Source organism: Mesoplodon bidens (assembly GCF_964165515.1).
Source record: "Mesoplodon bidens genome assembly, chromosome: 11".
Classification (NCBI taxonomy): domain Eukaryota; kingdom Metazoa; phylum Chordata; class Mammalia; order Artiodactyla; family Ziphiidae; genus Mesoplodon; species Mesoplodon bidens.
In genome coordinates, this window is record NC_138167.1 from 12,341,772 (window position 1) to 12,393,344 (window position 51,573).

Here is a 51,573-nt window from a genome sequence, read left to right on the forward strand (position 1 = left end):
GGTAAAATTAGGACAAAAAAAAAAAAAAAAAAAAGGAAGTACACCACACATAGCAGGTGGTAAATGGGTGAGAAGTATGACCAAGTGAGAAGTAACGTAGATGGAAATCATAAATCCTTAAACATGTCTAGATAAAGCCATGGAAGTTAGATCCATAAATACGGTTGTGGGTACTAGGAAGCTTGGAACTATCCTTAATCTAGATATTGGTGTTAGAATAACTACACCTTCTAACCCTAACTCTCTTGAAAGTCCCTGCAGAAAACCAAACTGAACTGATTGTGTAATGAATTGTGTAATGAACTGTAATGATCCAGTTTAAGCTCTTCCAGTTCCATTTTGGACTCTGAACAGGAGGGGACAGAATGCGGAAGCTAATTGTCCAGGATCACGGATTTGGAAGACTGGAAGCCTATAGGTGATCTTCGCCAAATGATACATTGTGTCAGTGCCAGCCTTTCGAGGAAGGCTTGCCACCAGAGCAGGGAAAGAGAAGTTCAACAGAAGGTAATTTTATCAAAGACTTCTCATCAGCGTCCCCCCAGCCCCCAAGTTTTGAATATTCTCTAAAGCTTTCAAAGCTTTCAACACTGAGATCTTTTAAAATTGTTTGCGGCTACACAGAAGTCGTCCTCCTTTGCCTCCTTTCCCACGCCCAAACTTGATGTGTCCCAATACAATGGCTAACGTCCCGAGGCGCTGCAGAGGGGAAATGGCCTTTCGGGAGGAGACTTTCCGCCGGCGCCAAAAAGAAGGGTTCAGAGAGGAGAACCGGTGGGCGGGGGGTGACTCCAGGGGGAGAAAAATCAGGCGATTTAGGGGAGGGTCTTGGCGAGGTTGGAAGTCGTGCTTTCGGCGCCCGAGAGCAAGTTCCGAGGAAATTAACCAGAGGGGGCGTGGCGCCTGCCTCCCACCCGCCCGCCCTCGCAATGAAAGTCACCGAGCGCCTGCGCGACCCGCCTCTGGGACCAGGTCGCTGTCTTTCTCCTGCTCGGATTCACAGTACGTGCCCGGGAGGGGTGTGTAAGCGACGGGTAAGGAGAGGGAAGCTGCGGGAAGGGGACCGGGGTGGCAGGTGTGTAGACTTGAGGGTCTCTGCCGACCTGAAGCTTCTTTGTTCCATGTAGCTGCTATGTGTTTGCTTTTCAGTCCATCGCTTTTAAAAGAGAATTTCATTCCTGTCCCCCTTGCAGGTAAATTGTCAAGCTCCAGGACTAAAACTTGAGAGAATTAAGTCTTTTTGTGTTTAAGTGATGATTGACCCACTTTGTCTTCTCAGACCAAGGTAGCATCCGCTTTGAAAGGGCCCCCTTGAACTTTTGGGGAATAAAAAGTACGTGCAAGTAATAGTAATCTAGAAAGTGGCTGCAGTGTAAGCAACTTCTGTTCATCCTAAGGGTGTAAAATCCTGCAGGGGCTCTGAGTTCAAGGACAAACTGGCCTCTGTACCTCCTGAAAGACAGGACTTGGTTCTCTTGGTTTGCTTTGATGAGCCACAGAAACATTAGCAAGTTAAAAAATAATAATAATTAACAAAGTGGAGGAGGACATGAATTAGACCCTACTAGATGAATTGGAGATTGGTAGAGTCTGCTGACTGGAGCCCTGGGAGGATTCTCAGCCCCCCAGTCTGGAGGCGAAAGCCATGTGGAAGGAGTAAAGGGGAAAGGAAGCCTTCTTTGGGAGTTGAGGCCTCAGCTGTTACTGCTATTGCTGGACTGGGGTGGGGGGGGACCAGGGTGCATGCAGATTCCATCTCCCTGCTTCCTTTGAAATAATCCCAAGGCCTCTTAGCAGTCCGGGCACCACATTTATTTTCTCCTTTTTCCTCTGCCTGTTTACTCCCCAAGAACGTGCCAAGTGGGCTGTAATCAAACATTGTTGAACGGCCTTGGAAACTTCTCCAGGTCTCCAGCTAACAGGCTTTAACCCAGTCTAGCCCAGTGTTCTCAGATCCCTAGCCTGCTGTGAAAACTAGACACACCTTTTGCATCCCCTGGGAGTTAGGCTGGTATTGAGTTTGACTGTCTTCTGCTTTTTCCAAAATAAGAGGCCTATGTGTGTTGACCATCTTTGTTCATCTTGAAAAATGGCAAATCGGTCCAAATTTGAATATTACTCTCTGTGGCAGACAAGGACAGTTTTTCTGAGGCTTTGTTTGAGAGTGGAGTTTCTTAATCGCTGAGTCCAGAAAAGGTCAGCATAGGCCCTTGGTAACGGCCTCCCCCCACCTCTCCCGCCAGAGCCAGAAGCATTTTCCTCCCAACACCTGGGCCCTGAAACTTGGAGGCCTTGTCTGCAGTCACCTCAGTCTATTCAGTAAATTCTAGAACTCATAAACAGCAATGAGACCACTGAATTATCTTTTTTCTTTGTCTCATGGGTACTGTTCTGTTGCTTTAAAAAGTCTAAAATTGCAGAGTCATGGCCCTGGGAATGCGTGCTCACATACTGTGTGTTGCACAATATTGATGTAGAAAGGCTGCTATAGATAAGCGAACTTTGCTCTTTTTGGCTAAGGGCCTATAAAGAGAAGAGGAATATTTCTCAGTTGGTAGTACCTATCACTCAACTGTGATAGACACTAAGGGAGCAGGGGTGGAATTCTGTGGGGTGCAGGGGACAAGACAGGAAGGGGATTTGACAGGAGGCGGCCCCCAGAAGGCCAGGGAAGTCTAGAATGTTTAGCCTGGATGGTAGATAGCCCACAAGTTCAACACTTGAGAAAACTGGGTTCCAGTCTCGGGCCCTCCACTGTGAATTTGGGTCAATTGCTCATTCTACCTCTCTGGGCCTCAGTTTCCTCATATGTTAAAGGGAGAGACAAATATTTGCTCTGAGTACCTTAGAGTTCTCCAGATTCTCAAGTGAGGTAATGTGATGGCGTTTGAAATCTCTAAAATGGTATCCTCAGTGCCTAGAACAGCACTTATTTATTTACCAAATACTTGTAGAGCACTTACTGGGTCCCACTGCCTTTCTAAGCACTTTGTACTTTATTCACTTAATGCTCACAAGAGTCCTGTGAGATAGGAAGTATTATTAACCTCATTTTTACAGGTAAGGTAAATTAATCGCAGTGGGTAAGTGGCAGAGTTGCATCCACCTGGACCACCATCTAGTTGCACAGTCTGTGTGAGCTCGACACGCAGCTCTTTGTCCTTTGTAAAGGCATCACCTCCACATTAGGGGACTGAGCCCCCCTCTCTGGCGATACAGGTAGAGATATTCTCCACTGTGCCAACCAATGCTGGACAATACAAGGAACAATACACTGTCCAGACAGAATACATCGTTGGAATCATTTATTTTCTATAACTCATCACCAAGTTTCATGTTTTGCTCTGCTTACCTTTCTTAGATTATTTCTGCTGCGTTCCTAGACTACTCAAATCACTGAACACTTTACCCTCCGAAGTATTATTACTACTGTACTGCTCTCCTCCCTCCTGGTGACCTTTCATGTACAAAGTTTCCAATAACTGTTTTTAGAGTGCAGTGCCTGGGCATGATGCAGGTTCAAGGCAACTTACTGACAAATTAGTTTCAAGAAAGGAAGTCTAGATCAGCACCACCTAATTTTGTGCTATAAATGACTCCTATTTCTTTTCTTTTTTTCTTTTTTTTTTTTTTTGCGGTACGCGGGACTCTTACTGTTGGGGCCTCTCCCGTTGCGGAGCACAGGCTCCGGACGCGCAGGCTCAGCGGCCATGGCTCACGGGCCCAGCCGCTCCACGACATGTGGGATCCTCCCGGACCAGGGCACGAACCCGTGTCCCCTGCATCGGCAAGCGGACTCTCAACCACTGTGCCACCAAGGAAGCCCGACTCCTATTTCTTAATGCCTTATCTTTAACTCTCCTTACCCCACCCTCAGATGTGCTGGGAGTGGACTATGTTGATCCCGAGAGGCGATTTGTGGACCCATAGTGTGTGATTCCAGAAGCTCAGTATTGGCCTGCTCCCAAAGCCACAGACTTGAGCTAAGGCACATTTTGGTGATTGAGAAACTCTCTGTGTAAAGTACACTTTGTGTGTTGTTCACATTTAGAGAAAAAGTCTCCCACTGACCTTTGCCTCCAACTGCTCATGTCTTTGTGTTTTTTTCCCACCGACAGGTCTGGAGGTCTTCTACTTTTTCTCTCTTCTTTCTATACCCATTTTCACTGAGAGAAAACCATTCTCTGGTTGCTAAATACACTTCATTCTGAGACCATTGGTGGGGATGTACAGAAACTGTTTGACTTTTAAAATTATGGTTGAATAGCAGCATTTCCTACTTGATAAACTTTTCTTAAATTTTAAAAAAATTAACACCTCTGCTGTGTTTCTTCATATCTCTGTCCAGAGGCATAAGACTTAGGGATTCCTTATTAAGCTAATTACTCGACCTGCATGCTGAAGGAGAGTGCAGTTTATTCATGACTCCCCCACCCCCTGCCATCCTAGAACAAGAGCAGAGACATTAAATTTTGCTAAAAGTATTATTTTGCACTGAGAAACGTCAACTGAAAAAAACACATAACGTGAGAGCTGGGAGTTCAGCCTTAGTTGAGGCTTTCTGAGGACTGTATCTCTTGAGAAACTGCTCTGAAGAGGTGCGGGTATCAGTATATATATGATTTTGGTGAAGGGGGTATGTGCAATCAAATGCACATCTTAGTAGAAGTTTGCTGCTGGTTATGAGGAATGGGTATCTCCATTAATGATGTTAGTGCTTTTCTAGGTATGAGAATATACAAAAAATTGGGCTCATAAAAATTTCTCCTGAAAATATCTAACTCTCTGAAGGCCTCTTCTGCCACTTTTTCCCAGTGCACACAGGGCCTCATTCCTGATCTGCCCTGAACTCCTTTCAGGGTGTGTTAAAGGTCAGCGACTGCATTGGCTAGTGACTTCATGCTTGTAGAATCAGATGGTGAGTGATATTTTTAGCTGGCAGAATCTATCTAACATACTTGCTTTTAAGACTACTGACTGTTGGAGGTGGGTTAATTTGCTACTGTGTGTGTGTGTGTATTTAAACTAAATACGGTTGACCCTTGAACAATGCAGGGGTTAGGGGGGCCAGCCTTCCACACAGTCGAAAATCCACGTATGACTGAACAGTCGCCCCCTCCTTATACTCGGTTCCTCTGTATCCATGGTTCTGCATCTGAAGATTCAACCAGCTGCTAATTGTTTAGCATGCTGGTACTTAGTATTGAAAAAATCCAAATATAAGTGGACCCACACAGTACAAACCCGTGTTATACAGGGGTCAACTGTACATTTCTATGTGTCTGAATCCAAGGAGTATATTTTTAGCCTACCTTTTAAAATAGGGGTTGCTTAGGAAGCTTTGGGTTTTTTATTGCCAAATGGGAGTAATACTTAACTTGTAGCATAATTGGAAAAGGAAGGAAGATAACAGATGGAAGGGGTGCCAGCACTGCCAGCTGCAGGGTAGGCACTCAGTCAATGTTCGTTGAATCAGAATTAAGCAGTCTACACTCTCTTGAAGGAGACAGTGCAGTGTGGTTGGTATACAAGATGTGAGGTCAGAGACCTGGGGTTTTGTTTTTTTTTTTACATCTTTATTGGAGTATAATTGCTTTACAATGGTGTGTTAGTTTCTGCTTTCTAACAAAGTGAATTAGTTATACATATACATATGTTCCCATATCTCTTCCCTCTTGCGTCTCCCTCCCTCCCACCCCTCTAGGTGGTCTCCCTGTGCCATGCAGCTGCTTCCCACTAGCTGTCTATTTTACGTTTGGTAGTGTATATATGTCCGTGCCACTCTCTCACTTCGTCCCAGCTTACCCTTCCCCCTCCCCGTGTCCTCAAGTCCATTCTCTAGTAGGAGAGACCTGGGTTTCTGTCCCAGCATGGCTGCTAAGTATCTCAAATTTCCATTTCATTCATATGTAGAATAGATATACTTATGAGAATTATAATTTTATGGTTATGAAAATTATGTAAGGTAATGCTAAGGTAAAGTACATGGTATAATTGGATGTGTAGCCAAGTCTTATAAAATTAAATATATATGTATTATATATGTGATTTATGTCCCATTCAACAGTAACATACAGACAACTATATGACCAGTAGCAGAGTATAGAAAGATACATAGGTTTACAGATTATTGGTAGATGGATAGATTGATCAGAATGATCACTCTAGGTTGCGTGCAGGGGTTGAGTTTTAAAGGCAGGAACAGATATGTCTACAAGAGACAACACTCCATGCTAAGCCTGTAAAATAGCGTTTAAGCTTGGGTATGAGAAAAGATATTTGTTTATGTAGAAGACATAGAAGATGTAGGTAGTGGGGCTGATAATAGAACAGAGGAGGTTAAAAAGAATGACTCTCAGATAGTGCGGAATTTCAGCTTTACCCTAAGTTTCTACCCACTTGGACTTCAGCATCACCCGTGTGTGCCTCTGTCTCCTTCCTGAGCACTTTCCTGGTTATACTTCTGACACCAGACTCAGGGAGTTACCTTCAGTTTACTCCTGACCGCTTTTAGGTGGAAGTAAATATGGAATGTGAAGTGACCTGAAGACTTCCGTAAAGTTAATCCTCCTCCCCTTGTGCCTTCTACAAAAGCATCATAAATGCCAATTTTTCACCTTGCATTTGCAAGCCTGTTGTTTTATGTTTCCATTATGCTGCTTCACCCTCTTCATTTGTGTTGATGGGAATGATGACCATGGTTTTGATGACAGCGATGATTGTGATCAGGAGATGATAAACTTTATTGAGGGTTTTCATGGGCCAGGCACTGTGCTAGGTATGTTCCACATGTTACCTCAATTAAATCCTGACAACAACCCACTAAGTTAGGAGGTGTTACTATTCCTGCCTTATAAATGAAGAAATTCAGTTTCACAGAGGCTAAGTCTCTCAACCAAGGTTAATAGCAAAATGGTGTGACTGGAATTAGAATCCTGGAGTCTGAGATCTTGAATACGACTGAAAGGACAAAAGGCTGTTAAGTTGAGCTTGTAAAGGAGGACATATGTTAGAACTTAAGCATTTCTAATCAAACATTAATGATGCTAAGTACTATGTACATAGTTTGATGTTTCTGAAGAGATCCATGGATTCTGTTTTTGTTGTGTCCCACTTGTGGCTCATCTTGATGCAAAAATATGATTTTTTTTTTTTTTTGCGGTACGCGGGCCTATCACTGTCGTGGCCTCTCCCGTTGCGGAGCACAGGCTCCGGACGCGCAGGCTCAGAGGCCATGGCTCACGGGCCTAGCCACTCCGCGGCATGTGGGATCCTCCCAGACCAGGGCATGAACCCGTGTCCCCTGCATCGGCAGGTGGACTCGCAACCACTGCGCCACCAGGGAAGCCCCCCAAAATATGATTTTATTTCTATCTTTAGAGCAGTTTGCCTGTTTATTTTTGCTTGTAATACCCCTTGCATTTTCATTTTCACTCAGTACTTGTTTGATGTCTTCAAGCTTAATGATATAGAACTAGAAAAAAACATAATAGTATTCATTTTGGAATTAAAAAAAAACCTAACTGATTATTTCTTCTTCAAATAACCCAAGATATCTTTAAGAACAGTGTGGTTAATGCTGCAGTATAAGCACATCAAGTGACCGTCAAGTTATTTGGGGTATTTCTGTCTGCTTTTTCCTATCTTGTCTAAAATTTTTTTAAGATTCCAGACCAAAATTGAAACAATGGTCGAGCTCACACAGCTAATGGAGAATGAAGTATTCATGGCCTTTGCCTCCTACACAACGATTGTTCTTTCAAAAATGATGTTTATGAGTACTGCAACTGCATTCTATAGACTGACAAGAAAGGTAAGACATTGGAGGCAATATTTTCTTTTAAGAGTTGAGATTCTGGAAAGCAATTTTCTTAAATTATTTTTTGTAAAGCCCAGTGGCATATTGTCCAATACTGTAAATGCAGTATGCAATCATTTGGTGCAGGTGGTTCTGATATATTTATGGAATGGATGCTTTTTCCTAGAAACTAGTAAATAGTTTTTTCATTGTAGCTTTTACCTTTTGTCATGCCACTTAGCATATGAGATTTCTGGAGTATCAAAGTTTTCAAGGAAACTTTTTGTGATTTTGAAGTTAATTTTGCCTACTAGAGTTTAGAAAATAGTCATTTTCTAGACAGTGAACTGGTGTTTTCAACTCTGTTACAGGTCAAGGATATGCCTTTGGTGACAGAATTAAAGTTCTTATTATCAGCAGAACCTCTTATGATTGGGATAAGGCATTTGAATTTTGTGTGGTTATGAATTCTTAAGTGGATAATATTTCTACCCATCATGATAAGAATGATTTTTTTAAAACTGGAGGCTTGGGGAAGGTGGTAGAAAGTTTTTGAAACACATAACCTATATTTAGGCAGGGTTTATGACAACAGTGATGGGGGTAAAGCAAAGCTACATTGACAAAGTTAAGTGCTTTTCATTGGTGTGGTCCCTGTGCCTATTCAGCAGCTTCTTTCTGGAAACCATCGTTTCTCTATTAGTCCCTGTCCTGAGTTTTTGGCCTCCAGAGCCTTGCTTTTATCTAGAAGTCACAGTCCTTCCTAAGGTATTTCCTCATTACTGTCTTGAGGTGTCATTTCTTCCCAGGGATATTTGCATTTTAATGGGGGCACATAGCCACATGTTTAACTCTCTAATGGGGCAAGGTGTTAGAGCAGCAGGCTCTAAAGTGGCTGCTACCACCAGATCCACACTGTCCTCTAGAAATGTCATGGCACCAAGGATAGCAGAAATGTTGCTTGTCTTAAAAGGAGAAGGGGATTCCAATCTGTGGAGTGCCAGTGATATATGTTAGGAGCCATGACACTCTTTGTGTGTGTCAGATCATGGAAGCATTTTACATAATTTTTAGCATTATCATGTGAGATGAGCTTTACTGTTCCTATTTTACAGATGAGGAAATACAAGTCAGAGAGATTAAGTAGCTTTCCCAAGGTTACACACCAATAAAGGGTGAGGCTGAGATTCAAATTCAGATTGGTTTAAATGAAAATCTCATGCACTTTACATTGTAATACCTTTATTTACTTATTCAAAATATATTTATTGAACATCCACTGTGGGCCAGGCAATTATTTAAGAACAAGACAGACAGATCTGACCTCAAGAGCTGATACTGTGTCACACTGCTGCCCACCAGTTCTCCTCAACATCTTTACCTGAAATAAATGTTCATGTCATATTAAGAAAAATATTATAATATTTATGAGGTTCCTCAGCTTAAATTAAGGCTAATTTTAGAGTTCGTGTTTTTCTTTATTATATATTATTAAATACTGGGACATACTTAAATATTTTTCAATGCGTGTTTCAAGTTTCAGGGAATGGGGAAATCATTTCAAACATCATAATAATGGCAGGAAGGAATACATGAAATATGCCCTAGAACATGTACTTGGTGTGTATAGGAATGTGATTCAGCTTCTTATATTTCACTGTATTGTTCAACACCAACTTCTAGTTAATTCAGAAAAAGAAAAGAGGCACACATATCCTAACCAAGTACAAAATACTTTTCCTGCCCCTCACTCTTTTATGCTGCACGCCTGTTCTCTGATATCCTTGGCAAGTAAACTTATGACTTTCATATGAGCCAACCAGTTAGAAATATTAATACTCTTGAGGGCAAGTGCATCAACATTACTGTAAAAAAATGCTAGTTCACCGTAATAGTCAATGAGGACTTAGAATTATGCTCCTTTTTTCCATTTTTGCTTCCTTTTCGCTATTATTATACATTGTTTTTTATTTACGTTCTTATTTATGCTTCTCTTAAAATTTTTTTTACACTGTTAATAAAAATTCAGATTTTAAGAAGAGATGCTTTCTGCTACCCCTGGGTTTGATCTATTGCTCCCATTTTTTTTTCATAATGACCAACTTGGATGCCTGTATTTCCTTCCATTAAAATGTAAATAGCTTATAAGATAGAGTTACCCCCATGTTACTTGGCATTTGAAATAGGTTTTTTCCTCGTTATTTGGAATAGGTTTTTGCCAACCCAGAAGACTGCGCAGGCTTTGGCAAAGGAGAGAATGCCAAGAAGTATCTTCGGACGGATGACAGAGTGGAACGTGTACGAAGGTGAACCCGCTGTCTCCTGAAATGATTTACTTGATCAAAGAATTTTGGTACCAGAGTTAAGTGAGGATGTTGGGGTCTTGAAGAAAGAAGGAAGAAAAGTCAATCCTTTTACCTAGTCCATATAATTATAGAAAATTAGCGATCTAGGTGTCTCCAACTATCACCGTGATTGCACATATTTCGAATTTAGCTTTTCTGTGCACTTTGTTGGGGTTAATGACTTTGTTCTGTGTAGGGATTTATCAAAAGTAATGACAGGTAGGAGGTGAAATGAGGATGGTAGATTCTTGCAGTTTTTGTCATCTTTCTCCAGAGGTGAAACTGTCAGCTTGTGTAAAAGGTTGAAGAACTAGGTATTTTAACATAAGATTCAAAATATGAACTTGGGAAATCTCTCCCTTTCCAATCTCTCTCTCTCTCTCTCTTCTTTGTAGACATTATGTTTAATATACTGAGAATGCAATAAACAATGAAAAGCAGTAAGCCAAGATACCATCTACACAGTTTCCTAATAATACCAGGAATATACTTATTTTAAAAGCACATTGAATTCTGGTTCTGGAGTATATTTCTTTTTTTTTTTTTTTTTTTTTTTTTTTTTGCGGTACGCGGGCCTCTCACTGTTGTGGCCTCTCCCGTTGCGGAGCATAGGCTCCAGATGCACAGGCTTAGTGGCCATGGCTCACAGGCCCAGCCGCTCCGCGGCATGTGGGATCTTTCTGGACCGGGTCACGAACCCGTGTCCCCTGCATCGGCAGGCGGACTCTCGACCACTGCATCACCAGGGAAGCCCTGGAGTATATTTCTTAATCCTTGTCATAAAGTCATGTAAATTGCAAACTTTTTTTCATCTTTACAGAGGTATTATTGACAAATAAAATTGTAAGATGTTTGAAGTGTACAATGTCATTTGATATATGTATATGTTGTGACAGGATTCCCTCTATTGAGTTAATTAACACATCCGTCACCTCACATATTTCATCTCCCCTCCTTTCTTTTTTGATGAGAACATTTAATTTCTACTCCTATAGCAACTTTCAGTTATACAATAACACAATACAGTGTTATCAACTATAGTCAGCATGTTATACTTTAGATCCTCAGACCTTGTTCATCTTATGACTGATGGTTCATACCTTTTTATCAACCTCTCCATATTTCCCCCAACCCCTAGCCCCCTGGCTACCACTACTTTCTGTTTCTATGAATTGGATTTTTTTTCCTTTTGGTAGATTCCGTGTATAAGTAATACCATATAATATTTGTCTTTCTCTGTCTTAATTATTTCATTTAGCCTAATGTCCTCCAGTTTCATCCAAATGACAGGATTTCCTTTTTTTAAGGCTGAATAATATTCCATTGTGTTTGTGTGTGTATGGTTAGGTTGTTTCCATGTCTTGGCTGTTATGAATAATGCTGCAATGAATGTGGGAGTGCAGACATCTCTTTGGGATAATGGTAGTTCTCTTTTTAATTGTTTGAGGACCTTCCATACTGTTTTCCATAGTGGTTATACCAGTTTACATTCCCAGCAACAGTGTGGAAGAGTTCCCTTTTCTCCACATCCTGGCAGGCATTTTCTATCTCTTGGCCTTTTCACAGTAGCCATCCTAACAGGTATAATGTGATAACTCACTTTGATTTAGGATGATTGGTGATGTTGAGCACCTTTCATGTACCTCTTGGCCAGTTGGATGTCTTCTTTGGAAAAATGGCTAATTGGGTCTCATTTTTTAATTGGGTTATTTTTACTTGTTTATTTGTTTTGGGCTGTGGAATTGTATGAGTTCCTTATATATTTTGAATATAAGCCCTTATCAGATATGTGGTTTCCAAATATTTTCTCCCATTCCATAAGTTACCTTTCAATTTTGTCGATGGTTTCTTTTGCTGAGCAGAAGCTTTTTGATTTGCTGTAGTCTCATTTGCTTGTTTTTGCTTTTGTTGTCTTTGCTTTTGGTGTCAAACCTAAAAAATCATTGCTAAGGCCAATGTCAAAGAGCTTACCAACTATCTTTTCCTTCTAGAAGTTTTATGGTTTCAGGTCTTACATTCAAGTTTTTAATCCATTTTGAGTTGATTTTTGTGTATGGTGTAAGATAGGGTCCAGTTTCACTCTTTTGCTTGTGGAAATGTAGTTTTCCTGACACAATTTATTGCAGAGGCTGTCCTTCCCTATTGTGTATTCTTGGCTCCTTTGTAAAAAATTAATTGACTATATATGTATGGGTTTATTTCTGGACTCTCTATTCTGTTCCTTTGATTGATGTGTCTGCTTTTATGCCAGTACAATACTGCCTGGATTACTATAGTTTTTTAATGTAGTTTAAAATCAGGAAGTATGATGCCTCAAGCTTTGTTTTTATTTCTCAAGATTGCTTTGGATATTCAGGGTCATTTGTGGTTTCACACAAATTTTGGGATTTTAAAAAAGTTCTCTAAAAATGCCACTGGGATTTTGAGAGGGAGTACATTAAATCTGTAGATTGCTTTGGGTAGTGTGGACATTTTAGCAATATTAATGTTAATTCTTCCAATCTATGAGCATAGAATATCTTTTCATTTATTTACGTCTTTTATTTCTTTCATCAGTGCCTTATAGTTTTCAGTGTATAGATCATTCACATCTTTGTTTAAATTAATTTCTAAGTATTTTATTCTTTTTGCTGCTAATTTAAATGGAATTGTTTTCTAAGTTTCTCTTTCTGATAGTTCATTGTTAATGTATAGATATGCAACTGATACTTTTCATTGTAGTTTTATTGAAATTTGAGCAAGAATTTGGCTTTGATATTCTTCAACATAATATTTTTGTGTATTGATCTCATATCCTGAGACTATACTGAATTCATTTATTACTTCTAACAGTTTTTGGTGGAATTAGGTGAGTGTTTTTGATATAATATCATATCATCTACAAATAGATACAGTTTTACTTCTTTCTTTCTGTTTTGGATGACTATTTCTTTTTCTTGATTAATTGCTCTGGCTAGGATTTCCAGTACTATGTTGAATAAAAGTGATGAGAGTGGGCATCCTTGTCTTGTTCCTGATCTTAGAGGAAAAATTTTTGGCTTTTCACCATTGAGTACCATGTTAGCTATGGATTTGTCATATATAGCGTTTATTACATTGAAGTACATTCCATCTATAACCCGTTCATTGTGAGTTTTTATCATGAAAGGACTTTGGGTTGTCAAATGCTTTTTCTGCTTCTATTTTTTTAAATTAATTAATTTATTTATTTTTGGCTGTGTTGGGTCTTTGTTTCTGTGTGAGGGCTTTCTCTAGTTGTGGTGAGTGGGGGCCATTCTTCATCACGGTGCACAGGCCTCTCACTGTCGTGGCCTCTCTTGTTGCGGAGCACAAGCTCCAGATGTGCAGGCTCAGTAGCTGTGGCTCATGGGCCCAGTTGCTCCACAGCATGTGGGCTCTTCCCAGACCAGGGCTTAAACCTGTGTCCCCTGCATTGGCAGGCAGATTCTCAACCATTGCACCACCAGGGAAGCCCCTGAGAAGATTTTTATCTTTCATTTTGTTAATGTGAAGTATCACACAGATTGATTTGCAGATGTTGAGCCATACTTGCATCCCTGGAATAAATCTCACTTGATAATGGAGTATGATCCTTTTGATCCTTTCAGTTAAACTGTTTAATTTGTTTTGCTAATATTTTGTTGGGGATTTTTGCCTCTATGTTCATCAGGGATATTGGCCTGTAATTTTCTTTTCTTGTAGTGTCCTTATCTGACTTGGATATCAGCGTAATACTGGATTTGTAAAATGAGTTTGTAAATGTTCCCTCCTCTTTTATTTTTTGGAAGAGTTTGAGAAGGATCAGTTTTAATTCTTCTTAGGGTGTTTGGTAGAATTCACCAGTGAAGCTGTCTGGTCCTGGATTTCTTTGTTGGGAAGTCTTTAATTACTGATTCAATCTTCCTACTAGTAATTGGTCTGTCCAGATTTTCTATTTCCTCATGATTCAGTCTTGGGAGTTTGTATTTTATGAAGAATGTAACCATTTCTTCTAGGTTGTCCAATTTGTTGGTGTATAATTGTTCATGAGTCTATTTTGACCTTTGTATTTCTGTAGTATCAGTTTGAATGCCTTCTTTTTTAATTCTAATTTTATTTATTTGAGCCCTCTCCCTTTTTTTCTTGGTAAGTCTTGCTAAAGGTTCATTTATTTTATCTTTTCAAAAAAATCAGCTCTTAGTTTCTTTGATCTTTTTACGGTCTTTTTAGTCTATTTCATTTATTTCTACTCTGATCTTTGTTATTTCTTTCCTTTTACTAATTTTGGGCTTAGTTTGCTTTTCTTTTTTTAGTTTCTTGAGGTGTAAAGTTAGGATGTTTATTTGAGATCTTTCTTTTTTCTTAATGTAGGTATTTATCACTTGTATAACCTTCCCTTTTAGAACTGCTTTTGCTGCATTCCATGAATTTTGGTATATTCTGTTTCTGTCTTTGTCTCAAGACATTTTTTGATTTCTCTTGATTTTTTCTTTGACCCATTGGTTGTTTAGTAGCATGTTGTTTAATCTCCACATTTGTGAATTTTCCAGGTTTTTTCTTTTTTTTGTAGTTGATCTTTAGTATCATACTGTTGTGTTTGGAATAGATGCTTGATATGATTTCACACTTCTTAAATTTATTAAGGCTTGCTTTTTGGCCTAACATATGATCTGTCCTGGATAATGTTCCATGTGTTCTTGGGAAGAATGTGTATTCTGTGGCTTTTGGATGTAAAGTTCTGTAAATGTCTTTTTAGGTCCATCTGATCTAAAGTACAGTTTAAGTTCAGTGTTCCCTTATTGATTTTCTTTCTGGATGGTCTATCCACTGTTGAAATTGGGATATTGAATTCCTCTACAATTGTGGTATTGTTCTTTCTCCTTCAGATCTGTTAATATTTGCTTTATATATTTAGGTGTCCTATGTTGGGTGCATAAATGTTTACCAGTGTTATATCCTCTTGATGAATTGACCCACTTTATCATTATATAATGACCTTGTTTGTCTCTTGTTACAGTCTTAGGCTTAAAGTCTGTTTTGCCTGATATAAGTATAGCTACTTAGCTTTCTTATGGCTTCCATTTGCATGGAGTATCTTTTTCCATCCCTTCACTTTGAGAGTATGTGTGTCCTTAAAGCTGAAATTAGTCTCTTTATAGGCAACATGTTGTTAGGTCTTGTTTTATTTTTATCTATTCAATCATTCTGTGTCTTTTGATTGGACAATTTAACCCATTTTCATTTAAAGTAATTACTGAGAGCTATGTACTTATTGCCATTTTGTTAATTTTTTTCTGGTTGTTTTGGAATGCCTTTGTTCCTTTGTTTCTCTCTTCCTTTGTGATTTGATGATTTTCTCTAATGGTAAGCTTTGATTGCTTTCTCTTTATCTTTTGTGTATCTACTGTAAGTTTTTACTTTGTGGTCACCCTGAGTCTTACATAAAACATCTTGTGTTTATAATAGTCTATTTTTTAAGTTGATAACAACTTAGCTTTGAATGCATACAAATGCTCTACATTTTTACAATCCTCCCCCCACATTTTATGTTTTTGATGTCACAATTTTCATCTTGTTATTTTGTGTATCCACTGACAAATTATTGTAGTTACAGTTATTTTTAATACTTTTGTCTTTTAATCTTTATACTAGAGTTATAGGTGATTTAACCACCACCATTATGTTAGAGTATTTTGACTTTAACTATATGTTTACTTTTACAAGTGAATTTTATACTTTCATGTTTTCCTCTTTAGTGTCCTTCAGTTTCAACTTGAAGAACTTGAACAATTTTTAATAGGGCTGGTCTAGTGGTGATAAACTCCTTTAGTTTTTGTTTGTCTGGAAAACTATCTCTCCTTCAATTCTGAAGGACAACTTTGTTGGGTAGTGTATTCTTAGCTGGTAGTTTTTTCTTACAGAACTTTGAATATATCATCCCACTCTCTCTGGCTTGCAAAATTTCTGATAAAAAAATCTGCTGATAATCTTATGTGGGTTCCCTTGTATGAAACAAGTTGCTTTTCTCTTGCTGCTTTTAAGCTTCTCTCCTTGTCTTTAACTTTTGATAAGTTAATTATAATGTGTCTCGGTGTGGGTCTCTTTGGATTCATCTGTTTTGGTACTTTCTGAGGTTTTTGTAGCTGAATGTCTATTTCTTTCTTCAGATTAGGAACATTTTCAGCCATTACTTCTTTGGGTAAGTTTCTGCCCCCTTTTCAGTCTCATACTTCTGATACCTCTATAATGCATATATTGGTCTTTTTGAGGGTTTTCCATAAGTTCTTTAAGCTATTGTCACTCTTTTTCATTATTTTTTCTTTTTGTTTCTCTGATGGATGAATTCTGCTGCACTGTCTTCAAGTTTGCTGAACCTTTCTTCTGCTTGATCTAATCTGCTGTGACCTCCTTTATTGAATTTTTTTAATTCAGTCATATTCTTCAGCTCTGTGATTTCTGTTTGTTACTTTAAAAATATTTTCTATTTCTGTTGAAATTCTCACTTTGCTCATGCATTGCTCTCCTGACCTTGATGAGCATCTATGACCATTATTTCCATCAGGTAAATCACCTATCTCTATTTCAGTAAGATCTGTTTCTGTAGATTTATCTTGTTCTTTTGTTTGGAACATATTTCTCTGTTTCTTTATTTTTCTTTATTCTCTGTGTTGGTTTATGTGCATTAGATAAAACAACCACCACTCCCAGTCTTGACAGAGTGGTCTCATGTGGGAGACGAACCTTGTCAATTAGCTTGAGCTTCTGGTTGTCTCTCAAACCTTTGTGATTGTCCAAGCTGCCTTCTTTGTTTCTACTGGCTCCCAGTTTTTGAGTGTGTGCCAAGACTTTTCAAGTGTTCCAAAGAGGAGGATCACAGTCAGCAGCTAGCTTCAAGCTGATTGGAAGCTGGACTCTCAAACAACAGCTGGGAAAGTAGGTAGTTAAGCCCCTTCCAGAGAGAAACTGGGATTTGGGCATTTTTCCTGGGCTCAGGTGTATAGCTGTGGGGAGAGCTCTTGTACCTATTAAGAAACTGCTTCCTTGTTTGCTATAGTCCTGTGGAAGTCATGAATGCAAGACCCATTGGCTATCAGAGCCAGGCAATCCAGGAGCCTGTCCCTTCAGTAGTAGCTGCAAAAGTTGAGGTGCCAGAAGTGCATACAAGCTCCTTCCAAGGAGATACTGGCAACTTGGAGTGGGCTAGAGGGAGAAGGTGAGGGATGTGTCTTCTGGCTTCTCCAGGCTCTGAGGACGATTATAGTCATTCCCTAGATGCATACTGAATTAGAAGCCTGACCCTCAGCAGCAGCTTTAAAGTATACAGATGAACGCCTTTTAGGGAAAGACTGGAAGATGGACATTTTTGCCTGCTCCCTCTTCACTGAGCCTTGGGGGTGGGCGTAGCTGTGGCAAGTGCTTGTGCTTGTTGAGAACTGCTTCTTTGTTTGCTGTATTCCTGTGGGACTTGTGAATGGTAACACTATTGGCTGTCAGAGCCAGGTGATCTAGAGACCCATCACTTGGGCTGCAGCCATAAAAGCTGAGGTACAGATGTGTGTAGGCTCCTTCTGGGGAGATACTGGCGACTTGTTTTGGGCTAGAAGGAGAAAATGGAGGAGGTGTCTACTGGCTTTCCTAGGAAGGATCAAAGCCAGACCCTAGATGCAGTCTAACTGGAAGCTTGATCTTTAGGTAGCAGTTTTTAAAGTATGCAGGTGGATCTCTATCTGGGAAAGACTGGGAGGTGGGCATTTTTGCCTGTTCCCTCTGTCCTGAGTCCTGGGGGAATAGCTACAAGTCTCATGCACTTGTTAACAACTTTGCTTTTGTTTGCTATAGTCCTTTGGGTCTCCAAAATGCAATCCTCACTGACTTACAGAGTTAGCTGTTTTCGTGGGAGCCTGTTTTTGGGTGAAAGTCTTAAAGGTTGGGGCACTAAATATGAGGTCTAAACCTTTTCTCCTCAGGGAGAAGCTGGGAGTTGAGAATTCCCTTCCGACTGTATGGTGCTGTTCTGGGGGTCGGGTTTATAGCAAGATTTTCCTCAGCCTTTCCTTATCCATTTCGATGTGGGTATTTTCTCATTCTCTCAATGGGGTAGAAGTTGCTCAGCTAGTTTCTGGATTTCTTTCAGAGGTAATTGCTCCATGTGTAACTGTCCATTTGGTGTATCTGTGGAAAGAGGGGAGTTCAGGAGCCCTCTATGTCACCATCTTGGCCGACCTTCTCCCCACCGCAAAATTTTTTATATTGAGATTCCATTGCCAATCCATTAGTTACCTTTTTCTAACATGTGAAACATTAAAGTTATGTACCGTCTTCATTTAGTATTTTCTAATGCTCATCTAAACTGTAGTACAATTCTAGACACATTTCACGGAATAAGCAAAATTATATAAAATTAAAGAAGCAGTGAAGAGTTTTCATAGCCATACTTAAACATTTAGATATTTAGTTTTGTGATGAATAGTTAAGATATGAAACATCATGAATATATTTGACTACACTTCTTCAATTTGGTGAGTATAAATAGATAATGAAATGGGGACTGAAAGAAAGAATTTTACTTCTGTAATTCACGTATCTGCTGCAGCATCAAATCCCTTTGGAATCTAGATCATATTTGCATCATCACTTTTGACTTCCTGGAAAGTCTGAAGCCCCTCCCAAGATTTCTGCAGATTCCCTTATGGTATATAGTCTCAAGATTAACTCAGTCTGCAATCCTGCATTTGTGCATGTTTCCATATTCTGCATTTTGTTAGGCTGATGTAAACTTGGTTCTTTCCTCAACTCTCTCAACAAATCAAGTTAAAAATGTGATAAAAATAGACCTGACTAAATCAAGGTGCAGAGTTTACAGTATGGCAACACAAACATTTCAAGTTGTGTGGTACAGTGCTCTGTCCTTCAGCATCCTCTCCCTGGGGAAATTGCATTGTGCCCCCTTCACCTCACAAAATGGTCATCATTACACAATTGTGCAGGCTATTCTTTTACCCCATGTACTTCTCCGCTCCTCCAGTACCGAAACTTAATTTTTTTATTTATGCAAAAGTTTAATCTCAAATTATTTATCAAGCAAGAATGGCTTTTTCTAAGGGGAAGTCTATGCTAGATAGTTAGAATAAAAATTTGACTTCTCCTTCACTTAGTTATATATTTGTTAAATCAGCAGTCCTACTGATTAAAGTGGCCAGTTTTAAAATGGATTGTGTCAAGAATATGGATCTAAAATAGTATTAGGAATCTCTCAAAGAAGCAATGTGAAAATTTCAAACAGTATCAGAGGAAAATTATATGTGTTATGATGAAAAATAATAAAAATTAGAAAAGGTGAATAAAGCTTTGTGGAGTTATCAAAACCACTAAAGAGAAAGTAAGCAGTTTAAAGCTTTGTCTCATCCTTTTTGTGCATCCCTTTTAGGGAAGGTAATCAAATACATGATGCTAATCATGATCCTATGCTCATAAAATTTCCCAGAACTTGAAAGTGACAACAATTAGACCTTTAGTAGCATTAGTAAGTTTGAAAGGAAGATCAGAGTAATTCTCACCTATGAAAACTTAGCAACAGATATTTTATTTGGGGATTTTTAGATTCCTCCCCACTCTTCCTTCCCAGCCCCTACTTCTATCTCTCCTTGCCCATGGGATTGTATTTCTAAAGGAGAAAGCCATTATCTAAGCTGATCTTCTCATCAGGTTGTGAACAACAAATAAAATTTAGTGAGAATGATTGACCTTAGCTGTGAAAGGAGTCAGTGTCTTCGAGGAGGTGCAGCCACTGTGTGTCCAGCGCCTCCTGGCGCTCAGACACTGGCTTTTCAGTGAGGCAAGAAAGAGAGTGTCCAGGAAAGACAAGGCATCCCGTCAGATCAGATCAGTCCCATCAAAAAATTTCCTACTAACAAACCTCTTTTGGAGATACATTTCAGAGAAAGAGTTTCCAGAATCTCCACTTTCCATTTTTAACCTAGAATTTTTCTTTTTCATTACTTCCACATGTAATTATCACGTTATTTCTATTAGCATATTTCAGTGACAGGGACAGAACTTGGCTACAAAGGAAGTGAAAATTATGCTTTCAGGTATGCAATAGTGAGAAAATTAATACATTCTACACATATGGAACACTTAATTAAAAATATAAAGTAATATGTGTTGAAATGTCAAGATAAGTAGCCTAAAGTTAGTTATTTATATTCTGGGCAGACAGAAATCAGTGATGATCAGAAAGCCTTTTACATTATGCATTTATTTAATCCTATCCCATCTCGTTCTAGAAAGAATTCAAGACCAAATGTGTTCCCTACAACAAGGTAAAAAGAAAGTTGTATGGTAATCAGGGCAGCTGGAGAAATACAGAGTAACATTCAAAAGAGGAAAAGGAGGGTGGTATTTAGGAAGAGGAGAGATGTTTAGAATAGGCTATGTTCAAAGGTAGAGAATACCCCTTCACTGAAACTGTTCAGTGGAGTCCAGGTGATACTCACTGGGGATTCTTCAAGGAATTGGAGCATGGGCTAGGATTTGAGCCAGATGACTTCCCTTCTGGCCCCAGTGCATGAAGGAAGCATTTATTGAGAGATTACTGTGTGTGTCTCACTGTCACTTCTTTTATTGGAGTGCTATAAAATAGCTTTAAGACTGGGTTCCTGACCTTGAGGGGGTTTATAACTTTTCCCCTAAAAATAAGACCAACATTCATGTAGTACTTAGAGAATGATATAAAGCAGTCTCCCATTAGATGTTATGTCGTGAGGTACAGGGTATTAGTTCCTAGGGTATTTAGGAATATTTCATAAAGGAAGAAGCTGAAGAATGTTAGGGCTTGAGGAGAAGGAGGGGAGAGATCACGTCAATTTGGGAAAATTTCTTTGTGGGAATTCGGACATACTGCTGCTGTATGCTGAGCATGAAGAACTTTGGGTAAGAGAAGGGAGTCAGCAAGTCTGGTGTGAAGCTCCTTTTGTAGTTGGCCATCCCCTGATAATTCTCAAAGATGTCTAGCAATTCTGGTCTAGGTCAGGGCGATGCTGAGATCCAAGTGGTTCTGATCTGACTAGGAAGGTGTGACTGGTGCATCATAAGCACAGAGCAGGGTTGATGGGAAGGTCAGCCCAGAGCAAGCTTGCCCCAAGGAGCATCTGCCTGAAGGAGAAAGGAAACAGGGACACAGGATGATGGAGAGGGGGAAATAGACCCCGGTAGAAGGTGGTCACACATAAAGATGGATGTCCACCAGGTATTAGATTTTGGTAGCTGTCTAGGAATGACATGAAAACGAAGGAAGCTGCCCCTCTAGGATGAGTTCTGTTGTTTGAGCAGAGGAGGGGTTATGGTGGAAGGGTGATACTGAACTACAGCAGGAGCTGACTGGGAGAGTTGGGTAAGCACGTGCCTGGCTCAGGGTCTAAAAAAGAAGAGCATATATAATAGCATAAATTAACATAGACTATGAGGCTCCATTGAAAACAGGCCTTACTAGGACAATAAGGAGTGCCATCTCTGAGACCATTTTGAGGGCCAAGGACAGGGAAAGAGAATTGAAGAGAGAATAAGATAGAGAGGGGGAAGCCAGAAAAAAATAGAGGGGCCAGTAAGGTCCAAGGAAGGCCTGCCTTTGAACTTCCTTCCCTCTCCCTCCACTGGAGCTCTTTACCCCTTATTATCTTTGACTTTCTTCTCTTCTATTTGCCAATTGCTTAATACAGGCTTAGAAGTAAACACACTTCCACAGGGTCTCACCATTATAGGTTCCTTCCCAACTTTAAAATGTCTGTCCTTTTAGAATGTTGTGAAGGAGAAAAGTAACATGGCCAAGATGGGAGGTGTAGATATATCTGTGGTCCAGCAGGGGAGTTCAAAGGACCCAAACAAATACCCTTGGTGTAATTGGTGAAGCAGGCTCTTCTTTAGTAGAAAATAGTATTCCTGTCCTTTCTTGCCCACCTCACTCTCAGTAACCCTTGGGTTGTTCCATGAAAGAGAAGGGACAAGAACTCCCATACCTTTCTGTCTTGGCTTTTATTCAGGAACAGGCAGTTGTTTATTTAAATCTTTCAAAACTGTTACTTACCTAGGTTACTGTCACATTCTTCATACCTTTATGTTGTCATCATCTTTGTCAAAAAAAAAAAGGTGATGAGAAAGGATAATGTACAGGAAACAGGAGAAAGGAAAGGAGGGGAGGAGAATGGTGATCATTGAGCAGGCAATCTGTAATAGTTACATTTTTTGCTAAAAGAAAAGAGAGTAACATAAAACAAATATTTTTCATTTTGAAATATGTATCAATAGCTGATAAGCTCTATCAAAATCTCAATTTCTAGTCTAGATTCTTAAGCAGTTTTTTAACTCTGGAGACTTGAACAGGGGTACCAAGTTTTTGAAGATTAAGCAGTTTAAAAAAATGTCAAGTCAATAATAGATGTGCCTTGTATTCACAATCCTAGCCAGAGGTGCCATGAATTGGAGGAAAACCATGCTTTCTGTTTTCTTATAGCTGTGGTATGAAATTCCAATCAAGGAAATATGTCTTTCTCTTTATTGTCTATCAATTTTGTGTATGCTTTGCACTTTGCTCCATCACTACTAACTAATTCCTTTTGCAATTTTAGGATAGGTTGGCTAAATTTTTTCCCATGTTTGAAAGACTAGTTATGTATTCTATTATATGGATGTAGAGAGCATGAATTTCTTGATATTAAATTGGTAAATTGATTCTTGGCAACCTAGTGGATTGGGTGAATGGGCAAGGGTGGTCTCAGGAGCCATTTTGTAGACTAGCACAAGTGAGGGAGGAGTCTTAAGAAAGATCATAACCAAAAGGATTTTCTTCTTTTGGGAAGAAGAGTTTTTATAAGAAGAATCTTGAATTGCTGTTGTATGGAACTTAGAAGAAAAAGTATTTTATATGTATAAAAATGGAGTGAGTTTTATCATATAGATGCAGTTTTGATAGTCTTGAAAGCGCAAAAAGCCTTCTCTGTTGTATGCTGAGATACACTACAATAAAAGAAACAAGATAATGAGACATTCTAAATAAGAGTCAAGTGGGTAAGGAAGCAAGGGAATTTGAGAGAAATAAAATAAATCTTACTTTGCATATTTAAGATCCATTAACACTTCTATTTAGTTTCAGAAGAGAGGGAAAAATGAATATATTTCTGCTGATTTTGAAATTTGTGTTTTACAAGTCATCTTTTTCCACAGAGCCCACTTGAATGACCTCGAAAATATTGTGCCATTTCTTGGTATTGGCCTTCTGTATTCCTTGAGTGGTCCAGACCTCTCTACTGCCATCCTGCACTTCAGGCTCTTTGTTGGAGCACGAATCTACCACACACTTGCATATTTGATACCCCTTCCCCAACCAAATCGCGCTTTGGCTTTTTTCCTTGGATATGGAGTTACACTGTCAATGGCTTACAGATTGCTGAGAAGTAGGTTGTACCTGTAAAGAGAATCATACAACTCATCATCCAGTGATTTTCTAACAATTCTGTACTTCCAATTTATAACAAATACTTTTTAAGATTTTAAGTGGGAAGGGAGCAGAGAAATTAAGATAGGGAAAACCTAGTCTGAATATTAATGTCACCAATATCCTTTATTCTTTTTTAAGATTTGCACTAGAAATTTAACATAATTTTTAACTCTTTTGTCTTATTCTTAAAGTACTTTGTTTTAAATTTTGATTGTAATTTGTAACATTATTCAACATTTCATATTTTAAATCTTTAGAAAGAGTAAGTACATGTATGTTAAACTTGTATTTCAGTATTGCTGAAATCGGCGTATGAAATAAAGAATTTAAAGAACAATTTCATTTGGTTTTATTTTTCCCAACATATTTTCAAAAGTTTCAAACCTACAAACAGGTAGAAAAGTAGTACAATGAACTTCTATATGCCTTTCACCTAGATTTACCAGTTGTTAACATTTCCCCATATTTGCTTTAGCTCTATCACTCAATGTTTTTTCTGAACAATTTGAAAGTAAGCTGCAGATACTGTATCATGCATTTAAGATACTTCGCTCCTAAATACTTCAACATGTATCTCCTGTGTACAAAGCAGTCTCCAAATAATCATACCATTCTCACACCAAAGAAATTTAACTCTAATACTATATTTATTTAACATACACAGTTCATATTTAAATTCCTCAATTTTTCCAATACTGTCTTTTATAACTGCTTTATTTTTGATCCAGGAATCAAACAAGGACATCACACTGCCTTTTGTTATCATTTCTATTGAGTTTTCAATAAAATGGATGAGTTCTTTCATTTTTTTTCATCTTTTATGACTGGCATTTTTTGAGAAGTTTAGGCTGGTGGTTTTATAGAATGATCCTTAATCTGATTTGGTTTTGTATATTATTTTCTCATTCTTAGATTCAAGTTAAACATTTTTGTCAATGTTGTGTTCTTCAGATTATAGCACATTAATAGACATATGATGTCAGTTTGTCCCATTAGTGGTGATCAGTTCAGTAAGGTAGAAATCGACCAGATTTATTCACTGTAAAGCAATCTTTTTGTAATTGTATTTAGGGTGATAAATTGAGACTGTGCAAATCCTGTCCTCCTACAAACTTTCACCCAATGGATTCAGCATCAAATATGCTCAGTTTTGTTTCTATATAAAAATATAAATATATAAACATAAAAATTCATAAAGCATATGTTTACAAATGTATAAACACTATATACATCCATACATATTTAGATTTTTTGTCTTGAATTATGTGTACTTAAACCTTTATAATAAAGGATGAACTTTTAAAATATTGATATTTTTCTTATACTTGCCATTTATATTATTAGTTTTTCTCTCTCTTGATTACTCTTAATTTTAATACATATTTCTTAAATAGTGCTTTTAGTGGCTCTCATAATGGTTCATTTATGTTTACCACACAAATGAAAAGTCACTGTGTTTATATTTTAAGTTTCATAATTTGAGCAGCTCTTAAGTCCATAAAACATATTGGACAACTGACTATGGAGAATTCTGTACAAGTTTCTTTTCACTTCTTTTCCTAATGTTAAAAGTGGCTTTGCATATCAGGAAAGCTTTGTGGTATAATTAATGGAAAAGATCATGAGCTCAGAAGTGAAAAGTTCAAAATTTAAGGATTAGATCTGCCTGCATAAACACACACACATACAGACACACACACACACACACACACCCTACCCTCTGGATTTGGGTAACCTATTTACTCTGTCCAATCTGTAGTTTCCTTAAACTTTTGTGAGATTTTTTGAAGGTCAAATGATCTATGTATGTGAAAAAAAGATATTCTAAACAATAAAGTGTCCTCCATATGGAAATTATTTGAGTAATCTATTGAGCACAAAGATTCAGTTAGCTGAGTTTTGTGTAAAATACTTGTTTAACCATTGTCACTTCTGTAATTGTTCTCATAAATTTTCTACTTCCCTGGTAATGCTTCTCAGAGTAGTAGCAGAATGTACTGTGGTTATTGGTTACCCACTCAGCTACTAATATTTGATATCCATTACTTAACAACTATCAGGAAAAAGAAAGGTCATTTAAATTATATGTCCTTAGAGGTATAGAAACTATGTATATATGCAGAATATGTTTAAGAAAAAATCAAAATGTCTAGAGATCACCTACTTCAATTTCCAAGTTTGAATAATAGTTGTGAAGACAATTTAAAATGGTTTCTAGCTGTATTTTCACTCAAAAGAGAAGCTGTAGATGTTGGGGAATTTATTAGTGAAACTGTTGTAATGGAGGAGGATGGATGAAGGAAAGAATATTTACTGGTCCCGTGTCTCCTGTACCAAGGAATCCCCATCTGACCACATGACACACTGGACTCTGGAGGAATGTCTGTGTTATAAGTGGCTTTGACTTGTGATGGGACAGAGGTGGAGAAGAGATTGCACAGTTTGCATTAACACTGTTACCTAGGAGGGACGTGATGGATATGTTCATGTTTCTACCACTTAATTAGAACTCTTTGAATGCAAGGATTGTGTTTTCTTTGTCTTTGTATATACATTCTCATTCATGTACACAAACATACACATCTGCATTCACACACCCCATTCTCAAACTCCACACTCACCACACACACACACATACACACATACACACAGGAGTTAGTACCACCACCATCACCAGTACTAACCATTATGTATGCAATTAATAATTAGGTAACAAGTTACTTCTTCAAATTTTACCACTCCCTTCACTCAAGCCTTGGTCTCTCCTCACCAACCCTAAACTAACTCTACCATAAGTAAGTCAAGTTTCTTCTGCAGAAATCAGAAGATATTTATCTGTAATTCTTATAGAAGCATCATCTAGGGCGGTGATGGGAGTTTTAGTGAGAGGGTGCAGTGACTCTCAAATGGGGCTGGAGTGTGGGGCAGATTTTATCAAAATCTCTACAGCTAGCATCTACACATACACACAATATACTGAATCAATATTATTTAGGACATAAGCCCTATGGTTATTTCACGTAGTACTACGTAGAGTAGAATCTTCTTAGCAAGTGGGGACATCTATCTCTAAGATGTACTTATTTGGCTTGGACATGTTGAAAGATGGTGGTGGGACATCAGAATTTGACATATATTAAAGCACTCTGTGGTTTTAAAAGACTGAGAAAACCTTATCTAATCAGTGCCAAATGGGTGGGACCTTCTGCTTTGAAAACTCAAACACTTACTCTTTCAGGGTATTGATGTGACTAGGCCCTGAGAGGTAGACTCATAAATGAGAGTTGAGTGTAAACCATAATAGCAAGGAATTCATTGAAACTCAGTCCTAAAACTGTCCCATGGTCTAGTGGTCTTGAATCCCAGGGATCACTCCATTCTGGCCCTGTGGTCAAGCTGCCTTGGAAGTTAAATTGTGATCAGAAATCCTCTCCTGATTTTCTCTGGGGGAGCACTGCCAAAAGTACCAAAGTTACTCCATGATTCAGTTCTCTGCACACTATAGGAAGGCTTGTGTAGCAAAGAAAAAAAAAAGGCTTTTGTGGCTTGGAGAGCATGGGTTCACACCAAAGAAAGTTGGATGAGTCAAATGTTCAATGGCATAAGACTAAGGTAATCTGATATATCCGTTTCAAGATAGAGGTGATGTCATGAATGGGACTCAAAATACTCATAGTCCATTGGCTACAGTACCCCACATTCATCTCCACACTTGGAACAGTCTTGTAAGTGGGACTGAAAGACCAAGTCTAATGACACAAGATCCTCACCACTGTGGGTGCTTAGACAGGCACAATCAACTCTTATCTTTGTATTCTTCCTTTTCTCTGTTTCCTTGGCTACCTAATACCTCTTCTGAGTGAAACATTTTTCTTTACACCATATTAAAGGACAAAGAGTCTACTTCTTGGGTCTTCTTGACCTGGAAGTGAGCAGCTTGCCATATCTATGCTGTGTTCTGCTAGGAGATTAACTATCGAAGGCCAAATGTACAACTTCCGGTTCCTATTTATTTTTATTTTTCCTATCTTCCCACTCTTAACATTCAATGATTCTAAGCCCAGACATTTCTCCAGGCAGTGGGAAGACAGGCTGAGAGATTCTGGTGCCCAAAGCATTAAACTGTAATGTAGAGAGGCTCAAGCCTAGGGAATCCTGTATAAGTTCTAGAAACCATTCACCTGAGGGTTCTACTTTATAAATACCAAAAAAAAATTTTTTTTTGAGTTGCATAGCTGCTTCACACTGACTCTTTTTGGAGACAGATGGTGAGAAGTCAGGCAATTTGCCTTGAAATTCTCTACAATCCATTTAGAAACAGCAGCACAAGAATCCTATGGTCATCTCCCCACTGCCAGTCTGAAATGTCAGCCCTGTGGGAAGCTGATATGTGTTCCTGCTATCAGCGGAAGCAGCATCTCTACATTCGTATATTTCAGAGTACTTTATTCACTATATATCCTATGTAAACTGTTGGATTTGACAAGAAGCTGTTGTCAAAGGTAGACTACTGGGAAGGGGCTATGTTGGGTTGTATTTGGCACCAATCTCTCACACTTGACAGCTCAAGTACAAGATTGGGGATGAGCTATAGGACCTATGAGCCTCTTCAGGCAGCAAGGGCAGGCCCTAAGTCACATTTAATTCAGAAAGCCCTGACAGCCCTGCATGAAATGGGAGCGGTAAAATGGAGAGATAGGAGCTGCGTGCAAGAGTAGGCCATTTAAGTTATTTCCTCTTACTGGAGTTTCGGAAAATAAGAACCAGGATGATATAGACTGTGCTACACCACAAAGAGATCTGCATTAGCAACTTAAAGAAAATCATCCAAATTTTAAGGCTGGGTGACATGATTTTCCATAGCTAAAAGCTAAGAGGGGAATCAGTGGAGAGTCAGAGCTACCTAAAATTCTTCATCTTTTACCCTAAATTATACATATCTATATCTATATTGCTATATAAATAAAACCATCTAAAGTAAAGGATTGAAGCAGTTTTACATAGTGGATAGAACAATAGATTTGAAAGCACTTAAATTTGAATCTTGGCTCTGACACTACTTTCTGGCTGCCCGAGACAATGACCAAGATATTTAACTTCCTTAAGCCCCATCTTTAATTCTAAAATGGCAAAATTAAGACTTTACTTATGGCATTAATATTCTTTTGCCACAATAATTCTATGTAACAAATCATCCATGACTCAGGGGCTTGGCAAATGATTCTGCAGGGTTGGGCTGATGTTGGCTGGCTTTGCTCATGTGTCTGCTGTGAGCTACAGGTGGGCTAAGTGATTCTCGTGGATGTGTGTCTAACTGTCTCACATATCTAGGAATTGGCTGGAGCTTGAGTGATTCCAAATGATATAAACTAGGATTACTGGGGCAACTCAACTCTATTCCATGTGTCTCATCCTCTAGTATGGGGGTCAGCAAACTATGGCTCATTGGCCAAATCCAGCCCATGTATTGTTTCTATAAATAACATTTTATCAGAACACAATTTTGCTCATTCATTTTCATGTTTGCTACGGCTACTTTCATGTTACAATGGCAGCGTCGAGTAGTTGAATAGTAGCAGTAGAGACCACATGGCCCACAAAACCAAAAAGATTTACTATCTGATCTTTTACAGGAACAGTGTGCTGACTCTTGCTTTCGTAGGCTAGCCTGGATATGTTAACATGGTCACGGCAAAGAGCAAAAGAGGAAACGGAAATGCGTTAGCACCTTTCCAAGATTCTGCACGTATCACATCTGCTCACATGCTACTGGCCAAACAAAGTCATATGTATGACTGCAGAATTAAAGCTCTAGGACACAGACAACTTTATTAGTGAGAAGAACTGCAAAGTCATGTGAGCCAGGGTCCTGGATACCTGAAGAGATGAAGAATTTAGGCTATTTTTGCAACCAATTTACTGCACCTGCCCACTTCATGATATTGTTATGAGGTTCAAGTCAGACACATGTAAAACATCTTATAAACTCCACCACAGTATGCAATTAAAACAGCATTCATTCTAATGTGTCATAATTTTATCAGATTAGTGGTAATCTGTTATATCCTCAGCATGATAAGAATGGTTATAACTAAATATGTGGTATGTGAACTTGACCTTCTTGTTCTCATTTGCAATGTGCTGCCTTAGAGAGACAGAGGGGACAAGGAACAAATATTTGGATAACCTTATTGCTTCTTTAATCAAGTTGGTTCCCAAACTGTGCCCAGTCTGTTCTCTTGAAATTATCATCTGCACCCTGCTCCCAACCAAGTGTTTCATCAAAATTAATCAAGTTCTGATTACTGGTGTATTGAGTGTAGCACAGACAATATTACTGGCCCAAATGTAAAATTTTTGTGTTAGTATTTGCTGAAGTAATTGTATTTTGTCTTCCCATGGGTTGAATTAATCATGAAAATAAGGGCTGTGCTAAATCCTTGTCTGAGCTACTACATCTATAACTTGATAGCTAAAGGAATGTAATTTACTCTTTCTTTATAACTCATCTTTCATGACAAGACAGAGTTGAGAACCAAGAATTGGTTCTAATGATAGCTTTCCACTAACTTACATGAGACACGGGCAAATCACATACTCTTGCTCTCTCCATGTCTTCATATTTAAAATCAAGAGATTAAATTAGAAAAATATTTGAAATATTCTCTGACTCCAAAAATTCTATTTGTTCTGGAGGCAGGTGTTGGTCTCCTCTTTTTCCAGTGATAAAATATGAAAAGCAAGATGTGGGAATAATTATAGTAGGAAGCTTGTAGCCTCTATTAATGAGGTCAAAGCTAAACTTGTGTGTTAAATAGCATTTTGTGGTTTAGTGCCTTAGGATAATAATCTTTAAATTAATTTTTCTCTGAATCACCAACATGATGCCACCAAAACCAAATTATCATTTGTTAATTTTCATAAATAAATAAACAACTGCATGAAGTTACCCCCACTTTAAGACTTCCTTCTATTAAATTTTCTTCAGACACTGAACGTGCTGCCACTTGAGTAGATCAGTCGCTAGTAGCAGTGACTCTAGGACAAACAAATAGAATGCCCAGAAATAAGTGAAGTAGGGTTTCTTGTTTTTTTTTCATCCTGGGCTCCCAGAATCTTGACTCTATGAGTTGGCTAGGTTCCACTTAGTCTAAATAACTATATATAAAATAAATATTTTATGTATTTTACCTATTGTTTCATGAAAGAAGTATTTACTATGGACCTGCTATATGCCAGGTGCTGTTTTAGGTGTTTGGTATACATCAATGAATAGACACATGGAGAGTTTACCTTCTAGTGGTGATTCTTTAATTTAGGGATTGTAAAGAAAGCAAAAGGATCTGTTGAACTGATTGAACCCATACTATCATGAGAATTTTCTATGCCAGCCGTCAGCCCACTAGGCCCTGTGGACCAGATCTGGCCTTCCACTTGTTTTTGTTTGGCCGACAAGCTAAAAGTTTTTTTTTTTTTTCCTGATGAACATTTACAATAAATTTGATGATTGAGAACGCTAACCTTGAAACCCACTTAAGCAAAATATTATCCTTTGAATAAAATTCCATTCTTTTCACTAGTAGATCTGAATTACAAAAACTTGTGCTCCATCATTATTATTTTTTGAATTTCAACAATAAAAAATGTGGAAATTTGTTTTCTCGTTTGTTATATAAGTTCCTACATAACACACTTGATTTTGCCTCTTGGCTCACTAAGTCTAATATTTGCTGTCTGGCCTTTTACAGAAAAAGTTTGTCAATGCCTTATCTATACGATTGAGTATAAAGAATATGAATGAATACAGAAAATTTTTCTAGTTCTTTTTCATTAAATAACTGAATTTAATCAAAATGACTAAGAAAACTTTATTTCAACATTGATCCTTTTATATTTAAATTATTATCTATTTTTGTTCTAAATTATTATGTCCTATATGGTATGTTATATGCTGGAATATTTGTAATCTTATAAGCATTTTCTCAATTGTTAAAGGGTTGAGATATTGTTAATTGACCTCTATGAAAACACAGCTTCTTACCAGCATGCTTTGAGTCTGTATGTGCTCTCTCCCTGGTAGCTGAATTTTCTCTCTGAGATCAGGGCTCTTTTAAAAAAATTTTTTTTGAAGTATAGTTGATTTACAATGTTGTGCTTAATTTCTGCTGTACAGCAAAGTGACTCAGTTTTATAAATATGTATATATATATATATATATATAATATATATATATATATATATTCTTCTTCATATTCTTTTCCATTATGGTTTAACAAAGGATATGGAATATAGTTCCCTGTGTTATACAGCAGGACCTTGTTGTTTATCCATCCTATATATACTAGTTTGCATCTGCTAACCCCAAACTTCCAGTCCTTCCCTCCCTCACCCCCTTCCCCCTTGGCACCCACAAGTCTGTTTATGTCTGTAAGTCTGTTTTTGTCTTGTAGATAGGTTCATTTCTGTTGTATTTTAGAATCCACATGTAAGTGATATCATATGGTATTTGTCTTCTGAGATCAGTCCTCCTGATATTACTGTGATGGATATTGAAATTTTAAAGCCCCCTTGGCTGGAAAAATCTCCATTTGCTTGGAGTAGATATATAGAAATCATGACACTTCCAGTGTAACTCTATTATTACATCACTCACTTCTCAGAAATGATAGTTAAAGCCATTTTTGTTTAATCACTTCATACCCAAGTTTACACTAATAGAGAGCAGAATAAGCTATGGCCAAATGAGACTGAACGGAAAACTCAGAAACAGCTGATGAGGTCTAATTTAACATCTTTGTTTTTTCCTGGGACATTTATGCTCATGATGGTGTTTTTATATTGCATACATATAACATAGTCACAGTTATTGCTTTTAGAATTGCCCTAGTTTCTTTGATGGATTTATATTTATTACTCTTTTATGGAGAAATAGTACACTGTTCCACTAGGAAAATCGTGACTGCTCAGCCACACAAACAAATTTGAAATTTACTAATTCAAAAATTATCCCAAGCCCTTTACCAAAACCAAAAACCAATAACTATTATGTTTAGAATTCGGAGTTAGTATTTTAAATTATATTTCAAAATATGAACTAGAAAAATTACATAGATTTCCATTTTTAGGAATCTATTCCAAAGATACATGGGTGAAAAATACAAAAGTACTTGTGAACAAGGCTATTCACTGAAGCACCATTTATAATAGCAAAATACTGCAAATAATTCAAATACTCACCAATAAGAAATGGTTGAATAAACTATGATGTATTCACACAATGGATTATTATGCAGGTGTAAAAAAAGAGTGAGAAAAATCTCTACGTTACTATGGAATAATCTCCAGGATATAAGAATGTGTGTTTGTGTGTGAGTGTGTGTGTGTGTGTGTGTGTGAGTGTGTGATTATAATTTAAAACTCAATAAAAAGACAAACTATAAAGTTTAAAAAAATAACTAACTATGGGAGAAGGACAGAAGAGATGGACGGAAGGAAGATAGAAACTATTTTTTTTTCTTTAGATACCTTGTTTTGAAGATGCAACTTTGGAAATGTAAATATTTTACATAATAAAAAAATAAAATTAAACACAAAATGCAACTCCTAAATATCGAAAGTGAAAAGAAAAAGAAGCCTCAAAGTGTATCCTGTTGATCCTCTCACAGAGAAATTATCCCAAGTGACCTTAAGGTGTAACGGTTGGATTGTACATCCCCAGTGGGACCAAATAAATTGAAGAAGAAAAAAAGAAAAAACCCTGTTTACAGTAATGATATAGTTGGCGGTAGTGTTTATATTATTCTGAGACCATTGTGTATGTAGTATTGATCAAGCAAATAAATAATTATATTGGTGTCGTTGAAACCAGGGTTTGGGGCAAGGCAGGAGAGAGAAACATATGAAATCAGCTAGGTTAAGTAAAAACCTCGTATTCCTGAATTTGAATTGGAACTATTAGTTTGAACTTATGATGTGTTTTATCTAAAACAAAACAAAGATAACAATATTTTCTATCTGTAGCCACTGAAAAGACCTCGCAGCCAGTTGTAGGAAATGCAAGATGAATCTTGTCACATCAGAAAATAAGGATGCTATTCAAGACTACTAGCGTCATCCCAAAAGGACTCAGAAGTCTAAGTGAAGAGACTCCCTTGTCAAAGGGAGGATGACTTGAGTATCACTAAGTATAAAAATTGCAATATGTTGTACGGCATCGAAGATGTTTAAATCCATGTTTTAATAAAATACATACATATATGCACACATACATGTATGTATATACATATTATATATATATTTATATATAATATTATATATATAGAAGACCACACATATATAAAAAAAGAACCAAGCATTCATCTTGCTTCTCCTATGCAAACTGTACCTCAGCATAAACAATTGCTCTTGAGGGGGAAATATCTCTTAGAAGCTTACCAGCTAAGAATTAAAGAAATAATTTATCATTTTAACACCCTAAGAATTATTGGATCTAAGCAATGATTATCAGTGTCTGCTAACATCACAAAAAGAAGACAACCAGGGATTATTCATCCCCGAGGGTATTATACAACACCACCTATGAAGATGTCTGGACAAAAAAAATCCCTCATAAATCTCCACCCGTCTCTTATTTTGAATACAAATTTACAGAAAATACAAAGGACAAAAATCACCAAGAGGATAAAGTCAGAAAAATTCAGACAGAAAACTTCATAGGACAAAGCACCCATTTCTTCAACAAAAACGTCAAGACAGAAGAGTAAAAGAGGGAGACAGACACAGACAGACAGAGAGCCTAAAGACTGAAAGAAATATGAGACATTTATTGTCTCTCAATGTACAGATGTCATTTGGATTCGAATTCAAAAAACAAGCTAAAAACAGTGAAAATGATAAAATTAAAAACTGGGGAAATGTGAGCATGATTGAATACTTGATATTAAAGAATATTTTAACATTTTCAGGTATGATCATGTTATTGAATATGCAAAAAATGGTCTCTATCTTTTAGAAAAATCTATGAAATATTTACAGATGATTTGATGTCTAAGATAGCCTCAAAATTCAGGGATGGGATAAAGAGAGACATGAAGGTATCAAGTATAAGGGAGCAAAGTTGGTCATGGTTTATGAACTGTTGAAGCTGAGTGATAGGTACATGGAGACTTGTTATACTGTTTTCTCTACTTTTATGTATATTTGAGATGTTCTAAAATAAAATATTAAAGCATAGAGTGTAGAGGTGAGCAAATTCTTCCAAGACCTAGAACTATAGCTTATCAAAACTTAAGCTAGAACTATAGCTTATCAAAACCTATAGCTTATCAATTACAGTTGCCTGTTGAACTAATACTTTAACAATATTTTGTTCTCTAGAGAGGAAGATTATATATAAGCTGAGCTGTATTATTGGGTGCTTATGATCATCTTTTTTATACATAGTAAATCTTTAGATTATTTTCCAAGTCTGGATTTCTCCTTTAAAGCTTTGGTTAAGATGTTGTCATGTGGGGCCAATGTCTTAATATAACAGACTCTGTGTATGTCTGTATATATTTAATGGAGATAATGTTTTTGAAATATGTTCACAAATAATATAATCTCTCTCTTAAACCACACTTTTTTTTGCCACTAGTGCATGCCTTGAGTCTTTATCGCCCCAGGGAAGAGGAAAGTAGGTACCTTCTAGAAAAAAGAGGCCCAGAGGTAGGAAGAGGACAGCTATGACAGGTGAATTCCTCATAGAAAAGGGACAGGAAGCAGAAACAATTCTGGTGCAAAAAGGAAAGGGTTCAGAGAGAATGGATCTGGGATTGCGATGCTACTGGGATCCCCTGGAGGGACGTACATACCTCTGGCCTTTGTGAGAAGGTAGAGGCCCCAGTGAGGCCCACACCCCGTGAAATTGTTTAACTAGTGCACCCCCCCACCCGAAGAAAAAAGAAGATGTGTATAGGTCCTAACCTCTGGAACCCATAAATGTGACCTGATGGAATAAAGGGCTTTTGCAGATATAATTAAGTTAATGATCTCGAGATGAGATTATTCTGGACTAAGATGGGCTTTAAATCCAGTGGCAAATCCTTATAAGAGATGAGAAGGGAAAACAGACACAGCTAGAGAGGGAAGAAGATAATGAGAAGAACGAGGCAGCGGACCGGAGTTATGCAGCCCCATGCCAAGGAATGCCAAGGGTCGCCGGAAGCTGGCAGAAGCTAAGAGAGAGGCATAGACTGGATTCTCCCTCAGAGCCTCTAGGGAGAACCCACCATGCTGACCACTTGATTGCAGACTCTAGCCTCCAGAATTGGAAGAGAGTCAATGTTCTGTTGCTTTAAGCCACTGAATTCGTGATAATTTGCTATTGCAGCCCTAGGAAACAAACACCCCCTGCTTCTCATAGGGAACTGTGGGAGGAGGGCAACTCACAGGGTCCTCTGAAGTGAAATGAGAGGCCGAAAAAGTAATAATATCAGTGTCATGGGAGTGGTCTGAGAGAGCTCCAGGTCTCCATTGGCTCACTTTCCCAGACTGTTTCCTGGAGTTCTGACATGCTCTTGGTGGCATCACTGAGAAACAGGTGGACCCATCAAGAGATCCCTGTGGTGAGGGGTGACTCCATTGAGGGTTGCAGCAGGGACTGCAGGGAGAGGTAGATAGAAGAGGTGGGGACCTAAGAAGAGGTTGGTTGGGAAAAGTGAGATAATACCAGACACAAAAGGAGCTGACAGAACAGAACATGGGTTTCCCCAGTGCGGACTTAGCATGGATTTAGATAGGACAGTCTTGAGAACAGAGAGCAGGAGAAACCAGTTACAACTCAGAGACGCAGGAGCCAGGAGAGAAACACAACACAGGGACTAGAGACCACCTCTCCAGTTTAATCTCCTTGTGCCCAAATTTCACTTGGGAAAGGGAGAGAAACTTGAGTTGTTAGAATAAATAGTTAGAACTGCAATACAAGTTCAACTGCAATGGGTGATTGTAATCAAGAAGGGGGCTAGTGAGCATGAATGGACAAGTTCAAGAGTTTTCTTGTCATTAGATGGGCGGGGATAAGTGGGTTGAAAGAAGGACTTTGTTATTACGTCAATTAGGTACTTTTCTAAAGCTACATTAGGATGCATGAGTTGTAGTATGGAAAATTTGACCTTGCTACATATAGAAGAGGCCAAAATCAGCAGTTATAGACTTTAGATATGTTTTTCATGGTAAAATCTACTATGATTTTTACCAGCTAATTTAGACCTAATTTAATTGATTTGCACATCTGTCAGCCTGTGAAAGAGTCAGCTTGGCAACAAAAATCTGATGCAACTGTATCTATTTTATCTTCAGTCTTTCCATCAAAGGCCAGGAGAAACCTGCTTCTTCTAAGGGCTTTGTTTTTATCAGTCTGGGTGGCTAGCTTTGATTTGGCTTTGCCATCTTGCTGGGGAGCTCACAAGTAACTCTCATAAAGAGTTCTGTTGATGCTTATTTATAGATCAGCAAGTTTGGAGGACTGTTCTTAACGTATTCAGTTTATTTTGGAGCTTTGCCTCTTTTCTATTTCTCTGGGGTCAGGTCTGTTTTACAGCCAGCTAGAAAGACACTGCTGAAGTAATTGTCCATAGAATGAGGGTCTCCTATTTGTGTTCTCTCCTCAGCACCCTCGCCTGAAGATTCTGTCTACGGCCTTCACTCTTTGCTTCATTCTGGGTGTACAGAGACTTGTTAGAGGTGTCCTAACAGGTGGTCAGGGTGTCCAGCTTCATTTTCGGGGCCAGACATCACACTGATTAGTACCTTCAAATGCAGTGACTAATTTGCTAGGGTGTGAGGTAAAATTCAATAAATGAATCTAAAGTCCCCAAGCAGCTTGTGGTTTGGAAATTTTTGGACTCCTTTGGAGCAGGTTGGCAATTTCCTATTACCACTAGATGTCCCTGTGTGGCTTTTCTTTTGGACACCAGTGCTGTACAAGCTGCAAGTTATTTCTGCTCTCCTGGATGGAAGGAAAGTGCATCACAGTCTCTGAAGAGGCTGTTTACAGTGGAATATCATCCAAGCGGGGAACCAACACAACTTAGCCCTAGTACACTAATTTCAAGTCCAAGGGCATGGCAAAGCTGGAGAGTACTCTGAGACTGTGCAGAAATCAGGACTATCTCTACAGAGGTCCCAGGTTCTTTCCAATTTGCATTCATTCAATTTTCTCTGCCTCCCAGCTCCCTCTCGGTAGCCTAGACCAAAGCTTTAAAAACTATCATAGAGGGGCTTCCCTGGTGGCGCAGTGGTTGAGAGTCTGCCTGCTAATGCAGGGGACACGGGTTCGAGCCCTGGTCTGGGAAGATCCCATATGCCCCAGAGCGACTAGGCCCGTGAGCCACAACTACTGAGCCTGCGCGTCTGGAGCCTGTGCTCCACAACAAGAGAGGCCGCGATAGTGAGAGGACCGCGCACTGCGATGAAGAGTGGCCCCCGCTTGCCACAACTAGAGAAAGCCCTTGCACAGAAATGAAGACCCAACACAGCCCTAAATAAATAAATAAATAAATTAAAAAAAAATAAGTAGAAAGATAAAATCCTGTGCTCTGGAGGCAGAGAACCTGTGTTTAAATACCACATTTACCACCAATTAGATATAGGTAGACAGATTTTTTAACTTTCTTGTGTTTCAGTTGTCTCAATGGGGTTAATAATAATAAAGCCTTACTCCTAAACTCATGGGGAGTAAATAAAATGATACATAAAAAGAATCTAACATGATGTCTAGTCCAAAGTGAGTGTTCAAAAAATGTTGGTTTTCCTATTACTATTTTAAAACAAAACAAACATGATAGGTATAAATTGCTTCTCTATACTCAGAGGCAAGAAATGACACATCTCTTTATATTGTAAACAAAGTTTGGTCCATTTCAAGGATTGGTAAAAAGTCCCCCGATTAATTTGGAGATCTCACTCCTACCCTTAGCATATATGTTTAGAGTTTATGAGTCTCACTGGAGGAAGATCATGGTTGATGTCCAGGCTTATGTGCCCTATTCAGAGATGGTGGCTCTACTACCCAAATCAGGCCTCTTCACCAAGCACTTGTTGTCATTTCTATCCAAGGTTCCATCACTCATTTGATTGTGGCCAGGTCACCACCAATCCCATAAACCCAAATCCAACGGTCTTCTTTCCCAGTCTGTGGGGTCTAACCAGGCATTTTGAGTCTGAGTCATTCCCTCTTCAATATCTTCTGTTCCTACCTCTTCTCAGATACCTGAGCCTACATCTCCTTAACACACAAGCCTCTGTAGTTATCACCTTCAAAGAGCCAAAACTTGCTTGGCATATTCTCTTCTCTGACTCTGAAGAAAAGGCTTTCTTTCTTCACCAGGGGGTAGTGGTAAGGCAGAACCCAGAACTTTAGAAACACAATTCTGGTTTATCCTTACTGACGGAAGAGGAGAAACTTTATTATTTTCCAGTGAGATGGCATCAGAAAAAAACTCAAAGTAACAAGAAACTTTCTCAATAAATTACCTTGTTGAATACATATATATATACACTTATATATATAAATATATATATATATACATATATATACACATATATATATATATATATATATATATATATATATATATACCATATAAAACCAGTCTATCTGTAAGATACTGTAGGAAATGCAAGGAACTTACCCTCTGGTTAGGAAGTAAGACCTAGTCAAGATAAAACAACTGAGACACTTCTGACCTTCCTGAAATTTCTATCAAAAATCTGAATATCCTTGAAGTGATTTTAAAACATGACAATTTTAACTAAGCACTAGTTTGGAGAGTCACATCTCTGCCTGAAAATATACTTTGATGGCCATAATCTTTGTCTTTCTGCTTCAGTGATGTGGAGACGGATTGGATGCCAGGGTGACAGAGAATCTTCCTAGCTGATTAGGCTTCTGTAGACACAACAAAAGCCATACTTTAAATTAGCTCCAACAGTCTAATCAGAATGAACAGACTACTTGGGTCTGTGATGAAGACATATTGGCAGCTGATGAAGGCTGTCTAGAGGGATTTTGGTGAAAACCCAAAGTATATTAATGCTGAAAGCAGTTTGATTCCAGTGTAAGGATTAAGGGTGATTTAGAAGGAAATGTTTATGCTAACAATTCATTTCTATTTTAATTTTCCTTAAAGTTTTTCTTCATGTATTAGCTTTAAGAATCATGCAAGATAATAATTTTTCTCATCTCTTTCATCAGTGGTTTAAAAATATTAATTTGTTAAAATAATCACACTCAGGAGCATTTTGATATCTCAGACCACCTCATCAGGATGCCCACTACAATCTGGGAGGAAAATGCCCTAACTGCAGATTCATGTCTTTTGGTTCAGGAAACCAATTGCATCTTGATTCTACAAACTTGAGCACATTCATAATCTAAGGAAAATCGATATCACTTGTTATTAGAAGACACTGAACTTACTCTCATAATGAACTTTTCAGAATATATCTTTTTTTTTACATGTTTTTAAATGTATATAGAAAACTATCTTAAGTTGGGTTTCCTGGGAAATAAAATTTGAGCCAGAAGTTTCCATGCAGGATGTTAATTGAGGAGTGCTCCTGGGATCCACACCTGTGATGGAGAAAAAGGTGGAGAATGGTAGAGGGAAGTGTTGAATTGTGATGCAATCACAACAAAGCCTCATTGGATCCTAAAGCGAGTTCTGAAACTGGGATTAATCTTCAGAGCTGGACCTTTATTCCTATTCATCAAACAATGAGTGGATTTGGGCTGCCCATGAGAAGGGGAGGTGACCTTGAGTGAGACTCCTCTCCTGTTGTGGGCGAATGCCAGTGAAGGACTCAACTGCGGACCTTCACACATTAGCTGAGGCTCCTAGCATCCATTACAGTCCACCCCTTGAGTTTTTCAGATCCATTTGTTTTGCAGGATAAACTCTGGGAACAACTTCTCTAGAATTCTGATTGGTCTCTTTTTTGGGGGAAACTTGCCTGAGAAAGGTTAGTGGGATGAATTACCAGCTCATCTCTGCAATTGATCTCAAGGCTGCAATAGATACTCTTCTTTCCTTCCTCTACTATCCTTTGCTACCCACTTCTCCCACTCTTGGCTACCATCTCTCTTGGTTTAGATTACTTGACCTGATAATCCAGACTTCAATCCTGAGGAGTCTAAATCCCTGGTCACTATATCCATGGCTATTGCACATATCCATTTATCAATAAAATTGGCAAGGGAAAAACACAAGACATTCCAGTGGATCACCTGAGTACTACACATATGCCTTCATTGTTTAAGGGTAGCCTTATCACTTCCGATTGATCACGGTGCATTGCTTCTAACAATATGGCTACTCTTTTCCTTCTCTACTGGTTTCTTGGAATACGGAGTTTGATGTGAGGTTTCTTGAGAGTATTGTTTTGTTTCCTGGTGAAAATATTTCCCTTCTGGGAACTAGATCACTAAACTTATGAAGTCCAGAGTTTCAAGAGTGAGTAGCACGAATTCCCCAAGTGGCCCACTTCTAATGTAGTTCATTATTTCTAGATCCATGTATTCTATTTATTGAGGGCACAGCTCAATTTGAAGGTTGCTTTCCTAGGATATATGCTGCTTGTAAAAGATATTATCCTATTCATGTATGGAATCATCTTCTAATTTTTGTCTCACTTGTGCCTTCATAAAGCTCTTCCTTTACTCCATCAAACCAATGGTTTCTGGATGGTATGGTATGTGCATATGTGATAGGTCTATGGTCATATACCCCCTGCCATCCCTCCTTTTCTGTAAAGTGAGCTTCTTAGTCTGGAGTAATGTTAGATGGAATTTTATGCCGATGGGTCAGACACTCTCTAAGCCTTAGCATAGTAAGTAAGGCAAACTTATGCTTGAAATCTGTGCCCATTTTGGTCAAGATGAATAACTGCCCTTTCCAGAGCAGAAGGGTTAAATGTATTTAAGTTGACACTAAGTGGCTGTTTTGATCTCCCTGAGAAATGATGCCATATCTGGACCCAGCATTCGTCTCTTACCATCACTTTAAATCTCTGTGGCTGGCTGGTTGAACATTTAGCAGCAGGAGCAGTGACTAGATCAACCTTGATGAGTGAGTGTCCATGCTAAGCCCATGCATAGTCTTCATTTCACCATCGTAACTACTCCACTATTGCACCCATTGTGTTGACAGTGGAGTAGCCATTGGCCAAGACTGGCTAACCTCAAATGATTGAGTCATTCTGTTTTAATGTTTATTGAGTTCTTTTTCTGTGGGACAAGTGCTGTCTTCCAAGCCTGTGAACAACTGGCCAATCCATTTTCCACTACCTGTATATAGATTCATATATATATATATATATATATATATATATATATAAACACCTCTCTTTTTACTCAATGTGGATCATCGGGTATCCCAACCACATCTCTGTTCAATGTGAAGATTTCCTCTCACAACTGTCTTTCAGGGCCACTTCCAAGTAAGAATTCAGTTTCAGCTGGTTTCACACATACCAAGATGACCCATTTTCAGTCTGAGCCATATATACCAAGACCAATTTTTTCCTTCAGCATTCTCAGGTCATAAGGGAACCCAGATGAGGCCATAGGAGTGAGCTGAGGTGCAGCAGTGGTAGCTGACATGGGCTACTTCTCTAATTGTCTTGTGCTATTGCCTCTGAACTTGCATGTGTCTGATCCCAAATGTACCACTTCCCCTGGATTTCTGGGCACACAGTCACTTGATATTCTAGTTAAGTTACTTAGAAATGACCTTATCCTTTTGGTTCTTCCTTTTAAAATTTGTTAGTGAGTGCAGGAAAAGAGTTCAACCTAGAGCTAATTACTGAGATAAAACTCTTCTGAATACCCTACTTCATGCCTCATGAACTACAAGGTTTTCCAGTCTGGCTGCAGAGAACAAGGCCCCTTTCCTATGTCTGAGCTCCAGATATTGTTTCCTCTAGTCTTTTTGGGTAATTCTTTCCTGAGTCTTGGGTGATTTTTCTCACATCACGTGCTGATCAGTACTCAGCTGGTCTAAGGGAGCCTCTGTATCCTCTCAGTAACCACTCTCTGATCTATAGCACTCTGCCCTGCAAACTCTAGCTGCCTTGTTTTCCCCAGACTCTCTTGTTTCCTCAACTAAGCAAGTCTGCTGAGCTCTGCTTCAGTTTCCCCTCTTTGAGCTTGTAAGCTCTCTGGACAGTAACCTGGAGCAATCACAGAGTTCAGCTCACTTTTCCATCCCCTCAGGGATCCCTGTCTTCCACTGCCTAATGTCTAGTATGTTGAAAACTATGGTTTCATGTATTTCTTCCATTTATTTAGTTGTTTCATGTGGAAGCATAAATCTGGCCTGTGTCCTTGTGTATTAAGGCAAGCTCAGACCTGGTATTCAATAATCCTATAATCATCTGGGTATTCCCTTTTTCCAGCATATGCAGTTGGGCATAAGAATATATCACAGCAAACATTTTGATATCAATGTGAAACAAAAAAACAGTTCTGAGGTATTTTGTTTGTCCCTTATGTCTATAGCCTATGCACAGAAAATCCATGTTGTATATGTTTATTATTTATCCCTAGAATTAAGTTACTCATCATCTGCCTTCTGAAAGTATTTCATTTGTACATTTATTTGGACTCTAATTACCTGGGTACTTGCTATTTTGCTGCCTACTATCCATTGTCCCTTCCTAAAGGTCCTCTGAATTTTATTATTGGGATGATAGCTTCTCCATTTCACTCCTCTATCCAAGGGCACCTGATTCATGGGAGGCCAATCCTGTGCTCCCTTTCTGTTCTCAGAAAGTGATTATTCCACCTGGGCAGGGAAAACCTCACCAGATCATTCCTCTATGGTGGTCTTGCATCTTAGCCTCCTGTCTGGTCTTGGTGGCTGTCAGTGCTCTAGTTTGGTTCTCCAGTCTTCCATCAACTCTGAGAGTCTCCCCAATCCATCCAACTTATTTCCTTTTCCATAACATATCCAGAGGACAGTTCTATTTACATTCAATAAATGACCTATCCAGCTTTGTATTATGGTTATGTACATTTCTCTCTGCAACTAGATTGTAAGACAGTGGAGAGCAAGACCCATGATTTATTATTCATCTTCTCATCTTCTAGAGGACCAAGAAGAGACGCAGATGCTAAACTAATGGTGCATTAAATTTAATCAATCATCAAATGTTTTTAGCATCTTACTTGTGAAGGATATATTATTTACATACATGAATATGTCACAGTCTTTAAGTCCAACAGAAGTCATAGAATCAACCTCACCTTGACCTATCTTCCTGAGAGAAATTTTGGATAGGAAACATGCATTTCCTATCCGAAAGTATACAGGAATGGAGTAAAGTCCTTCACGTACAACTGCAAAAATCTCCAGCCATTTTTGCAAAATCTAGTCTATGACCTCCCAAATCTATAAATTGCCATGAATAACATCTAACTCTCCTTTCTCATGGACACCTTTTCATGCCTGGGCACTGATTTGCTATTTTTATATTTTCTTCCAGTTAACTGTTTCTTCCTCTGAGGTCCAGGATTGAAAACTGTGCTCTGTTACTTATTTCTTTACTTGTCCCCACCATGTGTATGAAGATGTTTTCCAAATATCAGCTGTGCTCCAGTTTTACACCTACTCTTGCCTGAGTGACATGGGCATATACATATACTGCCACCCATCCAAGCTAAATCTGGCACAAATTGAACTTCTCACCTTTTAAACTGTCACCTTGTCATTTTTCCTTTCATCATTAAAAATACCATCAGCCCCCAGACTTAGAAAGTGGGATATATCCTCTATTTTATTACTCTACTCACACTGATCAAGTCTATGAGTCATAGTTCCCCAAAGTAAATCTTTTCCTGGGCTTCCCTGGTGGCACAGTGGTTGAGAGTCCACCTGCCGATGTAGGGGACACGTGTTTGTGCCCCATCCAGGAAGATCCCACACGCTGCGGAGCGGCTGGGCCCGTGAGCCATGGCCGCTGAGCCTGCGCATCCGGAGCCTGTGCTCCGCAATGGGGGAGGCCACAACAGTGAGAGGCCCGCGTATTTTCCTTTAACTCTCTTCACCTATATACATGCTGACAAAAGAAACAAAATCAGACATATTTGGAACTAATTAGTAGAGTTAATCTATAGGAAGGAATAAAATCTGCTTCACACAGCCATCTCTCATTGGTGTTTCTGGGAACCTAACATCTCTAGCCGTAATCCTGAATTGATTTGATTCAGGTAGGAAGGACACAGGATCAGAATGAATATATATTTTTTTATCTATGGCCATTATGGTCTAGTTTAGTTTAGTTTCAATTTGTTTTGTATTTTATCCACTTAAGCATAAAAAGATGGTTGGATTCTTCTAAAGGTAATAAGATAGTCACAAGATCCTACAGGTAAAAAAAAGTGCTAAGAAGGGACACAATATATTTTTGAAACCTAGATTTGTTCTTTCTTCATTTAAAAAAAAATTATTGGAGTATAATTGATTTACAATGTTGTGTTAGTTTCAGGTGTACAACAAATTGAATCAGTTATATATATGCATATATTGATTCTTTTTCAGATTCTTTTCCCATATAGGTTATTACAGAATATTGAGTAGAGTTCTCTGTGCTATATAGTAGGTCCTTATTAGTTATCTATTTTATATATAGTAGTGTTTATATGTAAATCCCAGTCTCTTAATTTATCACTTCCCCCTACTTTTCCCCTTTGGGAACCATAAGTTCTATTTTGAGGTCTGTGAGTCTGTTTCTGTTTTATAAATAAGTTCATTTATATCATTTTAAAATAGATCCCACATATAAGTGATATCATATGATATTTGTCTTTCTCTCTCTGACTTATTTCACTTATGATAATCTCTAGGTCTATTCATGTTGCTGTAAATGGCATTATCTTGTTCTTTTTATGGCTGAGTAATATTCCATTGTATATATGTACCACATCTTCTTCATCCATTCCTCCGTTGATGGACATTTAGGTTGCTTCCATGTCTTGGCTATTGTAAATAGTGCTACAATGAATATTGGGGTGCATGTTATTTTCAAATTATGGTTTTCTCCAGATATATGCCCAGGAGTGGTATTGCTGGATCATATGGTAGTTCTATATCTAGTTTTTTAAGGAATCTCCATACTGTTCTCCATAGTGGTTGTACCAATTTATATTCCCACCATCAGTGTAAGAGAGTTCCTTTTTTTCCATACTATCTCCAGCATTTATTGTTTGTAGATTTTTTGATGATGGCCATCCTGACTGGTGTGAGGTGATACCTCATTGTATCTTCATTTTGTTTGTTTGTTTCATACTGTGTGGTTTATTACTTTATATATATACATGAGTTAACTTTTTGGTTTCATTTTTTATAAATATTTATTTTTCTATCAGAACTCTTGATTATTAAGTGGAATATTCTTTTGATCTAAGGACCTACTGTATAACACAGGGAATTCTGCTCAATATTATGTAACAAGATAAATGGGAAAAGAATTTGAAAAAGAATAGATACATGTATATGTATAACTGAATCACTTTGCTGTGCACCTGAGACTATCACAACATTGTTAATCAACTATACTCCAATATAAAATAAAAATTATAAAAAGTCATCAGTAATTCTTAAGCTACAGTACACCACACCAGTAAAGATGTTTCTAATTACCTGATGACAACTAGTTATAAACCACAGTCTAGAGGAAAGTCAGTCACTCAAGAATGCACTGCAATCCTTCAGAATCTCCCTGTGCTTCAAGCCCTTGTGTCTAACTGCTCACTGGGCAGTTCCTTCTGTATATACTTAAGTCCTCATTTTCCATAAACCCATTCTTGATTCCCTATTTTCTAGTCACTCAAGTGTGAAAATGTGAACTTATTTTCAAATCCTTTTCTTTCAACCCAGTAAGTTAATTTACATCCATTTTATTTCTGAAAAACATACTTTCATTCATTTTTCCTCCCATTCCATTGTTACTGCCACTAATACATTCTGATCTCATATCTCTTGCCTTGATGATTTCAGTAGACTCCTCATGGACTCCTTGATTTCAGTCTCTTCTCTTGACCAGTAACCCTCCATGTTGCCAAGAGACTTGTATTTTTAAAGGGATATCTGATCACTTTCTTCTCTGATCCAAAAAACCTTGATGCCTCATTGCCATTATGACACAATTCAAATTTAATAGCATGATGTTCTTTGCTCTGATCTGAAAACCATCATCAAATAAGTGTTGAACAGCATTTAATATTTTTCTTCTGCTATCAAGATTCTATAATATATTTGCTTGATATCCCCTTTATCTCTTTCTACTCACTATAGGTACTGCTGACTTTATGCTTTGGCTATATGAGTTCTTTCCTAAATATGCACCATGATTCCCTGTCTCCATGGCTTTGTATCACTCGTTCATTTTGATTGGAATGTTCATTCATTCTACTTTTTTGTGTCAAAAATTCTATTTATTCTTCTTCGCAAAATTCAAATGACCATTCTTTTAAAAATTCTCCCAGGTGAAATTAGGCAATTCTTCCCTCTATGTTCTTTTCACTGTTTTCCCCCCTCTTACATCAAATAGGTTTAATAATTATGTAAATACCTATCAATGTTTCTTCTATTATATTCATATAAATTTTGCCAGGCCAGATACAGGTTATTTTATCTCTCCCTCAGCCCTTAATCCCCTGTTTAACTAGATAATTCCTGTTCATCTCCTGGGTCTCAGTATAAGTATCTCTCCATAATTCGGAGTCTCCCCTGAGTCCTTAGAAAATGTTGATCTTCTAAAAAACATTTATGGTAACATGAATTTTTCCTTAATAGCATACAATACATGATTAATTGTTTAAAATCTTCATTGTCAGACTGTAAGTTACCTACTTCACTGCAGTATTCCCTGTAATCAGCCTAATGTTTGTCATACAAAAGGAATTCAATAAATATATTTTCAGTGAATGAATGAAACTAACTCTGTTTTGTTCACTTTTATAACTACAACAGGGCCAAGCTTTATGCATTTGATAGATTTAGCATTTGACAAATGCATGTCATGTAATGCAATTGGATTTATTGTCAAGAAGTCATATATAGACAGATCACTCAATAAATGTTTCTTAGATGAGTGAGGAAATGAATGAATGAATACAGGCAGTCATATGGTATAACTGAAAGAATATTAGATAGAGAATTAGAAGGTCTTGGAGTGGTGGTACCACTATCTTACTGCATGGGTTTGAGCAATTTACCCAACCACTCTTCGTTTGAATATCAAATCCTATACTATCTACTGGTAAAATGAAGTAAAACACAAATGTAAGGAGTTTTCATGATACTATAGTTCCTAGGTTAAAAGGAAATGAATATGGAAAATGGCCCTTTAGACTATTCCATTCTTCTCTATGCTAGGGAGAATGCTTTTTCCAGCTGTGTTGAAAAAGAAGATTGCATTCAGAGGGTTGGAATATCTTTCTTCAAAGAAGTGCAAATCACCTGCAAGATATAACTTTCTTTGTCACAAATATGAGCCTTCTGTTCCTTCAACACAAGTGTTCCCATCCCCAAATATTGAGGATTTTAAACTAAAGGTTTAAATAGAGGTTTTTAGTCTCACACCAGAGCTGTGACCTTACTCTGTATATTCCTTACCCTAACAGTTTATATATTTCTTAACCTAAGAGTCCATATATCTTATATATAGTTCATATATCAAATTCTATGAATTCTTCTAAGAGTTCAAGGATTTAGAAACTTCCTGAAATTCTAGGAAAAGTGTTGTGTGTATTTATATTTGGGAGGTATATTTAGCACAGTTTAAAAGATCAGGTTCTCAAATGTGTCAAAAGTTAAAAATCACTGGTATATAATTAAATGAGAAAATGTCCAAGAACCTGGAGAAACAGAAACATTGAAGGTGAGCTTAACAACAGCAACAAATATAAAATCAGAGAATTTTGCAGAGACATAGAAGTAGAGGCAAGAAAACCCAGTCCTGCACTCAGGCCATATTGACTCAATTTACAACTTCTAATAATCTCTGTGATTTGATTTCCTAGCCCAGAGGAAATCAGAAGAACCAAATGAGAAGAGTGGTCTTTGAAAGAATATGGCTTGGTATTGGCTCTTCAGAGTTCATTTTATCCTACCTAAGCATTTTATGCTCTTTGTATATCTAGTTTCAACTGGTATTTTAATTTCACATTTATAAAACTTATTGTTTTTAACACTTTTTCGTCTTCAGAGACATGTATATTGGATTTTTTAGCCATTTTCTATTTCTCTTATAATTACTCTAGTGTTGCAGTTGAAAGTTTGAAACTCATTGTTTTTTAGTTGATGTTTTGTTCTTATAATTTTTCTTTTGATATTCTTTTTTAAAAATTGAGATATATTAGTTTCAGGTGTACAACATAATGATTCAATATTTGTAAATATCATGAAATGATCACCACAATAAATTTAGTTAACATCCATCACCACATGTACTTACAAATCTTTTTCTACCTTTAACGTTCTTAAATGGCACTCTTCTTCCCTCCCCCATATCCCTTAGCTCAGTTAGGACGGGGAGTAGTGGTAGTCAATGAGTAAATGCCTAGGATAGCCTGCATAATACATAGTCAACATGGTGTGGTTGAGTTTTTTCCTATTGATTTCTGCTTCCTGGTTGTGATGGAGCAAATAATGATTCTCTCAAGGACAAAAGGGGGAAAACCAAAAATAGAGCCTAAAAATGATTCAGCATCTTAACTTCCACTTTTGCTTTTGTTGCCCCACACTTTATTTATTTATTTTTATTTATTTATTTATTTATTTTGCGGCATGCAGGCCTCTCACTGTTGTGGCCTCTCTGGTTGCGGAGCACAGGCTCTGGATGTGCAGGCTCAGCGGCCATGGCTCACGGGCCCAGCCGCTCTGCGGCATGTGGGATCCTCCTGGACCGGGGCATGAACCCATGTCCCCTGCATCGGCAGGCAGACTCTCAACCACTGAACTACCAGGGAAGCCCATGCCCCACACTTTATATTGTCACCCCTATACTACAACTTCACCACTAAATTCCTCTCTCTCTCTCTCTCTCTCTCTCTCTCTCTCACACACACACACACACACACACACTCTATAATAGGGTTCTCCAGAGAAACAGAATGAGAGAGAGAGACAGTGGAATAAGGAATTGGCTCTCATGATTATCGAGGCTGACTAGCCCCAAGGTCTGAAGGGAGAATTGATTAGCTGAAGACCCAGAAGAGTTGATGGTGTAGTTCCAGCCTTAATCTGAGAACCAAGAGAATGGTTGGTCTAGCCCTAGTTTGAGAACCAGCAGTCCTGAAATCCAGGAAAAGCTGATGTTTCAGTTCGAGCCCAAAGGAAGGAAAAAGCTGATGTCTGAGTCTGAAGGCAGTCAGGTAGGATGAATTCTTTCTCACACAGGGAAGGATCAGTCTTTCTGTTCTATTCAGTCCTTCAACTGATTAGATGAAGTCCACCCACATTAGGCAGGGAAATCTTCTTTACTTAGTCCACAGATTTTTTTTGAATTTCACTTTTTTTTTTATACAGCTGGTTCTCATTAGTTATCTATTTTATACATATTAGTATATATATGTCAATCCCAATTCATCCCACCACCAGCACCACCCCTGCCACCCCCACCATTCTCCCCCCTTGCTGTCCATATGTTTGTTCTCTACATCTGTGTCTCTATTTCTGCCTTACAAACCAGCTCATCTGTACCATTTTTCTAGGTTCCACATATATGTGTTAATATACGATATTTGTTTTTCTCTTTCTGACTTACTTCACTCTATATGACAGTCTCTAGGTCCATCCACGTCTCTACAAATGACTCAGTTTCGTTCCCCTTTATGGCTGAGTAATATTCCATTGTATATATGTACCACATCTTTATTCATTCATCTGTCGATGGACACTTAGGTTGCTTCCATGACCTGGCTATTGTAAATAGTGCTGCAATGAACATTGGGGTGCATGTGTCTTTTTGAATTATTGTTTTCTCTGAGTATATGCCCAGTAGTGGGATTGCTGTGTCATACAGTAATTGTATTTTTAGTTTTTAAAGGAACTTCCATACTGTTCTCCATAGGGGCTGTATCAATTTACATTCCCACCAACAGTGAAAAAGGGTTCCCTTTTCTCCACATCCTCTCCAGCATTTCTTGCTTGTAGATATTCTGATGATGCCCACTCTAACTAGTGTGAGGTGATACCTTATTGTAGTTTGGATTTGGATTTCTCTAATAATTAGTGATGTTGAGCAGCTTTTCATGTGCCTCTTGGCCATCTGTATGTCTTCTTTGGAGAAATGTCTATTTAGGTCTTCTGTCTTTTTTTTGTGTGTGTGTGTGTTACATGGGTCTCTCACTGCTGTGGCCTCTCCCGTTGCAGAGCACAGGCTCCAGATGCACAGGCTCAGCAGCCATGGCTCACGGGTCCAGCCACTCTGTGGCATGTGGGATCTTCCCGGACTGGGGCACAAACCCACGTCCCGTGTATCAGCAGGCGGACTCTCAACCACTGCGCCACCAGGGAAGCCCCGCCATTGGTAATTTGATAGGGATTGCATTGGATCTGTAGATTGCTTTGGGTAATATAGTCATTTTCACAATATTGATTCTTCCAACCCAAGAACATGGTATATCTCTCCATTTGTTTGTGTCATCCTTGATTTCTTTCTTCAGTGTCTTATAGTTTTTCTGAGTACAGATCTTTTGCCTCCTTAGGTAGGTTTATTCCTAGGTATTTTATTCTTTTTGTTGCAGTGGTGAATGGGATTGTTTCTTTAATTTCTCTTTCTGATCTTTTGTTGTTAGTGTATAGGAATACAAGAGATTTCTGTGCATTAATTTTGTATCCTAAAACTTTATCAAGTTCATTAATTAGCTCTAGCAGTTTTCTGGTGGCATCCTTAGGATTCTCTCTATATAGTAT

At 38.2% G+C, this 51,573-nt stretch overlaps 1 protein-coding gene across 5 annotated transcripts; it reads left to right on the forward strand.

The window, feature by feature from the left end:
• The first annotated feature begins 387 nt into the window (after positions 1-387).
• MGST1 (microsomal glutathione S-transferase 1) lies at positions 388-23,949 on the forward strand. Of its 5 annotated transcripts, none has more exons than XM_081250270.1 (4): positions 388-507; positions 7,666-7,813; positions 10,010-10,104; positions 23,341-23,949. In XM_081250270.1, the coding sequence occupies exons 2-4, from the start codon at positions 7,688-7,690 to the stop codon at positions 23,585-23,587; spliced, it is 468 nt and encodes a 155-aa protein (XP_081106396.1). In that variant the 5' UTR covers positions 388-507; positions 7,666-7,687; the 3' UTR covers positions 23,588-23,949. The 5 variants fall into 5 exon arrangements, with proteins under 5 accessions (XP_081106396.1, XP_081106397.1, XP_081106395.1 ...); XM_081250271.1 differs by lacking the exon at positions 388-507 and adding an exon at positions 932-1,002; XM_081250269.1 differs by lacking the exon at positions 388-507 and adding an exon at positions 941-1,034.
• Positions 23,950-51,573: the final 27,624 nt, after the last annotated feature.

Coding starts and splice junctions, on each gene's coding strand:
- MGST1 (XM_081250270.1), top strand. CDS start 7,688: ATGGTCGAGCTCACACAGCTAATGGAGAATGAAGTATTCATGGCCTTT. Junction 7,814..10,009: donor TCTATAGACTGACAAGAAAG/GTAAGACATTGG, acceptor TATTTGGAATAG/GTTTTTGCCAACCCAGAAGA. Junction 10,105..23,340: donor AGAGTGGAACGTGTACGAAG/GTGAACCCGCTG, acceptor CTTTTTCCACAG/AGCCCACTTGAATGACCTCG.